The sequence below is a fragment of the Poecilia reticulata genome, chromosome 9 (assembly GCF_904066995.2).
Source record: "Poecilia reticulata chromosome 9, P_reticulata-male-v2, whole genome shotgun sequence".
In the NCBI taxonomy this organism is placed as follows: Eukaryota; Metazoa; Chordata; class Actinopteri; order Cyprinodontiformes; family Poeciliidae; genus Poecilia; species Poecilia reticulata.
Window position 1 is genome coordinate 33,735,410 of NC_088838.1, and position 68,655 is coordinate 33,804,064.

Sequence of the window (68,655 nt, forward strand, 5' to 3'; positions counted from 1 at the left end):
TGGGCGTGATGGTGACATCACTCTGGGCGTGATGGTGACATCACTCTGGGCGTGATGGTGACATCACTCTGAATTATGGAAACCCAACGAGTTCATTGGTGGAAATTTTTAATCTCCATTAACCAAAAGTTCAGTGTCTGAATAAAGTCGATGTTTAGTTCTGATTGTCCTGATGAGACGTCCTCTGATGGACGTCCACGTGTCCATCAGGACGTCCACGTGTCCATCAGGACGTCTCCCTTAGTGATTTCTGACTGAATGTCTTCCTCTTTGTGTCCACAGGCGCTGAGACGACGGTGTCCCTGTCCCTGCTGACCCAGCAGGGCGTCCCGATCATCGGACTGTCCAACGGGAAGTCCTTCTGCTTCAGCCTGTCTCTGGAGACATGGTGAGACCCGGACCGGACCGGACCGGACCGGACCGGCTGACCCGGTAAATCCCCGGTTAATGACGCTGCGTCTCCTGCAGGACGCTGATCGCGGACAAAGGAGACTCTCTGGTCCAGTGCGCCGACTTCAGGAGCTGCCTCCCGTCGCAGGACGCCGCCGCGTCGTCGGGGCCGCTGGCCGTCGTTCAGGGACGCAACCTGAAGTAGGTCTTCCTGTCTAAGCTCCGCCTCCCGGCCGCGGCGTCCATCCAGGCTAACGCTTCCTGTCCCCCCCGCAGCGCCGGGCGGCTGGCGTCCCGCCTGTCCTCCACGCCGCATCACCTGCAGCAGAGCATGACGCTGGCCTTCCTGGAGAACCAGCTGGCGTCGGCGCTGACGCTGCAGTCGGCGCAGGAGTACCGCTACTGGCTGCTCATCTACGCCCGCTTCCTGGTCAACGAAGGTACCGAGCGCCACCGCCGGGTTCTGTTCGCTCTGACCCGAGGCTGAGCAAACGGAACCAACACTTTCTCTGTTCGACCGTCCAACGGGTCGCCGTGTTCATTAGCTTTACCTCTGACCAACCAGAACCTTCAGCCTCCGTCAGCTTGTTTGAGCTTCGATCCGTTTTTCTCACCTTTGTTGCTTTTTATTGTTTAGATCAGGAAATGATGAGATTTTCAGTATTTAAAGAGGACATGAAGTTAAGAATGTAGTAAATATATTTGATCAAAACAGGAAGAAGATGCTGAATATATATGCTGGTAGCAGGCTGGTAAAAGACGTTAGCTGACCTTTGACCTGTACATGTTAGCTGACCTTTGACCTGTACATGTTAGCTGACCTTTGACCTGTACATGTTAGCTGACCTTTGACCTGTACATGTTAGCTGACCTTTGACCTGTACATGTTAGCTGACCTTTGACCTGTACATGTTAGCTGACCTTTGACCTGTACATGTTAGCTGACCTTTGACCTGTACATGTTAGCTGACCTGTACATGTTAGCTGACCTTTGACCTGTACATGTTAGCTGACCTGCTGACCTGTACATGTTAGCTGACCTTTGACCTGTACATGTTAGCTGACCTGTACATGTTAGCTGACCTTTGACCTGTACATGTTAGCTGACCTGCTGACCTGTACATGTTAGCTGACCTTTGACCTGTACATGTTAGCTGACCTGCTGACCTGTACATGTTAGCTGACCTGTACATGTTAGCTGACCTTTGACCTGACGGGTGACAGGAAGTGACCAGAGTGGAAACTCCAGCTGGAGTCGGGGAGCAGAGAGACGTTTATGAATTTCTTACAGATTATTAACCTGACAGATTATTATTCCTTCTCCTCCGTCCAGGTTCTGAGCACCGGCTCCGGGAACTCTGTAAAGAACTTCTGGGTCCGGTCCACAAATCTGCTGCTTCATCCTGGCAGCCAGCAACTTTGGTAGCAGAACTTTATTTTCCGTTTTTACCTGTTTAGTCAGAAATGTGACTGAATAACTGCTGGAGGCTCCAGGCAGCCAATCAGGTTTGGCCATCGGATGAATTTATCCGCCATCAGCGATTGGCTGGTTTGAAGAGCAAACTTTGGTTGTACGTCATTTAAGATTTGGAGTGTGATGCTGACAGCTTAACGGCTAAAACCGATGCTAGTCATCGTTAGCTAGCGGCTCTTAGCAGGAAGCTAAGGGCGGGGTCTTAGGCGGGTGTCCAGCATGTGTACGGTGTGAATTTATTTCATATTTTCGTCTGCAGGAGAGCAGAAACGTGATGGCTCTGTGTCCGTGTCTCTTCCTGTGTCGCTGTTTTTAGGGTCTGCACAAACGCGAGCTGCTGCGGGAGGTTCTGCCCGTCATCGGAGAGAATCTGCGCTTCCAGAGACTTTTCACAGAGTACCAGGACCAGCTGGAGCTGCTCCGCACCAAATAACACCCGGCCCGACCCGGACACACGCACACTAACACACACGCAGACCGGACCCGCTCAGGTCTGGTCCTGCTCGGCCCGGTTTGGCCTGGAGCCGCTGGGAGTCAGAACCGAGGGGTTTTCTGGGAGGGGGGTTTCTTCAAACATGTCTGCCTCTGTTTGGACTCTGGACCCCTTCAGAACCCACCGGGCCCCTTCAGAACCTCTTCAGAACCCACCATTTTGCTTCTTTCTCCCTTTGATTTTGGCTCCATTTTTGTCTTTTTTCTGTTTTCTTTCCCTCCGACCCGATCCGGGATTTTCAATCATGAATTTCATGAGTTGTTTCCATGGAAACGGTGAGCGAATGGTCAGATCCGGCTCCTCAGAACCGGGGAAGAACCCTGGGCGGAGCAGCTCAGCGAGTTCTCCTGCTGTCCGGTCTTTGTGGGTTCACAGGAAGCACTTAATGAAGGTTTTTAGGACCGAATCAGAACCGGAACCGTCTGGACGTCGTGTTTTTAGAAAACATTCATTTCCTGCTGGAATCGATTTAAAATCAGGAAGTTGAAATGTTGTCAAGGTCATAATGTTCATGGTAAAGGAAGCGGGAACTGCTGCCGATCTGGGAAATCATCCAACCAAGCGGAGAAGTTTTAATTCTGCAGCCATCAGATGATGCAGTTTGACTTTCTGCCAGCAGGAGGCAGCAGCGGCCTCAGTGTGTCGCAGTGAAAACGTTCCCCCTCCATGTGGGCCCACCGGTCCGTCTGTACAGAATTTAACTGGTTTCGCTCTCCTGCTTCTTTTTTTTTTTGTGTTTTCAAATGTTTGTAAAAGTTTTTCTAATTGTGTTTTTGTTTGTTTTTTTCATTTTATATGAAAAAAAAAATTGGAAGAAATTTTGTTTTGGAGCAAAAATTGAGATTAAAAGTGGAACTGATGCGTTTGTTAACTTCATGGGTTTTGGAGTTTTATTTCTCCTATTCAGACCCCAGGCCCAGCTGGAGTCCTGGCCTGAAGATTAGGGCGACGGCACAGAGGCTTTCCAACCGTCTGAACACCACAGGTGACCTGCAGATGCAAGGATTTGATGCTGATGAGGATAAAAGTAAAACATTTTGGCGACTGCAAAACAAAAGAAAAACAAACTGAAGCTGCTTTTTCTGTTGTTTGCTTCACATGAAAACCAAAGTGCTGATTTAAAGCACGTTGCTTTAAATCTAAGAACCTTAAATAAAGATTCTTATGGTTTAACTAAAACTAATATAATAACAAAAACTGAAACTGATAAAATATTTTTGTTAACTGAATAAAAACGGTAATTAACGGGAGAAAACTTTAACTAACTGGGACCATATATGTGTGTTTATATAATCTTTTGTTTTTGTGTTTATAAATTTATTAGCTTTTCCATTTGATGTGAAATTTATTTTTTTTATTTACATTTTTTATCCACACACAAGCAGTTTCCGTCAGCCGTCTGCAAATTTGACCTTTTTGAATCTGCACCTAAAAACGAACCAGTTTGAAAAAAACGAACTGCTGTAACTAATAAAAACTACATTAAAACTAAACATTTAATAAGTAAAAACTAACACGCTCTTAAAAACAAATTCAAACTGTAGGGAGAAAATGAAAAACCTAAAGCTGTCATAACCCGCGTGTGAATACTTTTGTCTTTAAATGTCTGAGTTTATAAACCGTGAGATGAACGGATGACGACGGAAACCCAAAAGATTCTGGTTTAAATGTGACAAAATAAAATGACTTCCTCAAAAATAAACGTGTGATTCGTGAAGGATTCGTCTTAAAATTAAACAAATGATGGACGAGACTGAACATCCTCTTTGTTAGAACAGTCTTCAGTCAGAGGCTTCGTCGTGGCCACTGTGATACAGACTGCTACAGGAGATCTTTACTTCCTGCAGCCAACAGCAACGACTGCTGGAAGAAAACTGGATGATATGAGTTGCATTTAATTTTTGGAATTAATTGTGGAAAAAGTCATGAAATTATAATCTTATGAATGTATTCTCATTATTTAATGACTCAAACATTTTAAACTTTATGAATAAATATTATTTTACTTGTGAAAATAGTCATAAAATTATATTGTTACGACTTAATTCTCAAAAATAAATGTTTTTTTCTTATAATTCTTACTTTTGTTTGTGTTAACATCCAAAAATGAATTTGGTTTTTATCTCTACTGAGTTAAAAAAACTATGGAGAGCCATTTCAGCCAAAATTAAATAAATAAATGGGTGAAATAAACAAAAAGTGAGTAAAATAAATTAAGAAAATGAGTGAAATAAATAAAAAATTTGTTAAATAATTTAGTTTTTTCATTAACCCAATCTTTCATTTATTTATTTTTCAAATCAGCAATTTCTCAATTTCCAGTTTTTTCTACATTGATGATGATGATGATGATGATGATGATGATGGTGATGGTGAGGAAGTGAGCGTGACGCCCTGAACGGAGTCACTTCCTGCTCGGCCTCAGAGGTTCAGAGGTTCAGAGGTGAGTCCTTCAGGTTCAGGGCTGCAGCAGCTGGACGTCTCCAGATGTTTCTCCTCCTGCTGGTTCTGTTCGGCTGAAATGGACCGCTGCTCTCTGGAGCGGCTCTTCCTCATCTGGACTCTGATGATTCGCCTCGGTGGATTCTGCCTCGGTGAGTTTGACTCGAAGCTCCACCGTGGAGGAAAAAAACATCCACAGCAGATCCAGCTTTTGTTCAACTTTTATTTTTCTGAGCGGTTTTCGTTTTTCAGAAACATTTTCCACATCCGATCGATCGGGTAATCTTGTTTTTTTATCGATCCGCTCAAAGTTCAGCCAGATGTGAGTCCCACCAGCCTGCAACCCAAAACTCATTTCATTAAATTCACATCAGTTTGACGCTAAAAACCGATTTATTACAAATTCAGCTCATTTTTAAAAGTTTACACTCATTTAGTCTATTTTTTAAAATTGTGATTCACATTTTAGCTCATTGAAGTTTATTTAAAGTACTTCTACTATTTTATTTATAAAGTACTTTAAAACAACAAGAGCTGCAACAAAGTTTGTTTTTATTTTTGCTTCTGTTGCTTTTTAATCTTATTGACAGAAAAACTGGTACATTTTTTAAATTATTTTTTTTTCTTCAAATTGTTTTTCTTTATTCTAGAACCAAAAAAAACGTAGAGATAAAATGTAGATTCTTTAAAAAATAATTAAAAAGTAAATATTTCTTTAAAAAATAAGTTGCTTATATTAAATTCCAGCAGTTTAAAGGAGCAGTTTGTGTTTTTCTGTGGTAGAAATAACGGTGAGACACTCTGAGCTGAAACCATGTGAGGGAAACGACCGGATCTGCGTCACCGACCTGAGAGATTGCAAACCTCCACCGCCTTCACCTTCCCAGAGTGAGAGACGTTCATGTGACGTAGACAACAACCAACTGGCCTGTTGGAGCCAATAGAAACCTTCAGCTGCAGTTCCGCCGTTCAGCCCGCAGAGGGCAGCACTGGTTTCAGGCTGAATGTTGCAGAATTAAACACATCAACACAAAAATATCACAATTTGCTAAAAGGTATCAGACAAACTGAATTTAGCAGATAAACTGTCTAAATTCTGAACCAATTTAGACCCAAAAAGGATAAACATTAGAATATTTCAATTTAAACTGACATGGGTTTTATTCTAGTTTGCTGAATATGACAGTAACTGGTGGATGATGGGAAGTTTCCACGTTTTTTGCTTCTCGATGATAATCTTTGAGCACAATCAGTAAATGCGCAGGCAGGAAGTAAAGTCTCAGAGCAGCTAGCTGGTGCTAAAGGTGACATTTTGTCTAGTAAACCAAACGGAGACGGTTGAAAGTGTCGGTGTTGAAGTTGACTGGAGGTTTTTGATTCTCCTCCTCAGAGATGCTGAACATGTCCTGTAACTACCAGCAGACTGCAGACGGAGTCCGATCTGTGAGCTGCAGCTGGATCCGGCTGCAGGCTGAGAGTCGGGCCTCGCTCGTCTTCACCAGGTGAACCGGCTCTGGTTCTGCACCACGGCGGGTCCGGGAGGAAAAGACGAGAACATTTACACACTTAGACATTCCGAGATTCATCTCAGACAGTTTCCAGAAAAAACAAGGAAATTTCTGAGTTTTAAAAGTAAATAAAAAATAAATAACTTCCAGGTTTTTTTTCTAAGAAATTTCTGAGATTAATCCCAAAATTTTAACGTTTTTCTAGCAAATTTGGATTTTTCAAAATCAGAAATGTCCTAGTTGTTTTTTTGTTTTGTTTTTTTTTCCAAGAAAATTTCTGAGAATCTCAAAATTTCTTCTTGCAAATTTTCCACTTCTGAAGATCAGACATTTCCTCATTTTCCTAAAAATTTCTGAGATTAATTTCAAAGTTTTTCTGGTTTGTTAGAGTTTGTTAGTTTGTTAGAAATTTCCTTATTTTTTATATCTGAAACTTGGAAATTTCCTTGTTTTTTCTGAATAATTTCTGAGTTTAATCTAAAAACATTTTCAAAAATTCTAGTAAATTTTCAACTTCAAAGCTCAGAAATTTTCTTGTTTTTCTAGAAAATTTCTGAGAATAATCTCAACATTCCTGAGATTTTTGTTTTTGCAAAATTTTGCCTTTTGAAACTCAGAAATTTCCTTTTGTTTTCTAGAAAATGTTTGCGATTAATCTAAAATTTGTGATTATTTTAGCAGAAATGTGCTCCTTTTTCATCCACAGCGCCTCTAACGCGCCGTCGTCTTTGTGTCTCGTTCCTCAGCGGGTCAAAAGTCCTTTCCTGTCCTGGGATCTTCAGCCCTGTCATCGCCTACGGTTCTCTCCGTGTGACGGCCCGGATACGGAGCTACCTGACCGGGACAGACGAATGGTCTCAGCCTCAGTTCCTGAAGGATGCAGGTGAAAACTTTTCCTCTGAAAATTGTCTACTGAAGACTATTTTCTTTCCCCAGGTAGGAGTTCAGGTACTCAATTAATCAATCAATCAATCAATCAATTAATTGCATGATAAATTAAAATGAGCTCATTCATTTCCATTTTAATTATTATTATTTTGTTTTGTGCATATTTTAGATATTTTACTGCATGTTGTAATCTTGTGTGCACACGTCACACCCCGGTTTGCACATGTTTATGTTTTGTTTGCGTAATCGTTTGTTTTCTACGGAGGTCGAATGATGTAAACTCCAAAAGCACTAAAAACAAATGCAACATAAATTTATTTTGCTGAAAATGGAAGTAATGAAGGAAAATGCAGCAAACGGCAAAAATGTTGCAAACTCGCTCCACGAACCAGAAGTCCTCCAGGCCACTAGGGGGAGTCTGGAGGATGAACTATAACCTACATAAATATGCTGCTGTTCTAAAATATTCTAATTCCTTCCTCCAATTTTCTTCTTGACATCCCTGTAAATCACAACAATCTTTACTTCATTATCTAGTCCGGTATGATTTGGTGATCGACTCCCCCTGGTGGTCTGGAGGACTTTTGTCTTGTGAATTTGCTGCATTTTATAACTTTGTTTTCCTGTTTGCAGCATTTCCTCTTTTGCTTCTGTTTCCTGTGGTTGGAGCATTTTTCTGTTGCCTTAGTTTTTTTTGTGTGTTTTGGAGTTTACATCATTCATGCGTTTGGACTTGTTGGCCACCGTAGTTTTGCACCTATATTACATGTCTAGTTTTGAGATTTGCAGATATCTTATCTACAAATCTCATCTTGTGAAAATGTATTATTTTTCCATTCCACACTTTGTTTTGAGCACATTTTCTGTATTTAGCTGCATCAGTAACTTCCTCTTGTGCAAGTCCACATCCCGTCTACGTGTCACTGCGTCGTGTGCAGATGTTACTATACGATGCGTTCGTGTTATCAGAGTGGGAATATGCTCTTATCTCATTTTAAACCTGCTGTTTCCACAATGTGGTTTGCATGTGCATTTGTTTTGTGTTGAAGAGGACATATCTTGTTTTTACACAAGTAAACCTTAGGTGTTTAATTTCCTTTTGTGTGGATTTTAAACATTTACTGGTGCACACATTATTAAATGTTGAAGTGCAGTTTGGCTGTGTTGTTTCTGCTCCTGATAAAGTCGACTGACTGATGAAAACATGTATTTGGTCTCTGCAGTCAAAACGTCCCGGCCTGATTCAGCTCTCAGAGACACGACCGAACGAAGCCTGGACAGAGGTGCAAACTGTTCTTTCATATTAATTAACTGAAATGATGGGTTAGCATCATTTTTAGCCATCATGTCTTCAGTTCCCTCCAGGCCTGCAGAGTTGTGTTACAGCGTGGAGAAAACAGGCGATGATGAGTCTCTCCTCCTTCATCTCATCTGGATGGTAAAACATGTCGAAACATTTCATGCTGTTGGAAAAGAACCAGATGCTGAACATATGAAATGTATACGGAAATATTTATTTGATAGGAGCTAAATGTGCTAAAAGCATGAAATGAAAAAATTTGCTCCGCTTTTAGCTAATATCAGGCAAAGTATTTACATTATTAAATTTACCTTTTCGTTATTTTACAGTTTCAAATTTACTTTTTTTTTTTTTTTAACAAATTTTAAGGCCGTAATTTTGCTCCATTCAAATTTTAAACACATTTCTTGATCACAGTTCAGCTTCAGACTATTTTTTAAAACTTCAGTTAAATTTTTTTAAACGCATTTTATGGCCCTAATTTAGCTCCATACTGCTCCACCATGCAACCCACTTCATAAAGTGTTGATTAATAATTCAAGAAGTAACAAAAACATTGTAGTCGTGTGGAAGAATCTTCTGTTCTGTGCTTTCTCTTCATTTCAGGGTTCTGATCCAGGTCGGGTTCTCGGGTATCAGGTCCGCATCGACCCAAACGAACACGTTCAAAACGTCACTGAGACGACTTTCCTCCTGGTGGTGAAGGAGGGGAACTACAGCGCCACGGTTCGAGCCTTCAACGCAGCCGGTTTCGGACCCGCAACCCGACTTCAGATGGACACACAGGATCAGAACCGTGAGTTTCACAGCTTGACTGATCAGAAGATTCAGTTCATCGCAAATCAAACACCGGAAACTTTTCTTCTCTCTCACCAAAACAGGAAAGTTGACCTTCATCTTTTAAAGTGTCTCATTTTAATGTCTGTTGCTTCAGTTTTACAACATCCTGAGTGAGTTTGAGTTTCTTATCGGAGGAGAAACTGAGAATTCACAGAGGAAGTGGCCAGATGTTGGATAAAACTACTTCCTGTCACATCACAGCTGCTGCCTGATCAGATGGGTTGGGTTAAATTATAAAAACTGAACAAAGTTCAAACGTGCTGATGGATACTTTAAAATGAGAAGATTTGTTCATTAGTGGGTTCTCTAACCGTTTCATTTTCCGTGAAACTTTCTTCCTCGTGCAGCTCGGCTCTCTGTGAGGAACCTGTGGATTTCCAGGGGTCGTCCTGAAAACGAAGAGCTGCGAGTCCGGTGGACGACCCCCACCATGCCGCCTGGCGGCCATGTTGCTGTTCAGTGGCGCTCAGAGAACTCGTCCAGCAGCCGATGGGTCAGAGTCAACGGTTCCAGTTCCTCTGCTATCATCACAGGTCACCTGACATGTTTAAAGTTCAAAATTATAAAAAATATGATCTATTCAGGTGTTTCTAATCCTGGAGATGTTCTTCAGGTGGTAGAAGGCCGACTTTGTAACTGTCTTTATGTGTCTCTGAAGGTTCAGAGTTCAGCCTGATCTCTGGTTTCCAGCAGTAACAACTGAAGCTGTGCCTGAAACTAGATCTATAACTCTAGATCTATAACAAAGATAACTTCAGTTTTGTTTCTGTCTGGAAAACGTTTTGGCTCATCCACACATTGATCTGTACTAAGCATCTGTTCAGTGATTGGATGGTTCAAAGGTCACCTGGTGACATTGGAAATACTGCCAAACTGCTGATGTCGTTTCCTGTTTTATCCAGTTTTCACTCCATGCCGTATTTTTCAGTCTTTAAGTAGTTATGAGGCTCGTTAGCGAAACCTGGAACTGCTGCTGTGCAAGTTACTCAACAGGTTGTTGCTAGGTAACCAAAGAGCGAGTGAGTTGCTAGGTAACCAAAGAGCGAGTGAGTTGCTAGGTAACCAAAGAGCGAGAGAGTTGCTAGGTAACCAAAGAGCGAGAGAGTTGCTAGGTAACCAAAGAGCGAGAGAGTTGCTAGGTAACCAAAGAGCGAGTGAGTTGCTAGGTAACCAAAGAGTGAGAGAGTTAGTTTATGCCACCAAATTTTGCTTTGCTAGCTGCGAGTCTTTCCTCTGCCTAAACATCCCACAATGCCGTGCGGTTCTGGATCAGAGTTCAGTGAATATTCTATATATTGAATGTGGAATACTGTATGAATGCGTTATCTACTGATATTGATAATACATCTATCATGAAACACATTATTTTCCAGCCCTAATTTCCTGTAATATTTTTTAAAAATTAATTTGCTGAATTTACTTAAAGTTACCAAAGCAACACAAGTGTTTGAGCTGCAGCTGCTTCTTCAAATCTCCTTGGAAACCTTTGTACTTGTGTGTTGGTTGTTTCTGTTTTGACCCTGTTTGTGTCTCCAGGTGTTGACCCTGGTGAGTCGTACCTGGTCAGTGTGTTCCCCGTCTATAACCAGCAGTGTGGACCTCCTCGGTCTCTACCCGCCAGTCTGCAATATGGAGGTAACCATGGCGACCGCTGCTTTTAACGAAGAGGATGTAGAGAACTATGACCTCTGGGTGATTTTCTTCTGCGGTTTCTCTCAGCCCTGATGGAGGTCGTCAGTCTGGAGGTCGTCAGCGTCACTAAAACCACGGTGACCATCGAGTGGGCGTGGCAGCGGCGGCAGCCGGAGCAAACGGAGACTAGACCGATCAGAGTGGGCCGATACCGAGCGATGCTGAGGAGAGACGCCGACCAACAAAGTCTGTTTTCACCTGAAGTTATGCGTAGTTTTAATCGTAATGTAGATCAAAACCACAATGAGCCACAATGACAAAGCAGAGCTCTTTAATATTTATACATAACAACAAATAAAGTATAGAGAAGAATGCAACACTTACATGAACAACAACTAGGGGTGTTAGTTAAACTAATACATGCGAAACTTCACAGCCATAGATTGTTTTGACAGCCCCATGTTGGTGTAGCGCTTAGCAATAGCGTCTGCTAAATGCTATGTTGGTGTAGCGCTTAGCAATAGCGTCTGCTAAATGCTATGTTGGTGTAGCGCTTAGAAATAGCGTCTGCTAAATGCTATGTTGGTGTAGCGTTTAGCAATAGCGTCTGCTAAATGCTATGTTGGTATAGCGCTTAGCAATAGCGTCTGCTAAATGCTATGTTGGTGTAGCGCTTAGCAATAGCGTCTGCTAAATGCTATGTTGGTATAGCGCTTAGCAATAGCGTCTGCTAAATGCTATGTTAGTATAGCGCGTAGCAATAGCGTCTGCTAAATGCTATGTTAGTATAGCGCTTAGCAATAGCGTCTGCTAAATGCTATGTTAGTATAGCGCTTAGCAATAGCGTCTGCTAAATGCTATGTTAGTATAGCGCTTAGCAATAGCGTCTGCTAAATGCTATGTTGGTGTAGCGCTTAGCAATAGCGTCTGCTAAATGCTATGTTGGTATAGCGCTTAGCAATAGCGTCTGCTAAATGCTATGTTAGTATAGCGCGTAGCAATAGCGTCTGCTAAATGCTATGTTAGTATAGCGCTTAGCAATAGCGTCTGCTAAATGCTATGTTAGTATAGCGCTTAGCAATAGCGTCTGCTAAATGCTATGTTAGTATAGCGCTTAGCAATAGCGTCTGCTAAATGCTATGTTTGTGTAGTGCTTAGCAATAGCGTCTGCTAAATGCTATGTTGGTATAGCGCTTAGCAATAGCGTCTGCTAAATGCTATGTTGGTATAGCGCTTTAGACTTAGCATAGCTAATGTTTATGATTAGTGCTTTTGGGTTAGCACAGCTACATTTTTAGGTAGAGGTGCCCACCACTGTTAATTAGCTTCACCTAAATTAGCTTAATCATCCAGGAAATAAAAAGAAATGTTTGTTTGTTCAGCCTGTGAACAGCCGTCAGGTCTCTGTGTTTTCCAGATCTGTCTTTGTGGCCGGACCGGCAGCAGCAGCAGCACACCTTCTCCAACCTGACTCCCAGCACTGAGTATTCTGTGCTCCTATTGGCTGACGATCTTTCCTTAAGAATCATCCCCGTGGCCACGCTTTATGGTGAGATGTTCAGCCTCGAAACTCAAATGAAAGAGACACCTGCTGGTTGTTTTTAGTCGTGTGAAATTAAAAAGCAACGAGTTGATCTGAGCAGTGAAGACCTCCTGGTTGGTTGGAGTTTGGACTGTTTATGGTGACTGTTTTTAGATGAGGGAAATCCGACATTCCTCATTGGCTCGATCTTCATGCACCACCTGCTGGTCACAGCCTGGTACTGCAGCAACATGAAACCAGATCTGCCAAACTAAACCAGCATCTCAGAGGATGAAGCTGTTGGAGCCGATTTGATGTTCTGGGATTCTCTCTTCCTCAGATGAAGTTCCAGCGGTTGCCACGGTGACTCCTCTGCTGCTCCTGGTCGTCACGGTGATGATCATCTCCGTCCTCTCCAGAACTCTGTGAGTCACTGGAGACGAACGTGAAATCTGATAATACTGCTCCGTCCGTCCGTCTGTTGTTTCTGTTCAACAGGCTGAAATGCAGGTTATATGTTATATTAACATTTATTTATACGTTTCTAAAATGAAAACAAATTTAAAAGTTTCTTCTTACTGAACAGTCTTTGATTCTGTTTATTAGTTTCAGGCGTTTCTGAGCCACAGAAACTTGAAGCTCCTCAGTGAACTTTGGTTTGTTATTTTTCACTTTACTGAGAAAAGGAAGTTCAGATGTGAAGGTGACAAGATAATTCAGCTTTCCTCAGGATTTCCTGTCACTTCGGCTCTTAAAGGACATTTTGCTTGTAGAGATCGTGCCTTCATGTGTGTATATTTGTGATTCTGAGCATAAATGGCCTTTCTGTGCAGATGCAAGTCGTACTTCTTCCCGACGATCTCCAGCCCTAGAAAAAGCACAGCAGGCCAGTGGCTGCTGAACCCCAACCTGAAGGTGATCTGACTTTTATTTCGTTTTTGTTTGGGGAGGAGTTCTTCCTCCAATAATAGATTTTACAATCCAAAATATATGCAGTAAAAAATGAACAAATTAACTGGATTCTGCAAACAACTAGAGCAAAAGTAATAATAAAATGGTGTTTGGGGGCAACATGGACACTTGGCCACGCCCCTCTGTATCTTTGCTCCGCCCACTTTGGCAGAATTTTAATCTGAGTTAGTTTGGGGGCGGAGCTACACTTTGTGGTACGACTGAAGGAATAAAATAATACAGCAATAAACTTCACAGCTTTTGACTTCACTCTGTTAAAGCAACAGAAAAGCCAATAACAACGCAACTGATGGGTATTTTTCTCCAACCTTCATAAAAGAAACACAGACAACGTATATGAATTTTATGACCAAGCTTTTGCAAAAGGAGAGACTCAGCAAGCTGCTCCTCCAAGCCGTTCACTGAGCGTCTGAAGACCTTTGGTTACAGCTTGTCTTTTGTTATCAAGCAGAAACAGGGAGGATAGGTAAAGAAGACAGCAGAGATAAATTATTACTGCACACAGGCAGTTTCTAAGGTAGGGAGTATTCCGGTTGATCAGGAGGCACCTGTGGAAACGTAATTTAAGGTCTGGGAAACACAGTTAACTGTTTCACATGAAGACAAACAAGCTGATGGGACCTCCAGGTCAGTTTATACAAGAGAACACTTTAAACTGAACATTAGACTGAATATGAACTAAAGTAATAAAATGATAATACCAAAAAATCTCTAACAGCAACATCCAAGCAACTAGAAACGTAAAGGTTCTAGTTGCAAGGTTACCTTAATGTAAGGTTAAAGCAAATGAGAAGTTTTTAAACATTTAAAAATCAGCCAAACTGGAGGAGCCAAACGTCTTTGTTGTTTTTCTCAGAAATGTCCGGAGAGGAACTTCCTGGACGTGGCCGACTTCCAGGTGACGGACATTTTAGGGGAGAAGCATCTGATCCTGGTCCGTCCAAACGACCTGCGTCCACCAGGTCTGCATAAGGACAAGTCTCTGCCACCAATCAGCAGCCTCTCAGTCAAACTGGACACTGTGGAGGTTACTGGTACCAAACCAATCACAGGACACGACGTTCGGCCAATCACAGAGCAGCAGCTGCTCTCTCTTCACTCAGTTTTTACGTCGGAGATCGGAGGAACCGAAGTTCCTCTGCTGCAGGAACAGGAAGAGAGCGAGGAAGACGTTTATCCACCCCATCATCATCATCATCATCATCATCATCATCATCATCATCATCATCAGGAGTTCACGTTTCGGTTTCCAGAACTCCTGACGGACTTCCTGGAACAACCGGAACCAGTGACTGGACCGCTCGAACCGGTCCCTGAGGTGGAGTATCTAACAAACGGCTGCTTCAGAGCAGAACCAGCAGCTGGATCAGAACCAGCAGCGACAGTCCCGCATTAACTCAGAGGTGGAACACTGACCCCTGGTGGTTGAAAAATCCACGACGACGCAAACAGAAAACGGTTTTAATGAACCGTCGTTATAAAGATAAAAACATCTGAAATGACACCTTATGAAAGAAATGTATTCATTTAAGATCTTTTATTTGTTTTAGAGATCAAACATGTGCAGCACTGGTTTAAATTTGATGCAGGAAAAATGAATCAGAAAAAAGTTTGACATTAATAAAAACAGTTTTATGAAACAAAAGGACTTAAAATATTCAATCTTTTTCTTTTAACTGTTGCTTCTACCCAGCTGCGTTAGTCAAGGTAAGTCAGGGAATTTATTAAACATTTTTTCAAAACTTTTTAAGGTTTACTTCCCTGGAAAAATTACTTTTCTTTGCTGATGACAATAATCTGTTTCTCTCCAATCTCCAAAAAGCTAAGCTAGCAGATTTCTTCTTCTGTGGTTTCCGTTTGCTTTATGTAAATGTTTGTTTCTCTTCGTGAACCAGGAAATAAAAAGTAAAACCTGTGTGGAGGTCAGTGTATAGTCCAGCAGTTGATGCGTTTCATTTAAAATCAGATGTTTGAACGTTCGTTTCAGCAGCAGGTCGTCTCCTGGACGTTTCGTGTCAGAGGTTAGAGTTCATGCAGATCCAGTGCCTGACCAGCTGATGGGCGATTGTCTGTCTGGGAGGGACGACGAACACCGAGCGGTCTCCCCTGAATAAGGAATCGATCAACTGGAAACAGAAGGTGAAAACTCAACGTTGTGAGCGAGAAAAACCTGCAGAGAGTCGGAACCTTCTGTCTGGTTCTGGTTTCAGAGGAGGAAGATGAGCTGAACTGGACCTGCTGAGACTGAAGCTAATCTGAGGGCAACGATCCAAAAAGCACCAACAAAAAGCCATGAACTGGTAGGCGGGGCTAGGTCCAGCCAGGTGTTTACAGCTGAGTGGTTGCCATGGAGATTAAAGGATTTCTCAGACAGAGTCAAAGCAACACTCCATGTTTGTTTCTGATGAGGGAAAAAATTTATAACAAGATGGAAAGATGGAACAGGTTGACTTTACAGGATACTGGCCCTTTAAAAATGAGTAAAACTGGTAATTAATAAATCCATTTCAGAAAAAACCAAAACAAACTCAATCATTTCCTTTTGTCTGATTTATCATTTTTCTTTCTTTCCTACCAAAAACTGGATGGCAAAAGTCTTCGGTCTGTTTTTGGTCTCAACTCAACGTTTTTTTTTTAAAGGACGATTTTGTTTTCATAATTCTCTTTATTTGCTTTTTCTGTTGTTTTGTTTGGACATATTTTTATTTATTTATGTCGAACAGACAGAAAAGACAATCAAGAAAAAAAACAAACAAAAATAAAACAGAACGAAACAAACGTAAGAAATAAAAATGTAAAACGGTTCCAGTGTGAAATGTTCATCAGAATTAAAGTTTATTGAACTTATTACAACGTCTGGGACAATTTATCATCCAGTGAAATCTGTGACGGGCCTAAAAGAAACGTCTCTTAATGCCGTCGGGATTGTTTGTTGCTGACCTGTTGCCGTGGAAACCACCGCGCCTCCTCGATCTCGTTCCCGTCCACCTTGATGTCGGTGGACACGGCGGCGGCGAGGCAGCCGACCATCAGGTTGGAGGGCATGGGCCACGGCTGGCAGGAGACGTACTGGACCGGGCCCACCTTCACGCCGCTCTCCTCCTCCGTCTCCCTCCTCACCGCCTCCTCCAGCGTCTCCCCTGCAGCCATGGAGACGCGCTCAGACCTCAGGGTGTGTGTGTGTGTGTGTGTGTGTGTGTGTGTGTGTGTGTGTGTGTGCTGCCGGCTCACCAGGCTCCACGAATCCGGCGAGGCAGGAAAACATCCCGACGGGGAAAACCTTCTTCCTGCCCAGCAGACACTGGTTTCCGTCCGGGTGGATCACCAGCATGATGACCACTGGGTCTGAAACGGGTTTACAACGTTCACGTCTGATCAGACGTAAAGTTACTTATTTAAGCTGTATAACATCATATTTTACACTGTGTTCAGTGTTTACCTGGAAATTTCACATGTTGTCAGTAGATTAACATTTTAAAGCAGGAGAATTTTACAGGTGTTTTCATTGACGATCAGATAAATGATCCAGTTCTGATTGTTGGTGTTCAAGCGCTCCCTCTAGTGGTGAATAAGTGAACGTCAGTTCACCCAATCAGACTTCATGCTGGTATTATTTTGACTTTGTTTTACTTTCTTCTCATATTTTTATGACTTTGTCATATTACCACTTTACTTTTGTATTATTTTGTCTTTACAGTAGTTTTATTACTTTATTCTCATATTACAACCATTGTTGCATGACTATTCTTATATTATTACAATTTTTTTCTTGCATTATCTCACTTGCTTATGGAGCTCCACAGGGATGTGTTCATGCTCTGTTTAGTTTGAACATTAACTTTAATCACTCACTGTTAAAGTGACAGCATCACGGAAAATCACATTTATGATTTTCCATCACTTTATAATGTTATTCCCTCATCAAAATCTTGATTCTTTCATGAATGTTTGAGAAATACTTTCGTCTCCATGCCAACCACTCAGCTGTGCAAAACACCTGTGTGAACCTAGCCCCGCCTTCGAGGCGCAGCTCCTCCTCCACTCAGCTCCTTCAGACTAGCCAGTAGCAATTAGCAAACAGCTGCTGAGCTCATTGTAGGAGCTGCTTTTCAGAGCAACGCTGGTGAAGACATTAAAGGGTTAATAGAGGAGCCATGTTGGGATGACTTCCTGAAGGCGGAGTTTTTAAAGAGACAGAGGCCCAATTTCAAGGTGTTAAATTATAAACTCAAATTTCTTTTAAATCATCTTTGATCCATTTCAAATGTTTACAATAACTAAGAACTTCTCCTTTTCGGCGCTGGTCTTTTATCTTCTTTGACTGAACTTCCTGCTGATGTTGGTGTTTGAGCAGCAGAGCGGCAGATCCGTACCGACTCTTGGGTAGCACGTGTTGTGGACGCCCTGCAGGCTGCGGCACCCAGAGTTCAGACAGCTCCGCTTGTAGCCGCCCTCCTCCATCTTGGTGGCGCCGCCACACGTCGGGCAGAAGCTGTAGCGGCTGTGCCAGGCCAGCACCGACCGGGCCTGCGCCACGACGCCTGGAGCCGCACGGAGGGAAGCATCACCGCTCAGGAAGAATCGGCAGGAAAACCAGGAAGAAGAAGAAGAAGAAAGTTCCTCACCTGCCTCTTCCTCGCTCAGCTTCAGCAGGTCTCTGTTGGGACTCCTGGGGAATGAACAGTTCTTTTCCCTGCAGCGCTCCAGGAGGGCAGCAGCGTCTTCGTCCGTGTTGATGGCGAACCAAACCGGAGGCTCAGAGAGACTCTCTGTTTTCTCGGAGGAGGAGGAAGAGGACGGGTTCTTCGTCTTCTCCATTCCGAGGAAGATCGTCACGGTTGAAGGTTTCAGCAGGAGATCCTTCACTTCCTCATACCTGAAGCGGCACAGCTTCATGTCCGTCTGCTGCAGGTAAAAAAGGTCAAATAAATGACTGAGATGAATCTGAACATGTTGGGTTCAGATTTCTGACCTGAACTCAACAGATTTGTCCAACCAGCTGATTTAAATGCTAATTAAGTTGTATTTATAATTATCTGCACTAATTACCTCTGTGTTCCCTGAACAAACACTAAAACACATCAAATGTGACTAACAGAGGATGAGAAAACTAGCTTTAGCATGCTAACATCAAGCCTTGCTAGCTAGTGCTAGTAGTAGATATTTAAACTTATTTTAGTTTAAAAATCCATTTATTTGTCGTAAAGAAAGCTATGAGGAAACTGTTACATTTGAACATTTTCAACAAGTTTGAAAGCTAAAACAATTAACTGTGTCAGTGGCAGTTTAAGATCTTTTTTTTTTAAATGGTGGAACAAAACAAATACATTGTTTATTACATTAAGCTAAAAGTGCAACATCTTACTTTTTAATTTATTATTAAAATAAGACTGAAGGTAAAGTATATGTCTTTATGCTATCACAGGAATTGTTATATTTCAGCATTTTGAGCAAAATGAAAATCTATTAAAGTTTTCTTTAGCATGCTAACGTTAGCGTTAGCATGCTAAATCTACCCTTAACAATGTGTTTTAGTTGATTTCATCCGTCATAAATAGAAATCTTTGTATCTACTTGTATTACTTGGATGAACCTTTAATCCAGTATATATTTGGTCATTGTGGTGACCTTCTGCGGCGTCGTATTGACCCGATCAACCCGTCGAAGCTAACCCGTTAGCCTCGTACCGCTTCACTGCCGCCCCCCTGCTGCGTCCTGACCATGGGGCTGAGGTTGGAGAACAGGAGGTAGACGGTCTCCGAGTCGCTCTGTTTGGCCTCTAACCAGACCTTATCGGTTCTCTTCCCACTCTGCCGGTCCAGCGTCTCTCTGCTGAAGTAGTTTTCGTGCGGGTGGAGGTCGGCGCCGGGCAGGACGCCGGGCAGGACGCCGGGCAGGCCCGCGCGGCCCAGCAGGCCGGCGATGTGTCTGTGACCCCAGAACTTGGCGATGTCGTAGGCAGTCTGTGATGAACTGTTCACAGAGAACCTGTCACAGCTGGAGGACAAGAAACAGATTAGATTCAGAAGTAAACATCTGTGAAAGTTTACAGCATTTTAAACTAGAAACTGAGTTTGGCGTCTTTAGATTCGACGTCTTGACTCAGTTCTGTTCTGAACAGTGAATCATAATTAGAGATGCACTGATCAGATATTAATATCTGTATCTGTCCATTATTGGGGAAAAAATCCAGATTGGTATCGGTGATCCATACGGTCAAATCTATTCAATCTAGTTCTATACTTTGTGCTCTGAGTGACGTCATGCTTTTCTATTTATTTTATATTTAAATTTCCTAACTGAACTTTCTAAACCAACAATTTGTTGCCGTTTATTTTTACATGTTTAACCAAGTTGGTCAACTTGTTTGTTTCTTTATTTTACATTTGCTGCTAAACTCCTAATTGCTCTGACTGAAAAAATTTAAATAGTTTTAATTTGTTTTGAAGCTATTTGTGTATTTCAGTGATCTGCATTGGTGCAGAGTTATCAAATAAATGTGTAATTTAGGACATTATGTCTTTGTTTGTTAAAAAAGAAACATTTAAAGTCCTTCAGTTGTTATCGGTATCGGCTGATGCTAAACCTCAGATATCGGTATCGGGACCGGACGTGTAAGAAGTGGATCGGTGCGTCTCTAATCAGGATTATTGCAGGTGAAGGAGCAGCGCTTCACCCGAGCAGCAGCAGCTTCTCCGCCACATGGTGGTGGCCGTTACGAGCTGCTAGCATCAGCGCCGTCCAGCCGCTGTGTCCCGTCTCGTTGAGGAGTGAAGGGACGTTGGACAGGACGGTGGACACCTGGGACAGGTCTCCTCTTGCTGCAGCGTCCAGAAACTTCTCCAACATTTCCTCTTTGGCGCTCAGCTGCAAACTCGTCATCTGGAAAAACCAAATAATCTTCTGTGAGACGTAAACCAGCTGCTCTAATCTTACTAACAGCTTTATTTATCAGTTACCTTCAGTCACCGATTCGGTTTCTGTGGGATTTTGAAATGCAGATGCTTCTCAGTAAATTAGCAAATCATTTCTCAAAGCTAAATGTTCGGTTTCAAAACTGAATATTTTAACTAAACACTGAGCTCCAACTACATATTTAGTTAGCAAACTAAATATTTAACTCTAACTAAATATTTTATTAGCAGGTTAAATATTTAGCTCCACCTTTTGTGTTATGAAGCTTAAGTTTTCAAACTGAATGTCTGAAAACTTATTGCCACAACATTTAGCTTGTTAGCTAAATATTTAGCTCCCACTAAATAAAATTGACTCACTGCGGTCTTCATCGTAGACCTCAGTGTCTGTGGTGAAAGCCATAAAAATCACATTTATTTACTAAAATGTCTACAATTTAAATTTTATTTAGTTTTCATTTTTGTAAGTCGGAATCATCAGAGTTAAATAAGTATATAACTCTGTTATTTATCTATTTTTGTTTCAGTGGTACAGAAAAAAAAGGAAAATAAATAAACTTTTAATGAAGAAATAATTTGACTCGAGTCAAAAGCCGAAAGTCCTCTGTGCCTTTAAATATGTTCTCCCTCTCCTATTGGACCAGAGGGCCGTCAATCACAGCGAAGCCCCGCCCACACCCGGAACCACTTCCTGCTTCCTGGAAGTTAGAAACCTCGCATGTATTTTACCGATTCCTCTGGTTCTCCAACCCGCCTGGACACAGAACCACCGGGAGGTTTACGGCCCACCAGGACTTCAACTCCCGGAAACGACCGCCTGTAGTTTCATTTCCAGGTAGAAGATGGTCGCAACGCGGCGGCGTCTGCTCACCTTGCTGTTCGCCGCGTCCTTCTTCTGCTCACCTTGCTGTTCGCCGCGTCCTTCTTCTGCTCACCTTGCTGTTCGCCGCGTCCTTCCTCTGCTCTCCTTGGATAAACGGCGACGAGCTGCTGCGTTCAAAGGACAACACGGGAACTGTGCTGCGTTCAGGTGCTGCCTGCACTGTAGGAATTCAGAGTTTTTTCTTGTAATTTTTCTTTTTTCTTGTTTTATTTCTTTTCTTTTCTCCTCAAAGCCATGTCCTCACGTCTCCAGCTTCATAGTTTCGATGTGTTATGCATTTGATTAGTAGTTCTGTTATATTTCTCAAAGTCTTTAATTTTTTACGGCGCTTAAAATAATATTTTTGTGGTTTCCAACCGGATCTGGAACCGAACCAACTTTATTTATAAAGCGCTTTAGCGCAACCACAGCTGATACAAAGTGCTGTACAGTAAAACACAACATAATAAAATAAATAAATAAAAAAGAGGCACAATTAAGCAATTTCACTTCAGACATAAAGTATAAAAATATGCTGCCAAACTTTTCAGCCTGTTTCCTCAAAATATTCTAAAATACATATTATTTTCTTCTATTTATTTAAAAATATATGGAATACAATAATTGTATGAATTTGATAAAAAGATTAAAATATATTTTACTAAACATTATTGAATAGTAATTATTATTATTATTTTAATTTCATGATGTATTTATTTTTAATGTTTCATAGTTTCAGCTGGAGAAATGGGAGCATGTCCCTTTAAATACTGTAACCTCAGGGCTGCATTATTGCTTTATTATATTATATGAAGTTTCTCCGTCTTTATGAAACCAGACATAAAAAAAAAATCAACCAAACTTGTTTTGTTAATATTTTATTAAAATCACCTACAAAATTAATACAAAATAAAAACGATGTTTTCAGAGGAATAAAACGTAACTGAACACCTGGATTTGAACACATTACATTAAATGTTGACCGTAATTAATTAAAACGTCTTCAGTCAGGTGAAGCCAATAAACAGCTTTATATTAGAGAAGTTAATGACGCCGCCGGGAGGAAACCTGGAAACCTGGAGTCTGGAGGAAACCTTGAAACCTGGAGTCTGGTCATGTAAATGTGGAATAAATAATCGGCGACACACACCGTGCCGGTACCGGTGCCGGTACCGGTACCGGTGTGTGTGTTATGAGTAGAAGGTGAGGACACTCTGGTGGTTTCCTCGGACCAGCAGCAGCGGAGGAAGGTCTTTGGACAGCGTTTCCAGCCAGCACATGTAGAGGGCGCTAGACACGGTGCCCTTCCTGGCCAACGGCATGCTTCTGCTCACACACACACACACACACACACACACACACACACACACACACACACACACACACACACACACACACACACACACACACATTATATTTATCAAAAACACCTAAAATAAAGCTAAAGAAGACACAATAGCAGTGATGTGCTAATGCGCTAACAGCAAAGCTAACTTTTCATTCAGCGCTTTAGCATGTAGCGCACTTTGCTTCCCCTACATACATTTTTACAGATAAAATAATTTGCTGTTTTGTAAACTTTAGCTGATGAGCTAATGGACTAAATTAGTTTTTCCAGAAAATTCCAAGGCGCTAATTTACTGAATTATAAGCTTTTGGTTGAAGGTTAAAGTGAATTAGAGCTAATGTTTCATGTAACACTTCAGCATTTTTGCTAACTTTAAAAAATATTTACTCAGTTATACTTATTAAAAGTTTTGCTAATAGTGGAGCAAATTTTTCATTTAGCTTTAGTTTCTACTAAATTAGCTTTTCATAAGAAACTAAAGCACTAATTTACTTGGCTGTAAGCTGTAATAATATTCCACTGATGTGCTAATAGCTGACCTGATGTATCTGAGCATTTTAGCTAAGTTTGAAAATGTCCAAATTAAATTGGTGCTCAAAGGCTGAAGCTCACGTTCAGATGTAATTTGAATTAAAGTTAGCACTTTAGCATTAGCAGAGCTAATGTTTATGTTTCAGCTAACTCTGAGCTGATATCAGGTTTATTGTAACAATAAATCTGTTCGTTTCTGTCAAAGGAAGCTGAAGCAGTTCTTACACCACGATTAGCTTGGCGCTGCTGGAGTGTTCCTTCAGCAGCTCGTTCAGTCGGATCTGACGGTTGGTCTGGAGGAGAAATCATACATTCATCTTGGTGTCAGTGATGAGTTCAGGTTTTTAATCGGGGTCGGTGAGTGAGAAGAGGGAACCTTGGCTTTGTAGAGCTCCAGCTCGTTGTCGGTGATCCTCCAGGGCTCCTGGGCCTTCAGCCTCTCCGCCGCCTCCTGCTCCATGTCGTCCTCCTTCAGCCGGTACGGCTCGGTCAGCTCCTTGAAGCTCAGCTTGCTGTCACAGCAGAAACACTGTTGGAAATGTCTTTACGACGCAGTCGGCTGCAAAGATGGAGCTACGTTTGGCGTCACACTGGAAACGTTTCCTGAGATTTATGGTAGATTTACCAGCTGAGTCTCCATTGAATCGGAGACTAAACCCCGTCGGGGTTAGCTAAACCGGAAGGCAGCAGGCGTTTGGGTCTTACTTGTGTTTCTTGGGTTTCACGTTGATGTCTCCGAGGACGTTGATGTCGGAGAAGTCGATCCTGAACCTGCTGAGCAGCGTGGCCATCCTGCAGAGACGCAGCAGCAGCTTGGAGACAGAAAACAGCGGGGCAGAAAACGTGAGACGGAGACTCACGCTCGGCGGTCGTGGTCGATCCGGTTGATCTTCCCGCCGATGAAGACCCGGATCCTGCAGTCGCCCCATTTGCTCCTGTTGGTCAGCAGGTAGGGGATCAGCAGAGTCAGACCTGCAGGAAAACACGAAAAGCAGGTTTGTTTTCACTCAGGCAGGATTTCCTCTGTTCTCTGGTTTAAAGGATTGAAGAAACATCTGAACGGTTCAGTAACCTGCAGTGAAAATGGAAAACGGAACCTGACAGTGGTTCTGTCTGAATGTGGGTTCATAAGTTTGGTGGGATAATTTTTAAAATCTGACCTCCGTCGTCAAACAGCCACCAGACGTCGATGGTTCCCTTCCCCTGTTTCTTCTTGAACATCTGGCTGCTCTCCAGCAGACGCTGGTCCGTCAGACTCAGAGGACTTTTGGTAGCTGCAGAGTAAAACATTTAACCTCTAAATGTGACGAGCAGTGATTAAAAGCAGCAGTTTTAGATTTATTCCCCTTGTTACAATAAACCTGATATCAGCTCAGAGTTAGCTGCGCTAACCATAGAGAACCAGTCATAAACATTAGCTCTGCTAATGCTAAAGTGCTAACTTTAATTCAAATTATACCTGAACGTGAGCTACAGCCTTTGAGCACCAATTTAATTTGGACATTTTCAAACTTAGCTAAAATGCTCAAAGATACATCCGGTCAGCTATTAGCACATCAGTGGAATATTATTACAACTTACAGCCAAGTAAATTAGTGCTTTAGTTTTTTATGAAAAGCTAATTTAGTAGAAACTAAAGCTAAATTAAAAATTTGCTCCACTATTAGCAAAACTTTTAATAAGTATAACTAAGTAAATGTTTTATAAAGTTAGCAAAAATGCTGAAGCGTTACATGAAACATTAGCTCTAATTCACTTTAACCTTCAAACAAAAGCTTATAATTCAGTAAATTAGCGCCTTGGAATTTTCTGGAAAAACTAATTTAGTCCATTAGCTCATCAGCTAAAGTTTACAAAACAGCAAATTATTTTATCTGTAAAAATGTATGTAGGGGAAGCAAAGTGCGCTACATGCTAAAGCGCTGTTTCCTCTACCTCTGATGATGAGCGGGCTGCTCTGGTTGCTGTGGGTTTTGGATGGACAGGAATCCGAGTCCGAGTCTTTAGCAGGACCGACGGAAATCAGAACATCTTTGCTTTCCTTCGGCGGTTTCTCACTGGGCGACAGCAGCTCATCTACAGAGCAAAACATCTTTGTTTCTGACATTTCCTAAAACTTAGAACTGCATTAGAATGAATTTCAGAAGTTCAGGATGTCGATTCTGGTTCTTTTTATGCTCCGTCGTATTCTTGGAAAGGGTAGAAAGAAGAACTGAGGATATGAATTTGGAGAAAACGAAGCTGTCGGACGTTGAAAACTGACATATTTACAGTAAAAACTTGGAGGTACCTTGTCCTGGGATGTGAGAGATGTCCAGTCCATCCATCAGCCTGAGGATCACCACCCCAAACTGCAGGTCGAACGCATCACTGCAACGTTTAACAACGAAACTTTGTGTCACTAAAGATTCTTGGCATGTAGAGAAGATGAAGAAATCAGCAGGTCTGGAACAGAGACTAAAATATTCAGGGCAGAGTTCAGAAACGACGTGCTAACGTACGACGCTTAAAGATAACGTATGGTTACCATTTTTCTTTGCTGTACAAGATGCAGGTGACCAGATTAGCCTGCTAGATGCTAACCTATCCAAGGCTGATGTTAGCATATCCCAAGCTAATGCAAGCATATGCAAGGATAATGTCTACATATAAAGATAAGATACTTTATTGGTCTCCTGTAGGAGAAATTTGTCTAGGAAGCAGGCTATCCAAGGCTAACACTAGCTTATCATGCTAATGGAAGCAGGCTATCCAAGGCTAACACTAGCTTATCATGCTAATGGAAGCAGGCTATCCAAAGCTAACACTAGCTTATCATGCTATTGGAAGCAGGCTATCCAAGGCTAACACTAGCTTATCATGCTAATGGAAGCAGGCTATCCAAGGCTAACACTAGCTTATCATGCTAATGGACAGCAGGCTATCCCAGTCTAACACTAGCTTATCATGCTAATGGACAGCAGGCTATCCAAGGCTAACAGTAGCTTATCATGCTAATGGAAGCAGGCTATCCAAGGCTAACACTAGCTTATCATGCTAATGGAAGCAGGCTATCCAAGGCCAACACTAGCTTATCATGCTATTGGAAGCAGGCTATCCAAGGCTAACACTAGCTTATCATGCTAATGGAAGCAGGCTATCCAAGGCTAACACTAGCTTATCATGCTAATGGAAGCAGGCTATCCCAGGCTAACACTAGCTTATCATGCTAATGGAAGCAGGCTATCCAAGGCTAACACTAGCTTATCATGCTAATGGACAGCAGGCTATCCCAGGCTAACAGTAGCTTATCATGCTAATGGACAGCAGGCTATCCAAGGCTAACAGTAGCTTATCATGCTAATGGAAGCAGGCTATCCAAGGCTAACACTAGCTTATCATGCTAATGAAAGCAGGCTATCCAAGGCCAACACTAGCTTATCATGCTATTGGAAGCAGGCTATCCAAGGCTAACACTAGCTTATCATGCTAATGGAAGCAGGCTATCCAAGGCTAACACTAGCTTATCATGCTAATGGACAGCATAAGAAGTAGGTAATGTAGCAGATGACCAGCCTAGGAAAGCTAGTTAGCCTCTCCAAAGCTAATGCTAGCCAGTATTCTTGTGATTTACTGGTTCTGGTCGATCATTAATCAGATCAATGTCTATCTTTGGAATTGCTGTAGCTTCCTGCAACAAGGACGTTCCCACCGCTGGCTACCCATTATTCTTAATCTTGGCACTAAAATCGCACCATACACAGAGAGTTAGTGGATTCAGGTAAATTATGTTTTCAGGGAACTTTGGTGAGACCCAGAACTTTCTGGAGGAACCGTGTTTCCTGTCCGGATCTCGATCGGATCAGGACAATGAATGAACAGATATTTTTGATGTTCTTAAAATTACAACAGATAAGTTGTTGAATTTCAGCCCTCACTGTATTGTGTTGATGTAATTCTCCACGTCCCTCATGTTTCCGTCGCTCCAGTCGGTTTTGAAACCCATGACCAGCGTGTTGGGCTTCAGACGACCCAAACCAGCCGCCTGCAGCAAAGAGGTCATCATGGAGAATCTCTTAATGTGATTTTAACAGGTTTTAATCCACATGTCAGATCCGAGATCAGCCTTTTGTACCTGCAGGAGTAACTGCGCGCCGTGCCTCAGGTTGTCTGCAAAAACCGGAGAGTAAAAAGCCTTGATCCGTTTTTTAATCAGCCAGCGTCGACACCGAACGTAGTCCTGGGTCAGATCCTTGAGGTTTGGCCGCCGGGAAGCCTGGAGGAAGAGACGGAGACGCGGTTTGGAGAAACTGCTGCATGAAACATCCCCGCAGGGCGCTGAGTGCAGCTCGCACCGTCCTGACGTGACCGCAGACCATGAGGCTGACGTTCTTGGTGAACGAATGAACCAGCTGCAGCAGCGCCGGCCGGGAGTTTGGGTAACCGGCCAGAACCAAGCACTGCGGCCTGACGGGGGAAACACAGAGGACGCGTCAGGGGAAAAAAAACTTTTGGTGAGAATCTGTAAAGTTTCTGCAGAAGACCTGAAGTTTTTGACGTGGTCCTCGACGCTGGACAGGTTGAGGCAGTGGGTCAGAGCCTGGTTGTAGATCAGAGCCTGAGTGGACGAACCCCAGTTCACATCTAAGGGTTAAAACACAGGCAGAAACCAGACGGGAAGGAAAATATCAGTGATGAATTGAATAAAAAAAAAGTAGATGCACCAGCAGGAAAACTGCAGTAGCCGCTGCTCCACCCACAGAGGGCAGCACTGAGACACTTCTAGGCTTGATATTGCAGAATTAAACACATTTTCATAAAAATGTCCCAATTTGAACAAACAGAGCCCTTAAGAATCAATTTAGTCAATTTATCTGAAAAATACGTTTAGCTGAGGTTTAGTTGTCATGGTGACACTGCAGGAACAGAAAGTTTGTATTAACTGTTAATTAGTTATCTGCATTTTAATGATTTGATGACATATTGCATTATATTTAGTGTAGCTACTTCATGGTACATTCGTTTAATAATTTAATAATGTATTTGTTCATTTAAATTCGTCAGTTTTGGCCCTCCATACTCATCCACACCTCTGGCTTCTTTGGGATGGATGGATAAATGTGACTTAAACTAAACTAAAATTTAAAATATATGGAATTTTACATCTTTTAAAAACAAATCCATGACATGTTTCATTCAATTAACCTCTATAATGAATAATATGTTGAGATTTTACATTATTTTGGGGGTTATTATGACATTTTTAGTGTAGAAAAAACACGAGAAGCATTTAGAGAAGCATTTCCGCTGATGGTGAATATTTAAGTTCTTCTTCTGTGGTTTTGCCTCCGTCTCGTTCCCACCTGGTTTCTTGTATCCGACGTAGATGTAGAGGGCGAGGATGATGAGCAGCGTGACGAGGGCGGCCCACCAGTTGATCACAAACATCACGACGCAGCACAGGACGGCCCCCGCCAGGGAAACCCACATGTTGTAGTACTTAAAGCTAGGGCGCCACCCTGTGGACAAACAGGACATCAGCACGCCAGAGCGACTCCTGCAGGAACAAAGTTTGATTTTTCTGGGTTTAAACCTGGAGAGTTGGCCAGGGAGGCGTGGAAGACGGAGAAGTTGATGAGCGCATAAGAGGCCAGGAAGAAGTTGGAGATGATGGGAGCGATGATGTTCAGCTCGGCTGGTCGGACACGAAAACATTGTTTAGATATTTATTGTGCTTTTCTGTGAGAGGCTGGAGCTCCGCTGCCCACCGATGAGGATGAAGGCGAGGCCGATGCAGAAGGTCAGGACGTATCCGCGCAGAGGCTCGTTGTTTTTCCCGTAACCCTTCGCAAAAATCCCCAGACCAGGATAGATGTTGTCCTTACAGAGAGCCTGCAGAGCAGCAGCTGCTGTCAGGAAATACATCCGGGAATGTCACAGTTTTCATTCATTTAAGACAAGAGGAAAGGAGAAACTGACGCGATCCACTTTTAGGCTTCCGTTGTCGTTAAACAACCAAAAGACTAATTAGTAAAATTATTTAAAACATTATAAAATGTATGTTAAATAGCCTAAACAACGGCTGCAAGTAAAACAGGATGAAATACAATTAGATGGAACAAAATTATAATAAAAAGAATTAAACACAATGAAAACCTGCACTAATTTCTATTAAGACAATAAAATGAGATAAAAGATGCATATTAAAAAGGGTTAAAAAAATAAAAAACCTCAAATTGTGGATGAAATAACAAAGTTTTCCTCTGACCTGGAAGACTTTGGGTGCGCTGACCAGGGAAGCTAAAGCTGAAGACAAAGTAGCTGAGAAAATCCCTGCAGTGATGAGCGGACCGAAGTACGACACCAGACTCATCACCTGGACACACACACACACACACACACACACACACACACACACACACACACACACACACACACACACGGTCGAATGGCTGCTACATCCTCACACATGAAAACATTTATTATTTATCCAGAACTTCTCTTTTCATCGCTCAGAGCTGCTTCAGAAACAGAAATAGAGGCTGAGAGCCTCCTGGGGTCACAGCCGGCCCAAGACATAAGCAAGTTAACATCCGGGCCACCAGGGGGCTCCAAAGAGCACCAGCTAGCATAATAATATATATATATATATTGAAAATAACCTTGAATAGTACAAACTAAATGCTATTAAATAAGAATGTATATCAAATCAAATATGACATGTAAAACTTATCAGCTGATGTAAGTAACATCAGCGGCCGGGATGAGGCTCAGTGCCTCCAAATCCGAGGCCGTGGTCTGGAGCCGGAAAAGGGTAGAGTGCCTCCTCCGGGTCAGGGGGGTCGTCCTGCCTCAAGTGGAGGAGTTTAAGTATCTGGGGATCTTGTTCATAATGAGGGAAGAAGGGAGATCGACAGGTGGATTGGGGCAGCGTCTGCCGTGAAGCGGGCGCTGTACCGGTCCGTCGTGGTGAAGAGAGAGCTGAGCCAAAAAGCGAAGCTCTCGATTTACCGGTCGATCTACGTTCCCACCCTCATCTATGGTCATGAGCTTTGGGTCATGACCGAAAGAACGAGATCACGGGTACAAGCGGCCGAAATGGGTTTCCTCCTCCGCAGGGTGGCTGGGCTCTCCCTTAGAGAGAGAAGCTCGGTCATCCGGGAGGGACTCAGAGTAGAGCCGCTGCTCCTCCACGTCGAGAGGAGCCAGTTGAGGCTCGGGCATCTGGTCAGGATGCCTCCTGGACGCCTCCCTGGTGAGGAGTTCAGGTCCCACCGGGAGGAGGGGAGACCCAGGACACGCTGGAGGGATGATGTCTCTCTATGGCCTGGGAACGCCTTGGGGTTCCTGGAGGACCTGGAAGAGGCTGGAGAGGGAAGTCTGGGCCTCCTGAGGCTGCTGCCCCCGAGACCCGACCCCGGATAAGCGGAAGAAAATGGATGGATGGATGAATGGTTACTTACAAATAACTAAAATAAAATGGCGCATTTAATATTCTGCATCTCAAAATATTTTTTTCATTTGCTACTCGGTTAAATTAAAATGCCACATTAAAAGACATGATGTGAGTTAATTACACATGATGCTAATTCTGGTAGCGATGTTAAACATGGTAGAAATGATAAAGCATGTAGTTCTGGGGCCCCAGAATGAAAATCTGCTCTGGGCCCCAAAGAGGCCTTGGCCGGCCCTGGCTGGGCTGCAACAGACACTCCAGAGTCCTGCGGTCACGTTAGCAGCAGCGTGTGTGTTGGAGCGCGCTCAGTGAGATCAGTGTCAGCGGGTTGGAAGTGAGCGCAGGCGGCGGCCATAATGCGCTCATTCAGGTCCGACCAGCACGAATCTTGTGACCCAGAACAACAGACGGCATTATCTCTGTACGGCTCTCTGCGTGATGCTGAGAACCGCTCTGTTTGTAACACACACACACACACACACACACACACACACACACACACACACACACACACACACACACACACACACACACACACACACACACACACACAGTCTGAGGGCATCTTCTCTCCCTCAGCTTCACTCCAACACCTTCTAACCAGATTAAGTTATGACAGTTTTCTGCAGCAGCAGAAATGATGATGGCGTCCTGCTGTTGGCGCGGCGGCGGCGTGTGGACGGCCGTGACGTGTTTTGTACTCTGGGAAGTGGGACGGCCTTGTGTCCTGTCACGGCATCGCCAGCGGCCAGAGAGCGATGGGCCTCCGGGGAAAACAATGACGGTGGGTGTGTTGCTGCACGTCACTCTCTGTCCGCTCTCTGGCCTTTACGTAACACACATTCCCAAGATTCTCTGCATCTTTCCTCAAATATCAAATATCTTAGCCGCTCTTCAAAACAGGAAAGACACAAGAACATGGTCCTCATAAAACACCGTGAGATCAGTGGCCCATATCTGCTCAGACCATCAACTTCTCAGTAAGCTAAATATTTAGCTCCCAGCATTTAATAAGCTTTTAATCTGAAAAGTTGACTTTGAAAATTAATTTTTGTTGTCATGACAGAATAAATAACCCAAAATATGTGTGTGTAACAGCTTTAAACACACAACAAACAGGATCATAAAAATTGAAAATACATTCAACAGAAACAATTTCAGTTTAGATGTGTAATACTTTTACCAGGATTACCATAAACTGTGACTTTTCATTCTTATTTATTGTGTTATTGGTGTCAGATTAAGAGACTTTATAACACTGAAGCTCTAATAAGATAGATCAGATTTTATTACAGAATCTACAATAAGATCGTATTTGGTCTTTAGCGCATTCAAATTTATTAATCAGTCACGTAATTTGTAAAAAAAAAAAAAAGTGCAATCGCTTTTTATCCTCAGCCGGAACCTTTGCATTCATGCGTTTCTGGTGCGACCTTAAATCTGACGCACAAGCTACATCCACAAACAACAATGAGAGCCGACCAAGCTGCTTCCCTCGGTGCACTGAGGGTTAATTTCTGCTTCTAAAACCGACGTGTCGGAGCGCTGGAACAGTTAAAGTTGTGCTAAACTCAGTTAGCCTATTAGCAAAGCTATTCAAGCCTAGGGCTGCACAGTGGCGCAGTTGGTGGGGCTGTTGCCTTGCAGCAAGAAGGTTCTGGGTTCGATTCCCGGAGTTTGCATGTTCTCCCTGTGCATGGTGGGTTTTCTCCAGGTACTCCGGTTTCCTCCCACAGTCCAAAAACATGACTGTCAGGTTAATTGGCCTCTCTAAATTGCCCCTAGGTGTGAGTGTGTGTGTGCATGGTTGTGTGTCTCTGTGTTGCCCTGCGACAGACTGGTGACCTGTCCAGGGTGACCCCGCCTCTCGCCCGGAACATGAGCTGGAGAGGAACCAGCACCTCCTGACCCCACTGAGGGACAAGGGTGCAAGAAAATGGATGGATATTCAAGCCTAAAGTAGCATCTCGATGCTAAACACGTAGCAGCAACACCATCCACAGTCCCCTCTGCGATGAGGTAATTACACTGAGGTGTTTGTACCTGGAAGTCGTTCATCAGGCCGAACTGACAGCCTCCTTCCTTGCAGATGGAGAAGTCGTAGCCCAGCGTACAGGCGGCGTCTGTGCAGTTCACCGTGTCGCTCACCGTGTCGTTGTGGTCGCCAGTCGCATCTCTGACGATACAGGAACCTGAGAGAAACAGCGGCAACTTCACTGATGGAGCAAAAACAGCAACGACATTTCATCTGATTTTAAACCAAAAGAGTCTAAAAAAGAATGTAATACAAAATATACAAATAATTAATTGTCCCAGAAGTTGTTGGAATAAACAGTAATGTTGTTGTTTTGAGACCATTTTCATGTAATATATTAAAAATACCATCTAAAACTCCACAATGCCACTGGAAGACATTTTAAAAATCCAAAATAAAATAACCAGATGCAATAAATAAAACAGAAATAACAATTTCACACATCCTAAACCATTAATAATATGGATCATAAGCAAAATTGCATATAATTACTAATCAAATCGGAGCTCATTTTAATTTAGCACGCAATTAATTGACTAATTGCTTATTGCAACGGGCTTAAATATATTATTTTCAGTTTAGCTGAACATTAGATCTTTGTAGCTAAAATAAAATCGTGTATATTTAACTGAACCTGCAGAAACGGCCACAGCCACGTAGGTGAGGCCTGTGACCAGGATGGCCAGCAGCGTTCCTTTGGGGATCGCAGACTGAGGGTCCTGACGGCACAGAAATGAAAACATTCACTTCAAAACAAGAAAAAAAAATCAAAACGAGTCTTTTTTGGTGTCCCAACACAGAGCCCTGAGGAACACCAGATATTTTAAAATGGGTATCTGACAGAAATGTAAACAGATTCCATATTTATTCAATAAAAACGCACAGCGAGGTCACCGGAGATGTTGGCTCCTGCTAGGATCCCAGTGGCAGCAGGGAAGAAAATCGCAAACACGGAGAAAAACGTCTCTTCTTCTCTAAAATCTGGACCGAAGTTCTCAAAGAGGATGGCAGCTGAGAGACAGGAGAGTTAGAAAAGAGCCGAATAAAACCCGGAGTAAGAGGACGGCTGGCGTGTGGGATGTGAACTCACTGTGGTAACCAAAGAATCCTTTGGGCTCTTTGCTGTCCACCGGGATGAACGTGCCCAGGAAGTAGTTAGCGATAGCCGCTAGCAGGATTACCAAGAGGACGATCTGAGCCTGATGGATCAGAGAACCAAAGGAGTAAAGGGTCATTTCAAACTTTTCCTGATTCAGTTACAGAACCGCACAAACAGGAAGCAGAAACATTTTACCAAGTATTTTTGGTTTTGGTACAAATATCTTCCTACAGTTAAGGCTGAAGAAAGTTTACAGCAAAATTAAATGAGTTTGTTTTAACTCAATAATTCATTAATTTTGATTAAAAAGTTCTAATTACCCTGAGATTATTTCATTTATGACAAAACATTTTCCCAGGTTATAAATGAAATAATGTGTTAATATAACTAGAACTGTTTCATCAAAATGAAGCAATTAATGCATGTATGAATGGATGGATGAATGGATGGATGAATGGATGGATGAATGGATGGGTGGATGGATGGATGGTTGGATGAATGAATGAATGGATGGATGAATGGATGGATGGATGGATGGATGGATGGATGGATGGATGGATGGATGGATGGATGGATGGATGGATGGTTGGATGATAGTTGGATGGATGGATGGATGGTTGGATGATAGTTGGATGGATGGATGGATGGATGGATGGATGGATGGATGGATGGATGGATGGATGGATGGATGGACGATGGATGGATGGATGGATGGATGGATGGATGGATGGATGGATGGATGGATGGATGGATGGATGGATAGATGGATGGATGGATGGATGGACGATGGATGGATGGATGGATGGATGGATGGATGGATAGATGGATGGATGGATAGATGGATGGATGGATGGATGGATGGATGGATGGATGGATGGATGGATGGATGGATGGATGGATGGATGGATGATGGATGGATGGATGATAGATGGATGGATGGATGGATGGATGATAGATGGATGGATGGATGGATGATAGATGGATGGATGGATGGATGATGGGTGGATGGATGGATGGATGGATGGATGGATGGATGGATGGATGATAGATGGATGGATGGATGGATGATGGGTGGATGGATGGATGGATGGATGGATGGATGGATGGATGGATGGATGGATGGATGGATGGATGGATGGATGTTGGGAAGTCAGTCTAATAAGTTTAGTCTTATTAAATCCTAATACACTGTAAAAACTGTTGGGTTATTTTTAACCCAGCAGGTTTTACAGTGTAGGATTTTTGCACTAGATCTTAGACTTATTAAGTCTGTGATGCGTTTTGACCCAAAAGAAAAATAAAACTTTATTTAACTCAAACAAAATGTCCGCATTGATCCGTAAAGGAAAGAACTTTATAAAACCCTTAAACTGTAGAAAGTTTTTCTAGATGCTCCATCAACACATGGATACTGTTTAAAAAATCCGCCATGTTTCTTTTGGTGAATCTGTAAAAACTAACAATCACTTTTAATAAACCAAACTCATAATTTCCCGTTTTTCCAGGCTTCCTCACCTTGGCTTCCCACTCCATCCCGGCCACAGAGATTCCCAGCAGCAGGATGACGGTCAGCGTCCCGACGATGCGAATGTCGTTCAGCTCGTCAGTCATCAGCGCGTCGACGTCCTGCAGGGAAACGTTTCCTTTTAGGCCCGATCTTCATCAGACTGACGGTCTAAAGTATCTCATAAAACTCTTACACTGAGCATCTCAACGACCGTCTCAGCAAAACCCACGACGTACATGGCCACCGCCACGGCGTTGGCGAAGGCAAAGATGAGACCGATGGAGCCTCCGAACTCCGGACCGAGACTTCTGGAGATCAGGTAGTACGCTCCACCTCAGGTAGTCATTAATAAATACTGTTACAGCTCTTAGATTGTCTTTATCAATGATTATAGTAACAATTTTCACAACATTTTCTCTGATAATATTGAATCTTCGGCTAATATTGTGACTTTATTCTGTCTGGTCCTGATTCTGTGTCACGCAAATATGATTTATTTCAGTCCTAAAGTCGGAGACAAATAGATTTTAGTTGTGGTTTGTACTGAATCTCTCGGTTCCTCACCTCCGCGCACGAAGCCGTTGGTCGCGATGGCGGAGGTGGACAGGCCGGTGATGGTGGTGACCAGAGTGGCCATGAGGATGATGGCGATGGTGAGTCCTGTTCCACAAAAACACACGAGCCGTTAAAAACCTGAACGAAAACACGGTTTTTCATCAGATCCGAGAATAAAACCCAAACAGGAACAACTTCAACTCCAACGTTTCCACCCACCGATTCCAGCCTGACCAACGATCCAGGACATCCTGATGAAGAGCATCACTCCCCAGATGTTCAGCATGCAGCGCACCTGGAACACGTTTCTACAGGTTAGCGACACCTGACTGCCGCAAACACGCAGCTTATCTGAGACTCCAGCTGTCGGCACCGACCAGGACGCCCTTCACCCAGCCGAACTTCACCGCTCCTCCCTTCGCCTCCTTCGCCATCAGCGCCGCCGCCTCCTCTGCGGCTGACGGCTCCTCGCCGTTGACCAGGCCGTCCCCGAACGGCTCCTGAAGGGAGAAGGAACGACAAAGAGACGGAATGTCAGGAAAAATATACAAGTAAACCAAGAAAGTAGGTCAGAGTTTCAACATTTGTTTTCTAAATTCTTCAGCGCTTCTTTGGTAGGATGACGTATCGTTACGTCATCCTACCAAAGGATGACGTAATGATAAGAACGAGGAGCTACATTCCATCCAAAAAACTGACATTTTGAGATTAGTTTCAGGAATTTACGAGAAAAAACTTGGAAATTTCTGAGCCTGAAAATTTTTAAGTTTTCTAGAAAAAAAAACTAATAAATTCTTCTATTAATCTTAGAATTTTTCTTTAAAATAAAGGAAATTTCTGAGTCTGAAAAGTTGAAATTGTGAGATTAACCTCAGAAATGTTCTAGAACCTCAGAAATGTTCTAGACAAAACAGGAACATTTCTGAGTAAGAATAAAAATTTTAGACATTTTGAACTTTTGTACATTTTCTGAGTTTCAAAAAAAAGACAATCTGTTACAGAATAGGAGTTTTGAGATCATCTCAGAAATTTTCTAGAAAAAAAGTGGAAATTTCTGAGCTTGAAAAGAAGAAAATTTGCTAAAAATAAGTCAGAAATTATGAGATTAATCTCAGAAAATTTCTAAAACAGAAGTAAATTTCTGAGGAAACAATTATTGATGTCTGAAATGTTTAAAGAGTGAAAAAATGATTAAAGTTTGTCGAACAGAATCTAGACCAGAGTTTCCTGCTCGTTTGGCTCTGTTGACCCTGTGGGGCCTCTACGTTTACAACATGGGCGGTTCTAGTTGGGGGCCATCAGGGGCCCGTGTCCCTGCGGAACTGAGGGAAAATAAAGTTTAGAGTTTGAATTGACAGAGCAAGTAAACTAAAACTACAGCTGAAAAACCACAAAGAAAAAAGTTTCATGTTTTTATGCTTTGATGCTTTTAAAACTAAACAGATTGACTGTAAATGCTGGTGATTGTAAATGGTGCTGTCTATCTAAACGTATCTATCCCAACAGAAACTATCCTTATTATTAAAGTATCAACAGCAGCATTTAAAGCGTTAGCATGAACCTGATGGTCGTCAGGCTAAATGAGGCTCCGTGTTTGTCAGACCTTCAAATCTCCAAAACTCACTGATAGAAAACATGCAGCAGAGAGAAAAAAGAAAAAAAAGAGTCTCTCTCTGTGTCACAAACAGGAACTTGGAGCTCGCTGAACTCTGATGGGACGAATTTCAGCCGTTTGTTCAGATAAAACGAGGTTTTTATCTACAACATTCCCACTGAGTCTGGAGTGAAACGAAGGAAGAATGGTGGAGGACCTGTGATGCTGTGGGCCGGTTGTTCCTCCAAAGGCCCTCGTTAGTTGGAGCCATGATCAAGTAATGGAAAAATATCTGTTAGCTTCTGCCAGAGATCTTAAAAAAGATTCGTTATCGGTTCATTCAGCCAGAAAAACCTTAAATCAGCAGGAAATCAGCCACAGACTCAGGTTTTATTCATCAATAATTTATCAGATCAAAACTAATGTTTTGCAGTTCATTAGACTTTCTGTGCAAATAAAGTCAAATGTACGGAAGAGGATAAGGGACACTGAACAAAAAGTTACTTTTTTCCCTCAGAATTATCAGAAAAAAGTCTAAAAATGTAAAACATTAAAAATCAGAATTAAATCTCCGAGTCTTCGCTCTAATGTTCCTCCAACTAAAATGACTTTGAACTGATTATTGTTACTTTATCGAGCTCGTCGTGCAGCTCCGACAGCGACGGTCTGGTGAGTTTCTCCCCGAACGGCGCGGCGGTCTGCCGGTAGAACTCGATGTTCGGCACCGCGTCGATGGTGTTGTGTCCGAAGGTCCGCATGTAGTAGGTGTTGGAGTGGGAGTCTGAGATGTGGGTCTGCCCGGTGCCGGTGGAGTGGAGGCTCACGGAGTCGCTCTTCGCCGTGTCCGGCTCGTGGAAGACATCCGGCGGGGGCCCGATGTCCGCGGCGGGGCCCAGGCCCGGGTCCATGAAGCCCACCACCTTGAAGCGGCCCTTGGACTCCTCTGGAGCCGGGGCCTGGGCCGGATCCGCGGAGGACGAGCCCTCCGTCACCACATCCACCTGGAAGCGGCTCTGCGCGGAGCCGCCGGCCCTCAGCGACGGTTTCCTCTCCGACATGATTCAAACGGTAACAGAGGGAAAGTTTTACTGCTCCGAACTGGACCCGTCACTTCACAGACATACCGTCCGACAAGCTGAGTGGAAACAGGAATCCGATATGAAACGAAGAATCTAGAAACAATGTTTTCTCTCCTGCTGAGCTCCGGATGGACGCGCCAGGACGCACAGCGGAGATGCGCAGTCGGTGCGTAAAGGACACCGAACCCTGCAGCAACTCTGCGCTTTTCTCCCTCACATGATGAATCAAGCGCTTTATTGAGACGAGTGCGTCTCCTCCTCCCTCTGCGCTGCTGGGGAGCTGAGGAGGAGGGGGATGAAGGCCATTACGCACGGAGCGCATCAGAACAATCAACACAAAACAAACTTGCACAACTGAAGAAGAAGAAAAAACAAGTTAACTTTAGTTAAAAACATATTTATACTTGTAGCCTTTGAAACCAGCAGGAAATGAGAATATTGGCGATAATCTGCAGGTTTGGTGCGCAGCTCCGTTTTAGACAAAGCCATTTGTTATCGGTGACACACTGAGACATTCACACAGATCCGCGGCGGGATTAGCATACAGAGAACAACAGCCGCTTTCTGCGCCAAACACTGAACAACAAACCTGCGCACAGCTTCTGGTTCCGCAGCTAAATCACTTCATTTACACTCATTTTATCACTGAGCGGAGCGAATATAACACGTTTTATTAAGATTATTATCCCGAAACAGTTCAAGTTTCTGCTACACAGTTTTAATTCTGCTCAGTTTGTGATTTTTAAGAGTTTCTGTTGAGAAGCACCTGCTGATTAAATACAGTCACATGTCGAACAGCGACATCTGCTGGTTCAAAGTGGAACTACAGGACAGATTCAGCTGTTAGTGTCTGAAATTATCTGATGAATTTTCTGTTAAAACTGTCAAAAGTTACGAAACCAACATAACAAATAGGACGAAGAACATTTTTATATTCCATTTTGTTCCATCATCTCCCTCTTGAAGACGTGTTTTAGTTTTTAATGGATTATGGATATTTACAGTTTTCCAGATGAATCTTTTCTCCCAAATCATTTAAATAGTTCAGATTGCAGGCAAGTCAAACAGTTTTTATATTCCTGCAGAAAAATGTGTGGAAAATCAAAATCCTTCAGAAAATATGGAAACGAGTTGAACCTATTCTCATTTTATCACCAAACTTTAACATCCTCACTGATTAAAAAACCTTAAAATCTGCAAATTCTTTAACTTTTTTCTTCATCAGCTCCAGTTTTTTTATTTAAATATGAAAGGTAGTTGTACATTTCATTTCAAATTATTAATATATGTAGAAAGTTTTCTTCAAATGTTCATGCAGCAGATTAGTTTCTGTTGGTAATTGACCAGATGGTCAAACTAAAATAAGGAGAATAAAAATGAACCCAGGTTTTTAGTTTTGGTTTTAGTAAAGTATTTATGTTTCGCCTGCGGTTAAAGATTCCCCAGCTGAGCAGAAACGGATCATCAGCCGGGCTCAGTGGTCAGCAGGAATTAGGATTGACCCTGAGAAGAATCGCAGGAAAATCCTCCTCAAACAGCCGAAACCTCCAGACAGGAAACCGAAGACTGAAGCTGCTAATCATTTAGCCGACTTCGTCAAACTTCGGCCCTAAGCAGCTTCTAATGACCCACTTTTTAATCCTTCTGGTTTTCAATCAGATTAAATTATTAATCTGACAGAAATACTCAAATTTATTCGAGAAACTTCAGCAGCTTCTTTCCTTTAATCAACATTTTGTCACCAGTTCAGTTCAGGAAGCAGCAAACAATGAAACCACAACATCGTCTTAAAAATGGACAAATTACAAAAAAAAAACATTTTATTCATGAATAAAAATCAAAGATAAGTGGTATGTATATTTAACTGCTTTAAAGGTTTTCACATCCTGGATGTTTTATCTTTTAAATCAACATTTAGCTCTACTAACAACCGAAGTCGTGTTTAATATTTTAATCCTCGTTTTGCAGAAACTAGTTTGAATTTTGACATAAAAAAGTTTTTTGCTTTAGGAAAATGTTTGTTTGTTTGAAAAACTTTGTAACTGAAGCTTCAGTAAAAACTCAAACAGTCCTTTTTGTAAAAGCGGTGAAATAAAATCATGTTTGAAACACGAGAGAAAAAACAAGAAATGGACAAAACTAGAGCAAAAATAAACTTTTATTTAAAAAATAGATGATTACGTCCCAAAATGAATTCATTTCCCCAAAATAGCATTTATTCCTCAATAGATTTAATAAATCACAACATTTGAATGCATTAAAAAATTAACCCAGTTTTTGTCTGCACACATTAAATGTTAAATTATTTGAAATGCATATTCAAGTTTCCAAATAGTTTGAAATAAACTGAGTTTAAAACATGTTTGAGTAAAACACTGAATTAAAAAAAACACAAAACTGAAAAAACAAACATGAACCTGAAGTTATTCAGATTCAGCTACTAGAAATGTCCAAAAACTTGAGTAAAATCAGGAATAAATCTGAAATAATCATTTCCAGATGATTTTTTAAAAGTTTACTGGGTTTAATGCTGTAAGAAAAAAGACGTGAAAACTTTGGTCATTAGTTATTTAGCGACTAAGTCCAATTCTTTAAAGCTCCTGGCTGCTGTGCATATATTTGTTTCCACTTAGTCGTTTATTTTCTGTTTATTTTGCCTTTTAGAAAAAAAGAAAACAAGTTTTTGCCTCTATTTTTTTATAAAAAAAACTCACATTTTTTGATAAAAAAAGGTTTTGTGCTTCTATGAAAATCAGTCTGACATCACAAGAGTCACATGATCAACCACCGGATGTTACTGCTGCCGTAAACCATGAAGAAGAAGAAGAAGACAGGAAGTGGTTGGACGACGGCGGCGCTGCGTGTTTTTAACGACTTATTACAGGAACAAAATTATTCCTGTTTGATTTTAATCGCGTTTCTGATTTAATGGAAACGCTGCAATTATAAAACTCTGTTTTTCGACATTAGCTTAACATTAACACAGTTTAGCAAACATTTGTAACGGAAACGCAGCTACTGATTCCCACCAGCAGCTCCACCTTTGGAGATGTGTTTTGGCCTAGTCAAAGCCAGTTAATTGTTCTCATGGATCCAGTTTGGTTCCGATTGCTTCTTTACAGCTATGAGGTGCAGATACTTCTCCTGCAGGTAGAGGGCGACGTCACTTTGTTTCTAAAAGTAGGTGTCAGTTTCACTGCCTGCATGAATTTAGCAGAAAATGAGTCAGTTTACAGTTTGATCGATTTCTCAGGCCTCGGCTGCAGCAGGTTCCCGTTTTACTGCCTGCATAGAATAAATTAAATATTCACAGTTTATGTACAAAGCTCTCGTACTGGTTCCCAGTTCAGTCATGCAGCTTCTTCCAGCAGCCTCTGCAGATTCTTCTGGACCTGGAAACACAGACAGGCTGTCAGGACCATTCTGGACATGGAAACAAAACAACTGATTAGATTCATGTAGGTTAGATTTGATTATTGATACGATCGATATGATACTATTAATCGGTTCAAAAAGTTATGATGTAAATTATACAGTTAAATATTTTATGAGCAAAGTTAATCTGTAAGGTTTGAAGGAAGACATGCTACATTTAGTTAGAGCTAAATACTTAGCTCGCTAGCTAAATATTCAATATGGAGCTAAATATTTAGTTGGTTAGCATTTAGCTTCAAATAAATACTTAGCTCGCTAGCTAAATATTCAATATGGAGCTAAATATTTAGTTGGTTAGCATTTAGCTTCAAATAAATACTTAGCTCACAAGCTAAATATTCAATATGTAGCTAAATATTTAGTTGGTTAGCATTTAGCTTCAAATAAATACTTAGCTCGCAAGCTAAATATTCAATATGTAGCTAAATATTTAGTTGGTTAGCATTTAGCTTCAAATAAATACTTAGCTTGCTAACTAAATATTTAGTTTGGACCTAACAAAATACGTAGTTTGAAACTAAATATGAATCTAAACTGATATTTATAAACGACTGAATAAAATGTTGAAAATGAGCCGCCATCTTTTCTCCTTATGACAGACTAAATAATCCAAATTACTGCTGTTATTTTTTACAGTGTAACTGTAGAAGCGATCCACTGCAAACGTACGTCAGACTCAAATGTTGCTGTTTCCCAGAAACACAGTTCAGACTGAACAACGAGGATCGACTAACAGATCCACGGTTCTCTGGTCAGATCGCTGACTATTAATGATTGATTATTGCCAATCAGAGTTTTATCTGCTTTTTTACGTCTGTGAGTTGGACGAATAAAATTATTTCCAGAGATTAAAGGAGAATTTTGTGGATTGTTTAAAAGAAAAAAAAGCAAAACACACAAGAGAACCAGCAGATCTGTCGTTTCCAGTGATCCTCTGATTTCTGGAAAACTTTCTTAATTTGAGCCTCAGATGTTCAGAACCTGTCAATCATCAAGAGACGACGAGTTTTAATGGGATCAGGAAAAAAAACCTTCTCCAGCTTCAGCAGGTTGATGGCCAGCAGTTCAGAGAAGAGCTCCGTGTTCACATCAGGACTCCCAGAAAGGAAACTGCTTCTAGGAACACACACACACACACACACACACACACACACACACACACACACACACACACACACACACACACACACACACACACACACACACACACACACACACACACACACAGAGGAACATGGGAATCCTCTGAAAAATTCTGCATACATCAGCAAATATCTGCAGTTAAAGATTTCTGGACTTTTTTCTTTGCACCAAAAGTCGTCCAGAGTCAAAATTACTGCAAACAAAATGTAGGAAATCACAATTTATCGGACCGATACCGGCGGTGGTATCGGTCCGATAAGTAGAACCGGGCCGATGTTAACAAACCAAAGTTTATTTCCTTCTTATTGCTGTTTGTGTTTCAGCTGGTCTGTGACAGAGACGCTGCAGTGCAGAAGCAATGTGTGTTTTTATGGTGTGTGAAGTAGAGAGAAATATTTATAATGTTGGTAAAATTCAGTCTTTTCTACACATTTAAGTTTCTCAAACTAGATTTTTATTTAAAATAATTTGTTGAGATGATTGAGACTGAAACTCACTCATGATGCGTGAAATCGCTGATGGAGCCGAGAGCCGTCAGTTTCTGTTCCAGAGAAACGATCCTGAAGGCCAGATAGCAGGAAGACAGGACCAGAACGAGGACCCTGAGAGGGAACCGAGAGGGAACAGAGGGAGGAACCGAGAGGAGACAGAGAGGAGACAGAGAGGGAACCGAGAGGGAACAGAGAGGGAACAGAGAGGGAACAGAGAGGAGACAGAGAGGGAAACCGAGAGGGAACAGAGAGGGAACAGAGAGGAGACAGAGAGGAGACAGAGAGGAGACAGAGAGGGAAACCGAGAGGGAACAGAGAGGGAACAGAGAGGGGAACCGAGAGGGAACAGAGAGGGAACAGAGAGGGGAACCGAGAGGGAACAGAGAGGGAACAGAGAGGGGAACCGAGGGGGGAGCCGAGAGGGAACAGAGAGGGAACAGAGAGGAGACAGAGAGGAGACAGAGAGGAGACAGAGAGGGAAACCGAGGGAGGAGCCGAGAGGGAACAGAGAGGGAACAGAGAGGAGACAGAGAGGAGACAGAGAGGAGACAGAGAGGAGACAGAGAGGGAAACAGAGAGGGAACAGAGAGGGAACAGAGAGGGGACAGAGAGGAGACAGAGAGGGAACAGAGAGGGAACAGAGAGGGAACAGAGAGGAGACAGAGAGGAGACAGAGAGGAGACAGAGAGGAGACAGAGAGGGAAACCGAGAGGGAACAGAGAGGGGATCCGAGAGGGAACAGAGAGGGGACAGAGAGGAGACAGAGAGGGAAACCGAGGGAGGAGCCGAGAGGGAACAGAAAGGGAACAGAGAGGAGACAGAGAGGAGACAGAGAGGAGACAGAGAGGGAAACCGAGGGAGGAGCCGAGAGGGAACAGAGAGGGAACAGAGAGGAGACAGAGAGGAGACAGAGAGGAGACAGAGAGGGAAACCGAGAGGGAACAGAGAGGGAACAGAGAGGAGACAGAGAGGAGACAGAGAGGGAACAGAGAGGGAACAGAGAGGGAACAGAGAGGGAAACCGAGGGAGGAGCCGAGAGGGAACAGAGAGGGAACAGAGAGGAGACAGAGAGGAGACAGAGAGGGAAACCGAGAGGGAACAGAGAGGGAACAGAGAGGGGAACCGAGAGGGAACAGAGAGGGAACAGAGAGGGGAACCGAGAGGGAACAGAGAGGAGACAGAGAGGGAAACCGAGGGAGGAGCCGAGAGGGAACAGAGAGGGAACAGAGAGGAGACAGAGAGGAGACAGAGAGGGAAACCGAGAGGGAACAGAGAGGGAACAGAGAGGGAACAGAGAGGGACAGAGAGGAGACAGAGAGGGAAACGAGAGGGAACAGAGAGGAGACAGAGAGGGAACCGAGGGAGAGGGACAGAGAGGGAGAGAGGAACAGAGAGGAACAGAGAGGGACAGAGAGGGAACGAGAGGGAACAGAGAGGGAACAGAGAGGGGAACCGAGAGGGAACAGAGAGGAGACAGAGAAGGAAACCGAGGGAGGAGCCGAGAGGGAACAGAGAGGGAACAGAGAGGAGACAGAGAGGAGACAGAGAGGGAAACCGAGGGAGGAGCCGAGAGGGAACAGAGAGGGAACAGAGAGGAGACAGAGAGGAGACAGAGAGGAGACAGAGAGGGAAACCGAGAGGGAACAGAGAGGGAACAGAGAGGGGAACCGAGAGGGAACAGAGAGGGGACAGAGAGGAGACAGAGAGGGAAACCGAGAGGGAACAGAGAGGGAACAGAGAGGAGACAGAGAGGAGACAGAGAGGGAAACCGAGAGGGAACAGAGAGGGAACAGAGAGGAGACAGAGAGGAGACAGAGAGGGAAACCGAGAGGGAACAGAGAGGGAACAGAGAGGGGAACAGAGAGGGAACAGAGAGGAGACAGAGAGGAGACAGAGAGGGAAACCGAGAGGGAACAGAGAGGGAACAGAGAGGGGACAGAGAGGGAAACCGAGGGAGGAGCCAAGAGGGAACAGAGAGGAGACAGAGGAGACAGAGAGGAGACAGAGAGGGGAACCGAGGGAGGAACAGAGAGGGGAACGGTAACTGGAACATGAACCCAGAAACTCAGGAGAATAGCCCAACAAATATGACTGAAGTATCTTCAGTCATTGTGGACGGTGACAATGTGAACAGAAAGGATCTCCAGTAGCAGTCAGTCTTCAGAGAATCTGAGGAAGCTTCTGACTGAAGACTGTTGCTATGTGACATTCTCATGCTAACATGTTTTCCGTAACTTCACCAACGGGACCCATTATTATTCTCTCTCTGTGTGAATGTTTAGTAAACAAATCAGTGAAATATTAATTTGAATGAAAGAATGAATGAATCTTACAGAAACATGTAGATAATCAGCAGCGTGTTGAGAGAAACGGTTTTCATGACTCTGCTGTCGAACACGACCTCTGAACCTGGAAACAAAAAAAATTTAAATTTTTCTTTTTAAATTATTTTACTGATAATCAAAAAACATGGAAAACTTCAGAATCTAGTTAAATCAATCAGATATCTCAATCAAAATGAATATTTAGCAAAATGAAATTTGGTTTCTTCACCTAAAACATTAAACAAAAAAGATTCTGGAATGTTTTATCTTTGTTGTTAATCTTTTGGTTTATAAAGTTCAGCGTCTTTATCACAACATCCTGGTTAGAGTCAAAATGGCCGACGTTTTATTTTTGTTGTTGGACACACCTGACCACAAACGTTAAGACATAATTATTCCTTTCAGAGGATGAATCAGCAGAAAGTTCATCCGTGAACATGTGAGCAGAACTCACTGGACCGCAGCGAGTTCTGCTGCTTCTTGGTGCCGCTCTGCTGGTTCTGATGCTGCTTCTTCACTTTGTGCTTCTGCTCCGGAGAAGACGAGTTCCCTTTTTGCTTCAGGGCGTCCAGGAAGTGAGGGACGGGCAGGTGTGCTGGACAAAGATTTGGTTAAAAACTGAAAGTCATTTTTTGTTTTTCCACAACTTTTTATGTTAATCTGCAGATTCGACTTTTAACGGTTCTGTGATGACAGACGTTCCTCCGAATTATTGATGAAAACCTAGCAGATATTTCTGTAGAGCAAATTTAGACACGATGCTGCTACACACACTATTGGCCAGCATTTGCTTTAAATCAGCCAATCCAGGAGCAGCATTCATTTTCCTGGCCACTGATTGGTTGAATGCTGCGAATGTTGGCTGCATTAGTGCTCAGACAGTTTCACTCTGCATATTAAAGCATTTTCAGGTACATTTGGTGTTTGAACATTAAAATAGGCAGTAATAATCTAAAACTCCTGCGAATATTAGGAGGATCCACATTACTTTTTAAAAATACTGTTATTATTTCTTCTCAGTCAGAAATAATCCTTAAAGTTTTCATTTAAATTCCACTTTTAAATCATAGTAACTTGAGAACATTTCTGTTTATTTCATATTTTTATTCCAGTGCTTTAATCACTTGTGGTGTGCCTCAGGGCTGCATCCTGGGCCCACTGCTGTTCCTAAACAATATATGATGCTTCTGTTATTTTCAACCTTTAAATTGTTTGGTGCATCACATTCATCAGGCGTTCAAAGCTTCGCCCAGCGACTCCCTCCCACCTCACCACGACATCTGCTGCTCCTTATCCATGCTTTAGTTTTAGAGCGTCACGCTCTGCATGTGTGCTATGCATGCTGGGTAATGTGTAATGTAATCAGACAGACTAGACGGTACCGGCTATCTTATCGTAGTCTGGAGCCGGAGAGTCTGAGCTGCTGTTTTCCTCCAACTCCTGCTGTCTCTGCCTCACGACTCCGTCCAGGTCCACAAAATCCCTCTGCAGGAGAATTACACACAGCTGAGATAATAAAGGTCATATATATGAGAATAAGACTGAAATAGAAATCATTTTATGACTTTTATGACTTTCGTCTGGTAATTTTGAGTCTTTATTCTGATAATATTTTGACTTTTTTTCTTGTGATTTAAAAAAAAATTTTTAACTTGCACTGCAAACACTCAAAATCTTCCCAAGTAATGTTGGTCTAGTTTTCACTTTAAATATCTTAAGAAAACACAAACTTACAAGAAATATGAACTTTTATTAAGTCAATAATTCATTAATGTTGATGAAAATGTTCCAGTTCTATTTGCAGATAATTTCATTTGTAACGTGGGGAAAATGTCCTGTTAAAATCGAAATAATCTGCCAATGGAACTAGGACTTTTAAAATGAATATTAAGAAATTACTGACTTCAAACAGTAATTCCTCCTGTGTTTTGATGAAAAGTTTCCTGTCAGTGCAGGAAGTGTAAAAAGATATGTGCAGGAGAAGCTGAACCAAAATGTCTTCTCTCTGGACCCGATTCTCTCTGGACATTTTCCTGCCAAACTAATGAGAAATTAAGGCCAATCTATAAATAAACTAGGAAAATCTGAATAAATGAAAACATTTATGACTTGAAGTCGACTGTTTGGGTTTTCTAACAGGTTCAGGATGGATTAGCGCTGCTAGCTAATCGGTTACCGTCTCAATCCTGCTGCTTTAAAAGGCAGTGAAAACTGGTAATAACTGGTTTGAACTGGTTTCAACTGGTTTGAACTGATAATCTATCAGCCGGTTTGGTACGAAGCGGTGAGACGGACACCAGACTGGCCTGCTGATGATTCCCTCTGTGACCTTCCACAGGTCAGGCTGTAAAATGTTGAGTCATTTTGTGACCGCGAACTCACCATAGGAAAGGGGGTCAACAGCGGTGACCTCTGACCTCTGAAGCTGTGTGGAGCTGAGGAAGGAACCGGGCTGCTGCACGGACTCCTGCCCTGTGAACGTCAACACACCCAGACGCTTCAAATATTACGACTCTGAACGTTTTAATAAGTTAATTTAGCGTCGAAATGTTCAAATAAAGCAACAAACTGAGAGAAATCTGCCAGTTTACATCAAATAATTGGTTAAATGCTGAGTTTTCATGTCTCTGTTACACAGGAAATTATCCGTTTGATTCATCTTAAAAGCCAGAATATTATTTTAAAGTAAAGAAAATTTATTCCTAAAGCTGCAGTATGTAACTTTAATAAAAATATGTTTTACTCATTTGTTGAAACTGTGACTGTGTTCTCCCAGTGCTAACTAGAAACAACCAATCAGAGCCAGGAGGCGGGTCTTAGCGCTGTCAATCACCCTCCTCACTCTCTTTTATGCTGCAGATAGCATAGCCTGCCTCGGATGCTAACGCTAGTTAGCGTAGCCACCGACGACAGTGGAAAAATGTTTTTCCTGTAGCGTTAAGTAAACGAGGATGATGGACAGCACTAAGCCCCGCCTCCTGGCTCTGATTGGCTGCATTTCTTCAGACAGTAATAGTAGCTCAGGGAGGAGTTCGATCTTTTCACAGATCATCTGTTGAGTAACGATCTGTCACACCAATTTTAACAAATATGTAAAAAAAAAACAGACTTTTTAAAATAAGAATTTCATGGTGCAACTTTAAATGAACTTTTCTGATTAGAATCTAGCTTTTAATTTCTAGCTCCTGTTCTAAAGTGTTTCAGTTGCTGCTTGTGACTATTTTATGAAGGAATATTTCAGTAAAAACTACATTTATAAAGTATTACTCTTTTGCTTGATTTCAGTTAAAGAAAAAAATAAAACTGACATGAAACTATCAGCTACTGAAAGCCAGAATGAAGCTAATCTGCTAATTTCCCTCATTGCCTCTTAAAAACATCGCCGGTCTCACCGCTTACTGTCATGCACTACTCCGTCTCACCTCTAGGTGGAGACAGAGTGACGTCAGGAACTTGTAGGTGTTGTCTCTGGACAGGAAGGAGACGAACACGTACTGTGGCAACAGAAGAAGAAAGTCTGCTCACCCACTAGTCAGTATCAGCTGATTATCGGTTATTGAACAGGAAAATGATGATCACTTCAATTTTTAGAGGTACTTTTTAAAAGTAGGGGCTAGTGCTGCGAATCAGCTGCTGCTGCTGCACCACGATGCAAACATGGGATGATGTTTTGTTCAGTTTGTCTAAGTCGATGTGTGTCTGTCCCTATCAAATAAACTTTATAGTAGAGTGAGCTGCTTGGACGCGTTTGATTTCTCACTCTGTCGTTGGTGGTGGCGATCACCAGAGCGTTTGGCAGCAGGATGGCGGTTTTGGTCTTTTTGATGTTGGTGATGGACATCACTGGGACGGCAATCTGAAATAAAAATTTAAAAAAATAGTTTTAGCTGATCCACATCTGGAGTTGGTTTAATTTATAAAGTAAAACTACTTCAGGGATTTTAGAATGTTTGAATTTATTTCAAATTTACTCTAATCAACATTGAATACAGAATATATATGATTTAGTTTTGTCCAGCCTGTTTCTGTAATAAGTGTTTATTTTTTGCTCTGCTTTCATTTTACTGAAGCTTGTCTGTAAAAACTATTCACTCCTTGGATGTTTGGCTCTTTTTATTGCATTTATAAATCTATCATAATCAACAAAATTCAACTTTTTTGACCAAAATTTACAAAAAAATGCCCCAAAAAACTATAAAGTCAAATTGAAGTAAAGCTTTTACAAAGTAATGACACTTAAGCTATAATATTTAGGTTTTTGCATAAATATTCACGCCGTTCCAGTCAGTGTTCAGTGATTGCACCTCTGGCTGCCGTCCCAGCAGGAAGTCTGTGTGGATCAGACAGTTTTCCTTCCTGCTAAACTGTTGGTAGGAATCAGCTGTGAACAGGCCAGGGCTTTGACTAGGCCACTCCAAAACCATCTCTGTGTAGCTTTAGTTGGACATGCGTTAAATGGGTAAATATTTATTCAATTATTTTATGTTAAATGTTTTGGATTTCTAAATTATTTTGTAGAAATTAGCTTTCATTTTGGCACTAAAGAATTTTTTGGAGGTACATTTTAGTCTTTTTTTTTAGTTTTTTATAAAAATGTCTCAACAAAAAGTAACATTTGCGTATACTATGATATTTATCTGACTTTTTACTTTGTCTTTTAATGAAACTTTTTTGAACTGCCTTGTTGCTGAAATGTTCAATACAAACAAACTTGCTTGATTTGATTGATTGATTGGGGAAAAAACAAATGTTGATCATGATTGATTTATAAAAGCAACAAAAGGGATCGAAGCATACAGATACAGATATTGTCCTGATTTTGGTTGTTCTTCTAGTTATCCTGTTAATGAGTCCCAGTCTGCTGTCCCAGTCTTCCCAGTATTTAACCAGCTCTGCACAAAACGTCTATTTGCTATTGAGGTGTTTCCATTAAATAAGGAATGTGATTAAAATCACACATGAATAAGTTTAAGTGTTAAATCTTTTTAAAAAAACATGCCGTGCCTCGTCCTCCTTCTACTTCCTGTCTTCTTCTTCTTCTTCTTCTTCTTCTTCGTCTTTTCTACTAGTATTAACATCCGGTTGTTGACCTTGTGATTCCTGTGGTGTGAAAACTGTTTACATTGCAGTTCTGCGAAATAAACTGATTTCAATTCAGAAAAAAAACCCTCCTCATCCCAGCGCCAAAACTTTTTATTGGAAAAAGGTTTTATTTTTTTCTCAAAATTGCTGTTTCCATTAAGCTAAATGGAATTAGCTTCCATTAAGCTAATTCCATTTAGCTGCGCAATGTAAGCGCAGCTTCTGCTTCCTGTTTCTCCCTTCGTGCATTTGGTTTGCTCTCACACTCCGATTCTCCTAAGCTCTGGTTTTATTATTTTTTATTAAAGTTTCATAATCATCTCCGCTAACGCCGGAATCCATCATCACTATCCGTGGATATTTGACCGTTTTTCAGCTCAAATTTACTTTAATTGTTTGGTTTCCGGGAACGGATTCGGTTTTTAGTTTATAACAATATTTGAGTTGAACCAGAACCTTTTAGTTCCCACCAGAACTCTACTGTAACAGGGTGTGTGTGTGTGTGTGTGTGTGTGTGTGTGTGTGTGTGTGTGTGTGTGTGTGTGTGTGTGTGTGTGTGTGTGTGTGTGTGTGTGTGTGTGTGTGTGTGTGTGTGTGTGTGTGTGGTACCTTGGTGTCTTTGCCAAAAACCTTGGAGTGGAAGCAGATCCAGTGATCGGAGACGAACATCCGGCCCTGGTACAGGATGTCTTTCTGCAGGGCGCAGGTGTAACCTGGTGGGCAGGTGAGCAGCCTTATATGTAATATAACATTTAAAACGGAATATTTCAGCTGTTTTACGTCATCCTGGCTCAATAAAGACGTTCAGCTCTGATTTAAGGTTCATTTAAGGTGGAGCAGAGAGTTGTGACCGTTCAGACTCACTCTGTCGGAGCTGCTCCTCTTTGCTGATCTCCTTAAATATTTTATGGTACTGACAGTTGCTCTTGGAAAGCTGCAACACAAAGAAAACAGCAGTGAGAGCTGACCGGGCGGCTTCCTGTCGAAACTTCACCGAGAAACGACAAATAAATGTCACTGAGACAGAAAACTGGAAGGAAAAAAATTATAAAAATAACAGAAACTGAAAAGTTTTTACTGATGAATTGGTAAAATATTTTAGTTTTGCTTTAACTGCCATCCATCCATCTGCTCTTTTCCATCTTATGTGATCACTTGTTCTTTGCATTAGCACCCCTACATTTATAAAAATATCATTTATTTGGGTAAAAAACTTTTTAATAAATATTTCATGAAAATGTTCTGGGGAGACGATATGAATGCAGAAAGAAATGTCTGCAATTCATTACTTGATTGATTAGTCATTAAAAACTATGCTGCTCCATCATCCTCCTATTACTTCCTGTCGTCGTCTTTGTGGTTTCTGCCAGTAGTAACATCCTGTTGTTGATCATGTGATGCAAATAAGTGTTTCCATTGTAGTTTTGCAAAATAAACCAATTTAACAAAAAGAAGAAAGAAACCGTTGCACCAAAACTTTTGATCAACAAACTAGAGATTTTTCTACATTTACTTTTTCCCTTTAGGCAAATTTATTTTCAGAATGTCAAATTACACAGTTACCTACTCAATGGAAATGCAGATATTGATCGCGGGCCTGGACAGAACCAATTAATAACCGATCAGACTCACCTGGCTGTAGTGGGACTTCTTCCTGTCTATCTTGGACTCTGGGTCGATCTGGACCTGAGTCAGCATGGAGTTGTCTAAAGTTTTTGACCTGCAGAGAGAATTATTACCCAAGATAAAAAATACAGTTTATTCCTCCCTACGTTGCTCTTCACTTCCAACAATGCTAACTTAATGCTAATGTGGTTTATAGGTTTAAATAAAAACATCTCTGCTTTAAATACACATTAACATAAATCCAACATGGACACATTTCTGCTAATGAGCTAACTGTGACGCCAACAATACCTTTAGTGTTTGTGATAACTTTGAAATATTTAGCCGTATTAGCATTAGCTTATGCTAATTACTGTGTTGTTGCGCTTTAGTGTTAGCAGATAAATGTTTGTGATTACTGCCTGAGGTTTGGGCTCCGTTGGTGTAGCGCCCACATGCTAGCCTATTAGCATTATTGCCTAATAGGCAATAATACACAGATATCAATATAATAGTCATATTTACATCTGTGTATTGATCTCCTTCAATGCTACATAACCTGGCTATTACTTCAGTCTTTCAGAGCATTTGTTTCAGTCCAAAATCTGTGTCTTTTCCATATTTTATTGCAAAAATGCTAAAATATAACTTGGCCAATATGCTATGAGGCTAACACTGTGGATGCTAATGGTTGTCCTGGGTTCAGTCTTGAGCTGTTTGCAGGATGTCTTTCCCTCCTGTCATGAAGTTCACCGCCGCCAACAAAGGAGGCATAAAATAATGAAATTCACACATTCAGTGAGCAAAAAATCTGTTAATTTCTTCTGCATTTTATGCAAAATAACTTTTTTATTCTAGCGCCAGATGGATTTTTAGGCTTCATCTTAATATTCAAAATTATGTTTAAAATAAAAACGTTACATAAACAAGCTGTGTGCTGTTAGCACAGAAAACATGTTTTGTGTAAATGACTTTATGAATATTTATATTTCTATAAGATAAGAAAATACTAGAGGTGTGCTGATTGATCGGCCACCGATCATAATCGGCCGATTTCTGTGAAAAAGTGATCGGTGATCGGCGATCATTGGCTCTTGTTGCCGATACCGATCACCTGCATGTCATTTCTCAGCCTGCCTGTGCAGCTGGTCTCCTCTTTCCTTCACTCTGCACAAACGCGCAGCAACAAATCCTAAGCGATGTGGAACTATAACTATAACGCACTGAGTGAATGGGGAAGTTTGCGTGTTGCGGCGGAAAATTGAAGCAGGTCAAAATGTATCAACACAACGAAGCTAATACGGCATAAAAACAATGTTATACTTGACGGAGTTTGGCTACATCGAGGCTCACTGCAGTAAAAAGACATATGGAGGATCAGATAGCAGGTAAAGCAGCGCACAGCTACAAACACTCACCCGGATTAGCATGACGGTCAGAAAGCTAAACAAATAAAATGATTTAAGTCTTGGAGCTGCGATGTAAGACGCTGGTTCTCGCTGTTGAACCGCTGCTACGCTACAGGTAGTAATATTTCACAGACGGAGCGCCGCTTCTGCTCCACCTGGTAGTGACTCTCACACCGAACCTCTGCTTAAAGCTGCAGCATCTAACCTAAAAAATACATTTTACATACGTATTAAAACTTTCTCTGTCCTAACATGAGACAGATAATCTCTGAAAAATAATCGATCTCCTCCCTGCTCTGCATAATTACTCCACTCAGTCAGAAACAGCCACTCAGAACTAGCAGTAATCAGCTAGCCGCCATGCTAACAGGAAGTTTTCATTCAGTAACTCAGGATTGTTTATTGTAATGGATCCTGTATTTGCCTTTGAATGTTAAGTTTTATACTTTAATTTTTTGGCAATGTTGAGAGGTTTTATTTTGGCTCTTTGCATAATTTAGCCTCTTCAGAGCCTCCATATGTTATCAGTCTGTTAAAGATAGTTTTACTGATAGCAGGACAATTTGCACAATGCTGTTTTTTTCTTGGAAAAAGTTATTAAAAACAAGTTTTTGTCTAAATTAAAGTGAATTCATGGTTCCTTTTTCCACATAATGTAACCGGTAATGCTTATGATTAAAAAATAATAATTATGTGATCGGTATCGGTGATCGGTATCGGTGATCGGCCCTCTTGGGTGATCGGAATCGGTATCGGCAGGAAAAAACCTGATCGGCACATCTCTGGAAAATACTTTCTTATCCCCATAGGTAGGAAATTTAAGCTGTGGCTGCAGAAAGTGGACAGAAAAAAAAAAGAAAAACTGAATAAAAAACTAGAAGAATTTACATATATGTGTATAATGTTGTAATATTGGGGATCCTTGCTCTGTCCTCCCAGTATGTTTAATTAAATTTAATAACCCATAGTGGATACCTGACCAGCTGCGGTTTCTTCCTGCCTGTCGGCTCTAGTTGCTCCTGATCTGCAGCCTGCAGTGATTCTCCCACCATCCTGCTGATTTTCTGATGCTCCTCCATCATATCTTCATCATCAGAACTGGACATAAACGAAACAATAAAAGCAGAAAATATCAACCTGCAAAGAGCCGTTCATCATGCAGCTTTTATGCTACTGTGCATCTTAACTGACCAATTAGCCTGGGTTCATTTTAAGACGGTTTGTTTTTAAAGGTAGCTCATTTAGAGGCGTGGCTTCAGGTTTACCTGCAGATGAATAAATAATTCATTCACCTGGCAGCGGCTAACGGCTGCAACATGAATCCTCAGCGTGGATCCCGAGTCGCTCAGAGCAAACAGGTTTTGTTCCTCAGCAGGTTTAGTTTTTAAGTTTCTTAGTGACATTAATGATGTTTTCTGCGGATTTTCTATATTTTAAAATGTCACGACTTGCAAAATATTTTATTTTTATCTACAGTTTTGATGAAAAGTAAAAACTTTTAAGTGTTGAACTTTCATAGATCAGATTTCCATCTGATCTTTGCTCTGGTGGAAAAACCACAGATGGTCCTGGAAGAGGTTCCACCTGGAGGACGGTTTGGTCCACAGATCTTTATGGTTGTGTTCTTCAGAAAAAAAAGACAGCAAAACTAATTAAACATCAATAAAAACAATAAAACAGAAAGAAAAAAATTATAAAAATACAAAAATAAAAAAAATTAATCTAAAAAAGGAATAACAAAGAAGGAAAAAGTAAGAAAATCAATAGAAAAAACACCAGAAAAAAGAAGGAAAAGTAAACTAAAAAAAACACAAAGAAAAACTAATAAAAAATAATAATAATGAAACATAAAGAAAAAATAAAAAAGCAACGAATATAAATAAAACATCAACAAAATGTAAAACAATAAAATAGTAAAATATGTTAATTTTAATATTACAAAATAATTGAACAAAAAATAAAAATAATTTGGAAAATGAAATTAAAAAAATAAAAATATTTACAATAAAAAATCCAAATCAGAATTAAGAATTTTAAATACATGCATAGAAAACAATAATAAGGAACTGCGAGGAAGCCCAGATGGACCCGAATGTTTTGCTGCTGATTCCAGAGAAAATGGTTCTGCTTCGTTTTGCTGCCGGCTCCAATCAGCTGCTGCCACAGGCTCTGCCCTGGCGGCAGCTGGACTCTGTTGGATCTCTGTTGCTGCCTGAACTCCCTGATGCTGCTGCTGCTTCAGTGGAGGTGATCATCAGTTCATGAAATGTGTTCGTCTTCCAGTGTTTTCTGTTGACAGGGGGATTTCCTCTCTACTGTCTCCACATGCTTTATTCAGAACGAGATTGTTGCAGAATTTACACGCTAATCTAATCAGCGCTGTTGCTCCAAGCTGCTCAGGGGGAGGGATTGTTGCACAGTCAGCAGCTCGATGCATCGACTCGTTTTCTCAGGTTTTGTTTGTTTTGTTTGAACAATAGATGGAACTTAAACTGGAATGCAGGTAAAATGTCTCTGCGTACGAGTTTATGATTGGATCATTCTAACTGAACTGATGCAATGAAATAACATCTGAAACAAAATGCAAAACCATGAGAACTTTCTGCACACAAACTGAACCGGCAAAGTTTGCAACATGCATTTTGTTTTGTTCAATTTGTGAAAAGAAGTTTTTAAGCTGCTGAATTATCATCATAATCATAAGTTATTTGTTGCAGCTCCGTTAATGTCTGCAGTTTTATCGAAGACATTAAATTTACAAAGTTTAATCAAAATCAGGATCTTTTCTGCAGCAGCTTCCAAAGTCTTGGTTCACTTTCCATCGTGCAGCTTCTGCAGAACTCAAACTTCACTTTCCAAATGGACTCATTAAAGTAGCTTTTAGCCCCATAAAGCAGAGATAATAGCCATACATCGGCGGTAAACACGGATCTTTGCTCCCCTGAACTCACTGATAATCTCGGCCTTGCTTGGCGGCTCCTCTGCTGCTCGTCCTGACATCCTCCTGAGACGTCTGCTGCTCCACGCATTCCTCCGTCATCTCAGCCTGGACGTCCCGCTTCCTGCCGCCGAGCCGAAAGGTGAGCCAGCCGAGACTCTACCTGCACCCCTCCGTCTCACATGTCCCGGCCAATCAGGCTGCAGGATGAGGTGGTGTGTGTGTGTGTGTGTGTGTGTGTGTGTGTGTGTGTGTGTGTGTGTGTGTGTGTGTGTGTGTGTGTGTGTGTGTGTGTGTGTGTGTGTGTGTGTGTGTGTGTGTGTGTGTGGAAACCTTTGATCGGTGACATTTCACCCTGCAGTGTTTGGAAACTAAAGCTTCATCTTTTTAAAAAAGTGAGCAGCCTGGAGGTGAAGAGGGGAAACTCAGTGAAGCTGCTTCCTCTTCCTCAAATTACAGCAACAACAAAACATTTCACACAAAAACAGGCTGAAATCTGGACCACATATCGCAGATAGATGGGGGAAAAGAGGACGACCGTTCTGCCAAAAAGCTTAGATTTTCTAAAAACAAAACATTCTGAGCTCCAAAAGTGAAAACTTTGCCACAAAATCTGTGAAATTTTTATTCTCAGAAATTATTTACAAAAACTTTTGCATTGTTTAGTTTCAAAAGACAAAAACTTACTAGAAACAAAATCAGAAAATTTGAGATTAGTCCTAGAAACCTCAAATTTTCTACAGAAGCCTTGAAAATATTTTTAGCTCCAAAAGTAAAAAAAAAACTGCTTGAAAAAAGAAACTTTATAATATTTAGATTAATTTCTGAGCTCTAAAACTCAAAAATTTGTAAGTAAAAACTCAGAAATTTTGAGGCTAATCTGAAGTTTTCGAGAAAAAAACCATGAAATTTCTGAGCTGAGTTGAAACTTTTGGATCAGATCAGAACCGGAGAGCAGAAATAAAACCTGTTGCTGCTGGTGGATTTTTTTAGTTTCTGTTTATTTACGGTCTGATGAACGAACTTCAGCCCCTCACAGATTCAACCTGATGCACTTTGAAACACAAACAGAGACGAACCTGCAGCCAAATCTTTACTCCACAACATTTTGAATGGAGCCTGAATCATAAAATCTCCTTCAGATTTTTCCTGCATTTCTGCTGCCAGAAGGAGGCGACAATTTCTGCACACCTGCTCGTCTTTCCTGATGATTGAACTGGTCCTCCACCGATTCACCATCACATTCTGCCCAACATCCTCCAACCACTTCCTGTCTTCTTCTTCATTTCTGCCAGTAGTAACATCCAGGTTGTTGATCATGTGACTGAACTGAAAAAACGTTTTCAGTTCAGATTTGCAAAATAAACCAATTTCCATCTTGCAGCTTTTTTTTTAACTGCTGTGTTTCCCTTCAGCAAATTTATTTCCAAAATGTTAACCTGTGTGATTATCTGGCCAATAGAAACGCAGCAGCTTTTCAGGCTCAGAAAAATTTTGGGAAACAAACTTCCTGCAGAAAAAGTTTGATAGACACATTGGTGTCGCTGCAGAAGGTTTAGATCAGTAAATGTTTTGTGGATCGGCTCATGTTGCACCATAACGCATCAGGAACTCTGTTCCAGAACGCGGCGTGCCGCTCAGCCTGAGCGTTTGTCTCAGGTAAACATGGCGGGGCATGTGGGTGGATGACCTTTCACCCCGACCCCTCAGACTATCTGCTGCTCTGTTTGTTTGCTTTGATAGCTGCTCCATTTGCTGCTGCCCTAATTATCAGGGTCCTGTTTCTGCAACAGGCTGAAGCTGCTGGACAAACTCACCACTTTTCCTCACGTTCTTCTTCTCCTACTACTCTCCGTTTTGCGTTATTTGCTGGCGTTTCGATCCGTTTGACTGTGAAACTGATCAGTTCTTCTCTTTCTTTTTTGTGAATCAGTTCAGTTTCTGTATTGCAGCCCCAGGGGGGAAATGTTTTGCATTTTAAACACGACAGACTGGCGACCTGTCCAGGTGACCCCGCCTCTCGCCCGGTACGCCAGCTGGAGAGGCACCAGCACCTCCCGACCCCACTGAGGGACAAGGGTGTCAGAAAATGGATGGATGGACACAGAGAACAACATAAAAATACATCAACAATATCAAAAACAGACAAAACACACATCTATAAATATATAAAACTGAATTAACTTCAACAGGTGAAACCTTTGCTCTGTCTGCAAGCAGCCAAATTTATTTTAAATTATATTTATAACAACTGAACTATCATAGTTACTTGATTATACTATAAAATATGATTATGTACTTGAGAACACATGGTACTGCCACTTTAAGAGGGTTGTACTATTATAAAATCATCTGTTCTGAGCTGTAATGCTGATTGATTGATTTCTCTTCCGTTTCCTGAGTTGCTGAGCGAAACGTCTACATGGAGCCGACACTAACTAAACAGAATCAGGTGAACCGACCAGTTCTCCTAAACCGGTTGGTTTCCACACAAAATGAAACCGATTGTTTCGCAACAATCTGCAGCTTTACAGGAGCAGCAGTGAGGAAGAGATAAGAGAAAGCTCTCCGCCTTTCATGTTTATGAAAACTGGACCAGTGATGAGCAGCGATCTGACCTGGTCATGTCCTGGGATCCAGCTGCAGAAACCGCTGCTGACCATCATCCAGACTGTTTGGCTTTAGTTACTGTCCCACCTGATAACGTCTGGAGACCGTACTGTTGTTGACGGGGCGTGGGGAACCACACTACATCTGAGGGAACTTAGTCTGAGATGATGGTCCAGGAAAGGTTTGAGTCTTGTTGGAGTGAAGAGAGAGTTTTTTTATTGTCCTTTTCAGAACAAACAAGCTGCTTTTGTTTTCATTTGTCTATCAGGATGGTGTAAGGTTGTAATTTGGTAAAATATGAAATGGGCATATTTTGTTTTTTTATGCTTCCCACATGTGTGATGATGAACCAAACTTTGAGAATCAGAACTGATTCTTTTGCTAATCGTCGTCTGACTGGATTTTCTTTGTAACTGGATGTTGCTGAGCAGATTTCTCGCATCTCAATGGCTCTGGATGTGGATATGCTACCGTGTTTCCCCGATAGTAAGACGTAACGGGGGTTTCAGGGGGGTCGGCTAATATAAGCCGTCTTACTTTCGGGGAAACACGGGGGCATTGCCGCCTCCTGCCCACGTCCGCGCCGTCCCCCTCTCCATACGTCACCGCGCCGTCCCCCTTCTCCATACATCACCGTGCCGTCCCCTTCTCCATACGTCACCGCGCCGTCCCCCTCTCCATACGTCACCGCGCCGTCCCCCTCTCCATACGTCACCGCACCGTCCCCTGCACTTGTCACTGCCGCCTCCTGCTTAAAATACGGTAATACAATACTGTTCAGGTTGTTAATAAATGTTAATTTTATGGTTAAAACAAAAAATTCGACAATTTTTTTCCAATATAAGACATACCCCGAAAGTGAGACATAGTGGGGCTTTTGGGGATAAAAAGAATAAGACACTGTCTTACTTTCGGGGAAACACGGTATTGGAAATTATCTAGAATATTCAGTGTTTTTGTTCTCTTTCCTCTTCTGGTTGCTGTTGTGTATCTGGCTTGTTTTTTTTTAGTGGTGGTGCTGCTTTTGTTTGTGATATTTGTTTATTTCTGGGTGCAAGTGGGATTCAGAGGGGGGATGTAACAGTGTTTAGGTTGTAGAATCCCACTTGCTTTATGTATCAGTGCAATGGGGAAATAGCGCCCCCTGTCTGTGTGGCTGATTACATGCTGCTGGCTCCTGTACTCAGGCTGTGAAAGCTGCACGAGAGGCAAGTTGCATTCTTCAGCACAGAGTAGAAAAATGTTAGCAACAGATAAAACATAAATTTAACTATCTAAGACAAACAGGGTGTTTACTAAATGTCTGCCTGGCACCAATTTGTGTACTTTTAGTTCTGTTAATATTATAAAACACTTCATGAGCCAAGTTAAAAACTAACATAATGCTAACATAATGCTAACATAAAGCTAACATAATGCTAACATAAAGCTAACATAATGCTCTGCTGTAGTGAGCTGAGTGAAGCTGATCCCGATATGTTCAGGAAATAAACTGCAGATCACCCAACTCACGACTAACTCAGGGCTAACTCACGACTAACTCACGGCTAACTCACGGCTAACTCACGGCTAAATCACGGCTAACTCATGGCTAACTCACGGCTAATTCATGGCTAACTCACGGCTAACTCACGGCTAACTCACGGCTAACTCATGGCTAACTCACGGCTAACTCAGGGCTAACTCACGACTAACTCACGGCTAACTCACGGCTAAATCACGGCTAACTCATGGCTAACTCATGGCTAACTCACGGCTAATTCATGGCTAACTCACGGCTAATTCATGGCTAACTCATGGCTAACTCACGGCTAACCCATGGCTAACTCACGGCTAACTCATGGCTAAGTCACGGCCAACTCACGGCTAACTCACGGCTCACTCATGGCTCACTCCTTGTCTTCATTAAAAAACTACACAACGCAGTCGAGGGGTGACTTGGACCGGCCCGGTTCAGTGGAGTGAAGCAAAACCCGGTTACACTAAGACCCGCCTCCGGGCTGTGATTGGTTGTTTCTGAATGGAATCGGTGTTTCTGCAGACGGCTGCAGCAGCACAGGGAGGAAGTTTGAGTCAAAAGTGTTTCTCCTTGAAGCTGCACAGTGGAGCAGTTGGTAGAGCTGTTGCCTTGCAGCAAGAAGGTTCTGGGTTCGATTCCCGGTCTTTCTACATGGAGTCTCCATGTTCTCCCTGTGCATGGTGGGTTTTCTCCAGGTACTCCGGTTTCCTCCCACAGTCCAAAAACATGACTGGCAGGTTAATTGGCCTCTCTAAATTGTCCCTAGGTGTGAGTGTGTGTGTGCATGGTTGTGTGTCTGTGTTGCCCTGCGACAGACTGGTGACCTGTCCAGGTGACCCCACCTCTCGCCCGGTACGCCAGCTGGAGAGGCACCAGCACCTCCTGACCCCATTATGGATGGATGAATGTTTCTCCTTGAACATTTTCACAATAACTTTTTAAACGTGACTAAACCTCGTTACTAAGCAACGCTTTGTCCTGATCAAAGACCCAATAATGACCTATTTGTTTTTTTCTCTGACCTGAACCTTCAGAGCCACATAAAGGCAGTTACAAAGTCGGCCTTCGATCACCTGAAGAACATTTCCAGGATCAGAGGACAGATGTCTCAGTGAGATCTAGAGAAACTCGCTGACTCCTGCAGCAGCGACTTCACAGGTCTGACTAACAAGTTAATGATCCGGATGCTGCAGTTCTGACTACAACCAGGAAGAAGAGACACCACCCAGCTCTACATCACCCCGTTCTACACCACCCAGCTCTACATCACCCCGTTCTACACCACCCAGCTCTACATCACCCCGTTCTACACCACCCAGCTCTACATCACCCCGTTCTACACCACCCAGCTCTACATCACCCCGTTCTACACCACCCAGTTCTACACCACCCAGTTCTACATCACCTGGTTCTACACCACCCAGCTCTACATCACCCAGCTCTACACCACCCAGCTCTACACCACTCAGTTCTACACCACCCAGTTCTACACCACCCAGTTCTACATCACCCCGTTCTACACCACCCAGCTCTACATCACCCAGTTCTACACCACTCAGTTCTACACCACCCAGTTCTACACCACCCAGTTCTACACCACCCAGCTCTACATCACCCAGCTCTACATCACCCCGTTCTACACCACCCAGCTCTACACCACCCAGTTCTACACCACCCAGTTCTACACCACCCAGTTCTACACCACCCAGTTCTACATCACCTAGTTCTACACCACTCAGTTCTACACCACCCAGTTCTACACCACCCGGTTCTACACCACCTGGTTCTACACCACCCAGTTCTACACCACCCAGCTCTACACCACCCGGTTCTACACCACCCAGTTCTACACCACCTGATTCTACACCACCCGGTTCTACACCACCTAGTTCTACACCACCCAGCTCTACACCACCCAGTTCTACATCACCTAGTTCTACACCACTCAGCTCTACATCACCCAGTTCTACACCACCCAGCTCTACACCACCTGATTCTACACCACCCGGTTCTACACCACCCTGTTCTACACCACCCAGTTCTACATCACCTAGTTCTACACCACTCAGTTCTACACCACCCAGTTCTACACCACCCGGTTCTACACCACCTGGTTCTACACCACCCAGTTCTACACCACTCAGTTCTACACCACCCAGTTCTACACCACCCAGTTCTACACCACCCAGTTCTACATCACCTAGTTCTACACCACCCAGTTCTACACCACCCGGTTCTACACCACCTGGTTCTACACCACCCGGTTCTACACCACCCAGTTCTACACCACCTAGTTCTACACCACCCAGTTCTACACCACCCAGCTCTACACCACCTAGTTCTACACCACCTGATTCTACACCACCCAGCTCTACACCACCTGGTTCTACACCACCTGATTCTACACCACCCGGTTCTACACCACTCAGTTCTACACCACCTAGTTCTACACCACCCAGTTCTACACCACCCAGTTCTACACCACCCAGCTCTACACCACCCAGCTCTACACCACTCAGTTCTACACCACTCAGTTCTACACCACCTGGTTCTACACCACCCAGTTCTACACCACCTGGTTCTACACCACCCAGTTCTACACCACCTGGTTCTACACCACCTGGTTCTACACCACCTGGTTCTACACCACCCAGTTCTACACCACCTGGTTCTACACCACCCAGTTCTACACCACCTGGTTCTACACCACCCAGCTCTACACCACCCAGTTCTACACCACCTGGTTCTACACCACCCAGTTCTACACCACCTGGTTCTACACCACCCAGTTCTACACCACCCAGTTCTACACCACCCAGTTCTACACCACCCAGTTCTACACCACCCAGTTCTACACCACCCAGTTCTACACCACCCAGTTCTACACCACCCAGTTCTACACCACCCAGTTCTACACCACCCAGTTCTACACCACTCAGTTCTACACCACCCGGTTCTACACCACTCAGTTCTACACCACCCGGTTCTACACCACCTGGTTCTACACCACCCAGTTCTACACCACCTGGTTCTACACCACCCAGTTCTACACCACCTGGTTCTACAGTCCTTCACTGAGCGAAGAGACTTTAATTCCTGCTGGTCGTTTAAAAATCACTGAAGTTCTGCTGTTGTTATATCAACCTTCAGATCTCAGGTTCTTCTGGTTCTGGTTCTGCTCTGCGTCCCCAGCACCAAACATGGAGAAGCAGGTTTCAGCTTCTATGCACCGTAGATCTGGAACAAACTTCCAGGAAACCTGGTTAGAGCTGCTGTTGAAATGGCACCAGTGACACATTAATAAACATTTGAAAACGTCTCTCGGCTAAACCGAATGCTGCAGCTGCTGCCTGCTTTCTGTGACTTTGTAGTTTTGATGCGATCTGTTGAACCGGTTGCATTCCAGAGAAACGAGGTGGACGGTGGTTTCACAGAGTTTTTCTGCAGCCGAAGGAGCAGAAAAATGTTTCATGTTCCAGTTTGACAAGAAGTTCTGACCCAACAGGAAGTAGTTGTTTTTATTGCTTATCGCAGCAGGTGGAAGATCTGCTGCGAAGTCGTGTTTCTTCGTGTAGCTCATTTTGTTTTCTGGGAGGTTTTCACACCGTCTCTCGGCTCCCAGCAGGTTTATAAAGACCAGGTGAGCAGCTCAGGTACAGCAGCTCAGGTACAGCAGCTCAGGTACAGCAGCTCAGGTACAGCAGCTCAGGTACAGCAGCTCAGGTACAGCAGCTCAGGTACAGCAGCTCAGGTACAGCAGCTCAGGTACAGCAGCTCAGGTACAGCAGCTCAGGTACAGCAGCTCAGGTACAGCAGCTCAGGTACAGCAGCTCAGGTACAGCAGCCTTCAGACAGAAGATCCAACCAGCCAATCACAGCCTGCAGACAGGTGAGTGTTGAGCTTCATCCATTCATCTCTTTAACTGTTTAACAGTAAAACTTGGAAACCATCACTTTGACCAACTGGACAGAACCAGCTGGGTTCATATTTGACCCGTTTTTCTATCAAATCCTTTTAAAATCTGTAAATATTTCTGTTTAGTCTGAATTTCAAGCTTGATTCAAACCAGCTTTAGAACAACTAGACCTGCTTTTACAGTTTTAAATTATATTTTATTTTCATGGCTGCAGCTGAATCTCTGTTTCATCTTTATCAGATATAAAAACTCCAGTTTGTTTCCTTTATTGATTTTGTAAATAATTTCTTTCTGTAGATTCTCCTCCGTTGTATCAGGTGTTGCCTCCGTCTCATGTTGGGTTTAACTTTGATGCAGGAGCCAAAGATGCAGCAGTACATCACTGATATCGGTGTCTCTCTGGACAGTGATGAGGAGCTTTGGTTTGGAGATAATGGTTACACCAAACTTCCTCTTGACCTGAACAAAGGAGCACGAGGAAACAAAATCTTCCTCTGGTACAAAACCGCTGGCTACAGAGCGATCACCAGGATCCAGTTTTCCTTCAACGACTGGATGAGACAAGGCCTGAAGGATGCAGGGTACCGCCTGGTCGATAAAAATCTCAACAAAGGAGCCGGGGGCAGCGACGTCTTCCTGTGGTTCTTCAAAGGTTATACTGAGTGTGACGTCCCGATCGTGGAGCTGGACCTGTCCACCGATGCAGAGGATAACACCAAGAAGGGCCAGCCTCAGTGGGAGAGGTCAGCCTGCGATCTGAACCGGAAAGCTGGAGGAGACTGGATCTACCTGTGGATGAAGAGGCAGCATCAAACCTACATCTGTGACATCCAGGCCAATGCTGGTGACATATCAAACTACGAATTGTTCCGTCAAGGTTACACCCGAGTAGATGAAGACATCAACAGGGATTCAGGTGGGTCTGACATCTTCATCTTTTACCAACAAACCACTGATGAGAAGAAGGCCATCACGGATCTGAAGATCGCAACTGATACGTCGAAGGAGAGTCGTTTGGTGAAAGCAGGATATCAGAAGGTGAAAACAAACCTGAATGATGGCACTAAAGGAACCCCGTTGTACCTGTGGTACAAGAAAGATGAAGTCACCAAATCTCCCTTCACGTTTGTCACCGTGATCCTCCACCCAAAAGCAAAGGAAGCGTACAGCAAAGCCGGCGTCAGCGTCATCGACACAGATCTGAACCTGAAAAGTTCAGGCCACAAAATGTTCCTGTGTTTTAAGTAAAGGTTGATTGTTTCTGAGCATGCTCAGTGAGACACGTACTGAGCATGCTCAGTGAGACCCGTACTGAGCATGCTCAGTGAGACCCGTACTGAGCATGCTCAGTGAGACCCGTACTGAGCATGCTCAGTGAGACCCGTACTGAGCATGCTCAGTGAGACCCGTACTGAGCATGCTCAGTGAGACCCGTACTGAGCATGCTCAGTGAGACCCGTACTGAGCATGCTCAGTGAGACCCGTACTGAGCATGCTCAGTGAGACCCGTACTGAGCATGCCCAGTGAGAACCGTACTGAGCATGCCCAGTGAGAACCGTACTGAGCATGCCCAGTGAGACCCGTACTGAGCATGCTCAGTGAGAACCGTACTGAGCATGCTCAGTGACGTCTGTATTCTGAGAAATGATTTTTCTGTCAAACGTTTTCTCTGAATCTGATTACTGATCAATAAAGTTCATAAATCAGACACCAGAAGAAGCTTTTTGGTATCCAGAAACTTTTCATCTGTTAGAATCAGCTTCCAGTTATTCAGTGGTTCTGATCCAGTAGCCCGTAATATTCTGTTTTCTTATTAAGCCATGATATTTTGACAATATTATTGTAATTTTATAACTTTATTCAAAAAACAAAAAGTTTTAGTCTGGTTCTGATTCTCTGTTGAAGAGTTGAGATCAGAAAAGTATCTCTGGGTTCTGAACCCGATTCCTGACGGAGAAACGTATCGATCACTCAGTCAAAACACGAATATCACAAATTAATATATTATTTTCTCGCAGCAAGTTGTAAGAAAATAAAGAAACAATCAAACAAACAAACAATAAAACATCAGTACAAATACTGTTTGTTTTTACAAGACTGTGACGTAAGATCAGAGATAAACCGATTGGTTGGAAAACAACAAATAATATTGGAATATTTCTATTAAAATTAAGATGGTCAAGTAAGAGCAGCACCACTTCAACATATTTTTACTCAAGGAAAGCTAATCCGTCCAAGAAATTACTAAAGTAAAAGAGTATTTAGTACTCGAGTGTCAAAACATCATTTAATATTTAAAACTTACATCATCAGATGGACCAAAATATAAAGTTAAATGGAAATTTGTGGATTTTAAAGACCAAAATGACAATAATTCATATATAACAAAAAGAAAACAACAAAATTAGGCAAAATAAAAAGTTTCCAAATCAGTTTCTTTCTGTAAAAGCAACTTTTATTTATTTGTATTTATTTTTATTAAAAACTGCAGGTGTTGAATTTTTGGTTTTCATTCAATGGGTAGAAAATCCAGAAATTTGACTCCAGTAAGAGTAGAAACACTTCACAGAAAAATGACTCAAGTCAAAGTAAAAAGTACAGCATAGTAAAAAATACTTCTAAAAGAAATTTATTTTATTTTTCAAAAAAGTTACTCGAGTAAATGTATGTGAGTAAATACGCCAAACTCTTCATGAAACAGCTTTTCCTACACATGCAGAGTCAAGTTCTCCTTTAATTTGTGCAGCTTTGGGTACATGATGCAGTTTTTCTCATGGTTTCCACTCAAATCTCACATTTATTTATTATTTTATAGTCGGTCTGGAAGCAACTTAACGATTCATCTCGGATACTACCAAACACTTATTGCCATTTTTAACTGAACATTAAAATAACGATGTTTAAAGTGCTGCTTTATCGGCAGCTGCAGGGTTTATAAATCTTGAGGCCTGAAACTACGGCGCCCCCTTGTGGCGGAACTGAACGTTCAGCTCATTTCACAGCTTCATCATGAAGCTACACCGACGTTAGCATTGTTTGTAATGACGTCACTCCAGCGTTGTTATGGCTACAGGTGTCGCAAGCGAAAAAATATTAAATCTGTGCTATTAAGTGCCATCAACTGAAAAAGGTTTTTTTCTTTCTTACAATATATTTATTTAGTTCTGCATATATGAAAAAGAACAAACATTTTTAAGCAAACACAAAAATAAAATTCAGCCAAAAATACAAATTATTTGTATAATGCATAAAGGTAAATAAACATAAATAACTTTTCAACTGTAGCCTGGGTAAAGTATTGGTCTTTAAAAATTATATATATATATATATATATATATATATATATATATATATATATATATATATATATATATATATATATATATATATGAATTGAAAAATTCGAAATTCATACTAAATTCATACTGAATACTAACAAGTTGGATATTTTAAATTTCCCCAAGCGTTACCTGTCATTGGTGTTATAACTATAAAAATAATAAATCATTTTCCTCTTAGTTTGGAAAACCAAATAGCATTTAGTTTGTATTATTTATAGTCACTTTAAGTATATTTATTATCATGCTAGCTTTTGTTCTTGGGTCTCTTGATGGTGCAGCCGCTTAAACCGCTCTGAACAATATTATCGCTTATCACGATAACTCCTGGGAACGTTTATCGCCCAGCAGCATCTGTTATCGTGACAGGCCTGCTGCTGAAGGCGCCCACCGCCTCTGAGCCTCACTGCGGCTGCTGGCGCG

The 68,655-nt window shown here is 42.2% G+C and overlaps 7 protein-coding genes and 1 long non-coding RNA gene across 14 annotated transcripts in view; 5 read left to right on the forward strand and 3 right to left on the reverse strand.

The window, feature by feature from the left end:
- The window catches only part of hira (histone cell cycle regulator a), a 15,139-nt gene extending 11,911 nt beyond the window's left edge, over positions 1-3,228 (forward strand). The window contains exons 21-25 of the mRNA XM_008419510.3: positions 283-388; positions 469-591; positions 667-830; positions 1,724-1,812; positions 2,181-3,228. Of these exons, the coding sequence (XP_008417732.1) occupies positions 283-388; positions 469-591; positions 667-830; positions 1,724-1,812; positions 2,181-2,297 (599 nt within the window). The 3' untranslated portion in view covers positions 2,298-3,228. The remainder of the gene's footprint in view (positions 1-282; positions 389-468; positions 592-666; positions 831-1,723; positions 1,813-2,180) is intronic.
- A 1,533-nt stretch (positions 3,229-4,761) lies between these two features.
- Positions 4,762-15,376, forward strand: LOC103470843 (interleukin-6 receptor subunit beta). 2 transcript variants are annotated; one of them, XM_017306803.2, is made up of 14 exons: positions 4,777-4,951; positions 5,583-5,687; positions 6,190-6,301; positions 7,054-7,190; positions 8,419-8,478; positions 8,551-8,633; positions 9,102-9,291; positions 9,683-9,868; positions 10,872-10,970; positions 11,055-11,213; positions 12,385-12,516; positions 12,830-12,914; positions 13,323-13,404; positions 14,318-15,376. In XM_017306803.2, exons 1-14 carry the CDS (start codon positions 4,879-4,881, stop codon positions 14,855-14,857), a joined length of 2,043 nt encoding a protein of 680 aa, XP_017162292.2. In that variant the 5' UTR covers positions 4,777-4,878; the 3' UTR covers positions 14,858-15,376. The 2 variants fall into 2 exon arrangements, with proteins under 2 accessions (XP_017162293.2, XP_017162292.2); XM_017306804.2 differs by lacking the exon at positions 5,583-5,687 and having other exon boundaries at positions 4,762-4,951.
- On the reverse strand, positions 14,984-21,423 carry nudt12 (nudix (nucleoside diphosphate linked moiety X)-type motif 12). Of its 4 annotated transcripts, XM_081610986.1 has the most exons (9): positions 21,311-21,423; positions 21,105-21,246; positions 20,138-20,343; positions 19,149-19,458; positions 18,087-18,366; positions 17,835-18,002; positions 16,693-16,806; positions 16,402-16,601; positions 14,984-15,587 (listed from the first exon to the last, which is right to left on the reverse strand). In XM_081610986.1, the coding sequence occupies exons 3-9, from the start codon at positions 20,341-20,343 to the stop codon at positions 15,477-15,479; spliced, it is 1,389 nt and encodes a 462-aa protein (XP_081467112.1). In that variant the 5' UTR covers positions 21,105-21,246; positions 21,311-21,423; the 3' UTR covers positions 14,984-15,476. The 4 variants fall into 4 exon arrangements, with proteins under 4 accessions (XP_081467112.1, XP_081467110.1, XP_081467111.1 ...); XM_081610984.1 differs by lacking the exon at positions 21,105-21,246 and having other exon boundaries at positions 21,311-21,400; XM_081610985.1 differs by lacking the exon at positions 21,105-21,246 and having other exon boundaries at positions 21,279-21,400.
- Positions 21,424-22,099: 676 nt separating this feature from the next.
- slc12a2l (solute carrier family 12 member 2-like) lies at positions 22,100-38,667 on the reverse strand. Of its 2 annotated transcripts, XR_001776938.2 has the most exons (27): positions 37,971-38,667; positions 36,125-36,247; positions 35,967-36,042; positions 35,757-35,852; positions 35,386-35,525; positions 35,201-35,311; positions 33,677-33,785; positions 33,470-33,597; positions 33,221-33,305; positions 32,595-32,743; positions 29,364-29,471; positions 28,864-28,987; positions 28,689-28,790; positions 28,459-28,614; positions 27,640-27,739; positions 27,451-27,562; positions 27,231-27,371; positions 27,034-27,140; positions 25,407-25,486; positions 25,052-25,192; positions 24,277-24,390; positions 23,977-24,088; positions 23,822-23,908; positions 23,493-23,628; positions 23,342-23,409; positions 22,340-22,563; positions 22,100-22,305 (listed from the first exon to the last, which is right to left on the reverse strand). XR_001776938.2 is itself a non-coding variant. In XM_008419509.3 (26 exons), exons 1-26 carry the CDS (start codon positions 38,397-38,399, stop codon positions 22,428-22,430), a joined length of 3,270 nt encoding a protein of 1,089 aa, XP_008417731.1. In that variant the 5' UTR covers positions 38,400-38,667; the 3' UTR covers positions 22,100-22,427. The 2 variants fall into 2 exon arrangements, 1 of the variants encoding a protein (XP_008417731.1); XM_008419509.3 differs by having other exon boundaries at positions 22,100-22,563.
- On the forward strand, positions 32,487-32,905 carry LOC145552911 (uncharacterized). Its single transcript, XR_014089047.1, has 2 exons — positions 32,487-32,570; positions 32,641-32,905. It is a non-coding gene; the product is annotated as an uncharacterized LOC145552911 (long non-coding RNA).
- A 1,911-nt stretch (positions 38,668-40,578) lies between the features above and the next one.
- Positions 40,579-57,406, reverse strand: gramd2b (GRAM domain containing 2B). 2 transcript variants are annotated; one of them, XM_017306509.2, is made up of 14 exons: positions 56,861-57,406; positions 54,885-55,007; positions 52,528-52,615; positions 51,760-51,829; positions 51,505-51,608; positions 49,574-49,669; positions 49,236-49,307; positions 48,196-48,285; positions 47,196-47,298; positions 46,268-46,408; positions 45,823-45,898; positions 43,496-43,600; positions 42,887-42,965; positions 40,579-41,812 (listed from the first exon to the last, which is right to left on the reverse strand). In XM_017306509.2, the coding sequence occupies exons 1-14, from the start codon at positions 56,947-56,949 to the stop codon at positions 41,771-41,773; spliced, it is 1,278 nt and encodes a 425-aa protein (XP_017161998.1). In that variant the 5' UTR covers positions 56,950-57,406; the 3' UTR covers positions 40,579-41,770. The 2 variants fall into 2 exon arrangements, with proteins under 2 accessions (XP_017161998.1, XP_008417726.1); XM_008419504.3 differs by having other exon boundaries at positions 42,887-42,971; positions 56,861-57,405.
- Positions 57,407-64,157: 6,751 nt separating this feature from the next.
- Positions 64,158-67,803, forward strand: LOC103470828 (uncharacterized). Its single transcript, XM_081610987.1, has 2 exons — positions 64,158-64,865; positions 65,251-67,803. The coding sequence occupies exon 2, from the start codon at positions 65,260-65,262 to the stop codon at positions 66,139-66,141; it is 882 nt and encodes a 293-aa protein (XP_081467113.1). The 5' UTR covers positions 64,158-64,865; positions 65,251-65,259; the 3' UTR covers positions 66,142-67,803.
- An 850-nt stretch (positions 67,804-68,653) lies between these two features.
- Positions 68,654-68,655, forward strand: part of znf608 (zinc finger protein 608) — a 59,313-nt gene continuing 59,311 nt past the window's right edge. Inside the window, exon 1 of the mRNA XM_008419502.3 lies at positions 68,654-68,655. This exon is cut by the window's right edge and continues 790 nt beyond it. The gene's annotated coding sequence lies outside the window, so the exon portion shown is untranslated.

What these genes read in the sequence shown, in the direction of transcription:
- LOC103470843 (XM_017306803.2), top strand. Translation starts at nt 4,879, where the DNA reads ATGGACCGCTGCTCTCTGGAGCGGCTCTTCCTCATCTGGACTCTGATG. An exon ending in ACCGCCTTCACCTTCCCAGA is followed by an intron (nt 5,688 to 6,189) that starts GTGAGAGACGTT and finishes TCTCCTCCTCAG; the next exon opens with AGATGCTGAACATGTCCTGT. An exon ending in TCAGTTCCTGAAGGATGCAG is followed by an intron (nt 7,191 to 8,418) that starts GTGAAAACTTTT and finishes TGGTCTCTGCAG; the next exon opens with TCAAAACGTCCCGGCCTGAT.
- nudt12 (XM_081610986.1), bottom strand. Translation starts at nt 20,343, where the DNA reads ATGACGAGTTTGCAGCTGAGCGCCAAAGAGGAAATGTTGGAGAAGTTT. An exon ending in GAGAAGCTGCTGCTGCTCGG is followed by an intron (nt 19,459 to 20,137) that starts GTGAAGCGCTGC and finishes CTTGTCCTCCAG; the next exon opens with CTGTGACAGGTTCTCTGTGA. An exon ending in GGTGGTTTCCACGGCAACAG is followed by an intron (nt 15,588 to 16,401) that starts GTCAGCAACAAA and finishes TTCTGTTTCCAG; the next exon opens with TTGATCGATTCCTTATTCAG.
- slc12a2l (XM_008419509.3), bottom strand. Translation starts at nt 38,399, where the DNA reads ATGTCGGAGAGGAAACCGTCGCTGAGGGCCGGCGGCTCCGCGCAGAGC. An exon ending in CCTCGCCTTCATCCTCATCG is followed by an intron (nt 28,791 to 28,863) that starts GTGGGCAGCGGA and finishes GTGTCCGACCAG; the next exon opens with CCGAGCTGAACATCATCGCT. An exon ending in CTCTCACATCCCAGGACAAG is followed by an intron (nt 25,193 to 25,406) that starts GTACCTCCAAGT and finishes TTTGCTCTGTAG; the next exon opens with ATGAGCTGCTGTCGCCCAGT.
- gramd2b (XM_008419504.3), bottom strand. Translation starts at nt 56,949, where the DNA reads ATGACGGAGGAATGCGTGGAGCAGCAGACGTCTCAGGAGGATGTCAGG. An exon ending in GCAGAACTCGCTGCGGTCCA is followed by an intron (nt 45,899 to 46,267) that starts GTGAGTTCTGCT and finishes TTTTGTTTCCAG; the next exon opens with GTTCAGAGGTCGTGTTCGAC. An exon ending in ACCTGCTGAAGCTGGAGAAG is followed by an intron (nt 41,813 to 42,886) that starts GTTTTTTTTCCT and finishes CTGTGTTTCCAG; the next exon opens with GTCCAGAAGAATCTGCAGAG.
- LOC103470828 (XM_081610987.1), top strand. Translation starts at nt 65,260, where the DNA reads ATGCAGCAGTACATCACTGATATCGGTGTCTCTCTGGACAGTGATGAG.